We start from the raw sequence: 72089 nt of genomic DNA, 5'->3' as shown, positions 1-72089 counted from the left end.
AAAATAAATTAAAAATAATTTTTATTATAATAGAAATAATAGTTCGAGTTTCATGAGAATATATACTTTTGTAAGATAACTACACAAAACACTAAAAAACAATAATAAAATTTAGTTCATAATTTTTTACCATAGATTTTACAACAAGATAATTATTTTTTAAAAAAATTAAATATTCGTTATAAAATTTTGTTTTACCAATTATCTAATTTCGCTCTGAAAAGTAAAAACAAATATAATAAAAAAAATATTTGAACAGTTAAAACACATATATAAGAGGAAAATATGATAGATTAAAAAAAGATTATTTATTAAGTAATGGACATAATTTTGGTCTTTAAATTCGAAGAAAGTATAATATTTTATCTTTTTAGTTAACATTTAAAATTTTAAACCATTTATAATAAAATTTTAAACTCCGTGTTGGAGATCAAAATCTAAAGTTTCGGTGATAACAAGTCAAAACAAAATCAAGTAATAAAATAATTTAAGGACTAATCTATTTGGAATCATCAAGATCAAAATATAAAGCTGCCAGATCAAATGTCCGATTTCCGGATGCAATGTCTTTCAACGGATCAAATTCAACAAACCTCCACTTGAACTATCCAGATCGATCAAAACAAATCAAGTAGCTATCAACCAGATCAAAGTATCACTTTGAAGTAACCGTTGCTGAGGTTGTTGAAGTAAAAGACAAAATCATTTAATGAGATTTTGAACGTTGATCGGCCTCCATCAAAGTCAAGATTTGTGAGCCAATTTATGAGATATGTTGGCGGCTAAATCTCAGAGATTGTTGGTGACTCACTGGCTACTTTTGAGGGCTATATATATTCGGGCATTTCAAAGATTCAAGTACGAGACCAAGAGTGAAAAATTACAAGCTATCGAAATCAAAGTTCATTCAAGCCTTCACTCAATATACTAACTTAGATACCCATATCATCATATCAAAGTCTCAATATTATGAGTTGGAGAATATTTCAAAGATCGATAAAGTCCAAAGAAATACATACAAAATCGATCCAAATCAAAGCCATCCACACCTATCCAGATCAAATCACCGAAGCACATTCTATAGCTTCATTTTGTAACTCAAAGCAGAGAGTTTGTTCTGCTTTGAGAGAGAGTATTTCTAGGAGTTCCTTTCAAAGGATTGATTGGATTGATTTTGTACAAAGCGTTGTATAAATTAAAGTCTTTTAGTGGAATCCTTCTAAAAACAGAAGAAGGGGTGACGTAGGAGAATTCATCTCCGAACATCCAGAAACAACTCTATCTCTTTTACATACTGCACTTACAATTCTTATCTGCCTTAGTTTTATAATTATTCAATCTGCAAGGAATATTTCTTCCGCCTGATAACTTCATATCTTTCGAGCAGATCAAAGTTTTAAGCAACAAAACTTATGTCTGATTTTCACAAATCAGATCGAAGAACCTTTAAATTTTAAATAGTGTATTCACCCTCCTCTACACGTATTTCAATCCTAACAAGTGGTATCAGAGAGATTCTTGCTTATCACCTGAATCGTCTCTTAACTATGGCATCCTTAGCTATGACATCGTTTAGTAAAATTCCTATGTTCTCAAAAGAAGATTATGATGACTGAAAAATTCGTATGCAGGCACATTTATCAGCACTGGATGATGATATGTGGTTCGTAGTAACAAATGGACCAATGAAGATTATGAAAGTTAACACTGCTATTGCCATCACTGAAGGTGCTCCTCAGATGATAGAAAAGCCTCGAGCTGAATGGAATTCTGAAGACAAGCGGAAAGCCAATCTGGACAATGTAGCCAGAGATATACTTTACAAGACCTTGGATAAGAACATGTTTAGCAAGATCAAAAGTTGCACAACTGCCAAAAAAATATGGGAAAAGCTCACCCAACTATGTGAAGAAAATGACCAAACAAAGGAAAACAAACTCATGGTGGCCATTCAAAAGTTTGACAACATAAAGATGAAACCAGGAGAAACAATGAATAAATTTGATGAAAGATTCAACAACATTATGATCGAGCTGAATGCACTTGGAAAGAGTTACATCAACCGTGAAGTAGCACTCAAAGTCATGAGAGCTCTACCACATGACTGTGATGTGAAGACAATAGCTATGAGAGAATCCAAAGATCTCAATAAGATCGAACTACATGATCTATTTGCATATCTCAAAGCTTATGAATTCGAGCTGGGAGTTCGAACTGAGGAAGATACATCAACATCACAAGTTACCAAGGCTCTCACTGCAGAAGATGAAATCCCAGCAACCAAAACCGCAAAACAAATCAATAGTGATGCAATGTCACTATTTGTTAAGATGTTTGGAAGGTTCATGAGGAAGAATCACAATAATTTCCAAAGAGCAAACAGATCAAGCTTCAAACCAAAAGAACCAGTTGAAGAAAATCGAGCTTGCTACAACTTTGGAAAAGAAGGACACTTCATAGCTGACTGTACCAAACCTAAGAAGGATGGGAAAAGAACATCATATAAGAAGAATTTAAGAGAAGAAAGGAAGATATTCAACAGGAAGAAAGAACAAAAATCTCTATTAGCAGATGAAAGAAATAGCAAGTGGGCTGAATCAGACTCCACCTCATCTGAATCAGAGACATCGTCAAGTGAAAGTGAAGATGAAGCTGTCAAGTTTCTTATGGATAACGACTCTGACATTCCAGATGATGGAGAGGTACTTGACTTTACTTCTGATGAATTTAGTAAGGAAGATCTTATTAATGCATTAAATGAGATGGTTAATGAATATCACATGCTATCTCATAAGTTTGATGAAGTTAGAACAAATGGAAAGGGCTCAACAGATAAGTCAGATCAAAGTAACTCAGATGAATACACTAGATCAGACAGTCTAAAGGCTCAGATAAGTTTGTTAATGACTGAGAACAATGATGTGATAAGTAAGCTTCAAGAAACTTTATCTGAAAATCAGAGATTAACAGATCTAGTAACCTCTTGGAATAAAGCATCGACATCCTTAGATAAACTTACTGGAATGCAAAATCAAGCTGGTGATAAATCTGGCTTAGGTTACAACATAAATAAAGGAAGTTCATCTATCTCAACCACTCAATCTTGTCTGGAAAATAACAGCTCTAAATATATGAAGTTTGTGAGATCCAGCACGATATATGAACCAGAGATCCCTATGACATATTCAATACCTCAACAGAGTAAACTCTTACATAGAGGGCTGAGGTATGTTGAGCCAGACATATCTAAGTCACGATGGAATAAACCTAGATCAAATTGGTCTGGACATGGTCTTGAAAGACAAAGAACTTCATCAACTCAACATAAACCACATTCTAATGACTCTTATAAAAAGTATTGGAAGTCAAATAGGAACAATCGATCTGATCACTACACACAGCACAATGCACAAAGATCATCAAATAAATTTGCTATTCCCAAAGGACAACATCATGGAAAGTCTGTAAGGATAATCCAAGTATGGATTCCGAAGGGATTAATCCAGCGTGGACCCAAGTAGGAATGGGAACCAAAGTTATTTTACTTTATTTTTGCAGGTAAACAAAAGCGAACTCATTAAACAAGCAGTCTGGTACTTGGATAGTGGATGCTCAAGGCATATGACATGAGATAGAAGAATGCTATCTGAATACATTCCAGGACCCGGACCTAAGATTACTTTCGGAGATAATTCTAAAGGTACAATAACCGCTTAAATCGGTGTGAATAAATTCTACTGGCAAGCGTACCAGGTCAAGTTATAGATAGTGAATAGAATCAGATGTTGAAACCAAAGAGACTGTATAATTATGAGTACCAAAATATATTAATTCCTACTTAATCAAGATGAATTAACAAGAGTGATGAAAATTCAGATTTTAAACTATAAAACTTAAATTAAAATTCAGCTTCAACTCATTAAGAACGCAGCAGAGATTTTAGATTGAAATTCAATTTGGAAAAAGCTCGATCAAGGACACACGTAGGTACCAGAAAAATTATGTAACAAGTACTTGATTCAAGACTCAAAATTAATCTTAATTCACGTGAATTCTCCTAATTTGTTCAAAGGACTATTTCTAGAACAATCAAACCTATTCAAATATTGACGGATTAATCTTTCGTAATTCTAATAAAATTTGAATGCATGAATAACCGTGAAAATTTAGTAAGCACATAAACCGCACACTGAAACCGAATTCTATTTCTATTCGGTTTTACAATTTGTTGATTATCAAAGTGATCAAAATCGAAACCTCCTCTGTCAACTTGGAATCGATTAACATGCAAGCAAACAACTGGTCAGGTAATTCATAAGACAAATATAAATTTGACAATCAATAAACTAAAATCAAGTCTAGAAAATCTCAAATAAACATCCAAGTTTTCTACATAAATTGTCTGGATCAATCACGTGGCCTTGATCGAATGAAAAACTACTCACGAACCAAAATCATGATTCAAACAATGTTTTAATCATGAAATAAAAATAAAAATAATAAAAGAAAAAGAAGCGAGAAATCTTCTCTCCCAAGTTGTCGTAGTCGCCCTCTGCGTTCTTTGAGTGTTCGAACCCCCCAACCCGATGATTAGATTCGTATTTATATGCCCAAGGGTCCTCAAAATATAGCATCCAATCCGAGCAAGAGTTTCGAAAAATATAAATTATGTACGCTCCGCTCGCTCAAACGAGCACAGGTCTCGCTCGAGTGAGCATGACTCTATTTCGGAGGATTTCTGGGCTCGCTTCGCTCGCTCGAGCGATCAACTTTCTATCTCGGAGGAATTGTTGCACATCTCGCTCACTCGAGCGAGCACAAGTCTCGCTCGAGCGAGTGGATTTTCTGCTGCACGTGACGATTTTGGAAAATTCATATCTTGAGTTCTAGTCGTCGGATCAAGCTGAATTTGGACAGCAGATTCAAAACATCATGAACTATTTGTAAAGATGGAGATTGGATTTGGATCTCTCTAAAATTAAATTTGAATTTTTGACCAAGGCTGCTCCGTAATTCATTCTTCAAAATTCCACTTTCCTATAAAATTAACCCGGAGAGTGAAATACACATGCATGCACTAAAACACATAAAAACACATAAAAAAAATATGAATGCACACAAAATAGACATAAAAATATCACAAAATAATGCATACAAAGTGCACTCATAAACACCCCCATACTTAACTCTTGCTCGCCTCGAGCAAGAAATGTAAAAACAATATGCAAACAACGACATAAGTAAGAATGAATCATTTACAACATAGCCTCCGACAAGTTTCAAATTCAACAACTAAAAACCACAAACTTCTGATTGTTCACAATACACTGTCAGTTTAACGTAAACGTGTGTGTGTGCCATGTTATTTCAGTTTCGTGCAACTTCAAAAGAATCCATCTTAAGAATGTTTAGCGACCTATGACAATTCAATGCAATTATCACAATCTAACACTCCGTCATCTCAACAATCCCAAACAAAAATATGCACTTTCTTTAGATATATTACGCACCTCCAAATTTTGCACCCGATATTTTTTATAAGCCCCAATAATTACCCGCAAACTTAGCTATGACTAAAATAGGATTCGAAATTCAATCCCCTCGTCTATAGCCCGGATGAAGCATCCATCCCATTTAACCCGCAAACTTGGCTATGGAAAATTTATTAGAATTTCAATCAATTTCCAAGCCCAGATGGAATTGTTATATTAAAATTTCAATTTTTTTTAACCCCATGGCCTCCGCATACTTAGTCAAGAACAAGGGATTAGGATTTCAACCCCTCCCTCGTAACCCGGATGAAGTTAACTTAGATTTCATCAAAAAGTTTTTCAAAAATTTTATAGGTACGCCCAAGATCACACATGCAATGTCTAACAATCATCAAGAATCCAAAGATACTATCACGATCAACAAGCATCTATTGTCATGCAATGATCAAACAGACACGAACATCATCAATTACATCACTACACTACACCGGTCTAACATGCGTGCTTAAAATGATTCACGATTCAACCAACAACTTTTCATGTTCAATCAAAAACAACATTTTCTCAATTTTTTTTTCTTTTTTCACAACTCTATCATCATCGGCCAACAGTCATCATTCTACTTATTCACACAACACAAACACAAAACATAATGATATGCATGATTAAAAACTATATGCAAAGAACTAAACCATATGAATGCAAAAGACAATGATGAACGAAACAAAAATAAATAACACCTCCCATACTTATCCAAAGCATTGCCCTCAATGCTCTAGCAACAATGAACAAAATGCAAAACGAACATAAACACAAAGCAAGATTTTAAATTTGAGCTACCACTAGCTGACTTAAACATATGGAATACTACTTGCTCATCATTCAATCTCAACACTAGCTCTCCCTTTTCAACATCCACTAACGCTCGACTCATGGCTAAAAAAGGACGTCCTAAAATCATGGGAACTTCACAGTTTTCATTTATGTCAAGAATAACAAAATCTACAGGATAAATAAATTTTTCTATCTTGACTAGGACATTCTCAACTACCCTACTTGGGTATTTAATAGATCCATCAGCAAATTTAAGAGAAATATTTGCTGGTTCAATGTTGCATATACCCAATTTCTTAGCAAGTACATGAGACATCAAATTTATGATCGATCCTAAATCACACAAAACATTATCAACTGATAAACTTCCAATATAACAAGGTATGGAGAAACTCCCTGGATCTTGAGATTTGGTTGGAAGCTTATTTTTCAGCACCGCCGAGCATTCCTCTTTAATTGTGACTTGCGTTATATCATTCAAATTCTTCTTGTTTTTCAACAAATCCTTCAGAAATCTGGCATAATTTGGCATCTGAGCTAATGCATCTGCAAAAGGTATGTTAATATGTAGTTTCTTGAAAATTTCAAGAAACTTTTTAAATTGATGATCAAATAATAATTGTTTAGCTCTATGGGGAAAAGGTAAAGTAGAAATATCAACATCATCATTAAATTCAAATTTTGAAGTCTTACCTTTCTTACCTGTCGTTGAGGAATTTTCAGCACGCACATTCTTCAGAATCTGAATTTTCGGACCCTCCATAGTGTTTTCTTCGTCCCTCTGCTGCTCCTCAGACTGTGCTCTAGTCACGACCATGATTGCATTCACGCATCTGCGATTTAGTTCAGTGTTGCTCGGCAAAGCTCCAGTAGGACGAGTAGACAGTCGGGATGCTATCTGAGCCATCCGAGTCTCCAATTTCTGTAGCATAGCTTCTTGATTCTATAGCCGAGCCTCAGTACCAGCCACGTATTTCATCATAATCTCCTCAAAAACTCGGCTTCTTCTCCTCTTGCTTGGGCTGCCAGTTCTGATTGTAGTAGTTGTTGTATGAGTTGTATGGCTTCCATCCTTGATTTCATGCAAAATTAGTTGCTTCAACTTCAAATAACTGTTGTTCCTCTGGCAGATTCCCTTGTACTTGATTCGTTGGTGCTACTTTCATAAGTACCACTTGGTGTGTCAGAGCGTCAGTCTTTGCATTCAGGGCCATTAAAGCATCAACCTCTAGAATTCCAGCCTTCTTCTCCTTCTTCACATCCGGCCACCCAATGTTACTCTCTGCCATATTACCTATAATCTCCCAAGCTTCTGCCGACGTATTCCTGAATAAACATCCGTTAGCAGCAGCGTCCAGCATAGATCGAATCGATGGATCAGCTCCATTATAGAATGCCTGCGCCTACTGGCTCTGAGTAAGATTATGTTGATAATACATCCTCAGCATATTCTTAAATCTGGTACATGCTGCATGTAAGGACTCTCCCTCTTTTTTCCTGTAAGAAATAATGCCAGAAAATAACTTCGCCATCTTCGTAGGAGGAAAATACTTGTTCAAAAAAATTTGAACAAGCTCAGTCTAGGTAGTGATAGAACCAGTAGGCAGATCATCTAGCCACTCAAGTGCATCCACCTATAAAGAAAATGGAAATAACTGCAGTCGCACTGCATCAGATGTTACCCCATTAAACTTGAACGTGTCGCAGATCGACAGAAAACGCTCCAAATGAGCGTAGGGGTCTTCTACAGATGTACTCCCAAATCTTGCTTGCAGTTGGATTAGCTGAATAGTAGAGGGTTTCAGCTCAAAATTGTTATCCTCAACAGCGGGGCGAACTATTCTAGATCCATAACCTTCAACTGGCAGCCTAATCAGATCCCATACAGTACGGTTGTCCATCATTGCTTCTTCTGACTCTGAATCGAGTTTCAGATTAATATCTCTCATAGCTATTTGAATCCTGCTAAGCGGGCGTTCTATCTCCAAATCGAGTGGTAGAAGAGTTTTGAACAGTCGAGATCGGCACATGCACTAGCAGATGAGTACCTGAAAATCACAAAGAAAAGAAGAACATTTCAGAATTTAATAAAATAAATAAAGTCTAATCTCAAGCAAAATAAAAATTCTGATATCAAGTTATAGATAGTGATTAGAATCAGATGTCGAACCCACAGGGACTGTATAATTATGAGTACCAAAATATCTTTATTCCTACTTAATCTAGATGAATTAACAAGAGTGATGAAAATTCAGATTTTAAACTATAAAAATTAAATTAAAATTCAACTTCAACTCAATAAGAATGCAGCAGAGACTTTAGATTGAAATTCAATTTGGGAAAGCTCGATCAAGGACAAACGTAGGTACCATACAAATTATTTAACAAGTAGTTGATTCAAGACTCAGACTTAATCTTAATTCACGTGAATTCTCCTAATTTGTTCAAATGACTATTTCTAGAACAATCAAACCTATTCAAATATTGACGGATTAATCTTTCGTAATTTTAATCAAATTTTAATGCATGAATAATTGTAAAAATTCAGTAAACACCTAAACCGCACACTGAAACCGAATTCTATTTCTAGTCGATTTTACAATATGTTGATTATCAAAGTGATCAAAATCGAAACCTCCTCTGTCGACTTGGAATAGATTAACATGCAAGCAAACAACTGGCAAAGTAATTCACAAGACAAATATAAATTCGACATTCAATAAAATAAAATAAAGTCTAGAAAATCTCAAATAAACATCCAAGTTTTCTACGTAAATTGTCTGGCCCAATCACGTGGCCTTGATCAAATGAAAAACTACTCACGAACCAAAATCATGATTCAAACAATGTTTTAATCATGAACTAAAAATAAAAATAAGAAAAGAAGAAGAAACGAGAAATCTTCTCTCCCAAGTTGTAGTAGCCGCCCTCGGCGTTCTTTGAGTGTTGGAACCCCCCAATCCGATGATTATATTCGTATTTATATGCCCAAAGGTCCGAAAAAGATAGCATCCAATCCGAGCAAGAGTTTCCAAAAATATAAATTCTATATGCTCCGCTCGCTCGAGCGAGCACAGGTCTCGCTCGAGCTAGCATGACTCTGTTCCGGAGGATTTCTGGGCACGCTTCGCTCTCTCAAGCGAGCATGACTCTTGCTCGAGCGAGAAAATTTTTGTCTTGGAGGTCTTGTTGCACGTCTTGCTCGCTCGAGCGATCACAAGTCTTGCTCGAGTGAGTGGATTTTTTGCTCTGCGCGACGATTTTGAAAAATTCAAATCGTGAGTTATAGCCGTCGGATCAAGCTAAAATTTGGACAGAAGCTTCAAAACATCTTGAACTTCATTTTGAACGGTGGAGTTTGGATTTGGATCTATATGAAATTAAATTTGAATTTTTGACCAAGGCTGCTCCGTAATTCATTCTTCAAAATTCCATTTTCCTATAAAATTAACTCGAAGAGTGAAATACACATGCATGCACTAAAACACATAAAAACACATAAAAACAATATGAATGCACACAAAATAGACATAAAAATATCACAAAATAATGCATACAAATTGCACTTATCATACAACCATGGGTAAGGGTAAGCTTATCCATGGAAATATTCCCATTAAATATGTATTACTTGTAGAGAATTTGAAATATAATCTAATTAGTATTAGTCAATTGTGTGACTATGACTATTGTGTAGAATTCCAAAAGCACACTTGCACTTTTAAAGATCAATCTCGACTAATCATTATGACAGGTGAAAGAAGTGGAAATACTTATAAAGTAAATTGGTCGGATCAACCACTCACTTCAGTCTGTCTGGTAGCAACAAAGATGAACCAAAATTGGTTATGGCACAAGAGACTCAATCTATGAGACCTCGATTTTAAAACATCTAAACAAGGATTAATATATCAAGAAACAACAAGAGGCCATGGCATGAAGCCATAAAAGTTTTTTTTTTAAAAGAACGAGACGACCGCGCGCCCATGCTGAACCAGGCGCTCCTGAGCCTCACCTAAAACACGCGCGCCCGCGCGCTCTGCTCGCGCTCGCGCCTCTCAAAAAGCCGCGCGCCCGCGCCATCCCCTCGCTCCGAAAAGCCAATCCACTGAAATGAAACGAAACAAAACCAAACCAAACCTAAACACATACATTTAAAATATCCGACAAGACAAATACAATACATGAAGAGTCTAGTGAAGAAATACATTCGATTCGGGAGTACATGCATCGATTCTCACTTACAATACAAAATACAATAAGTTCGAATTCTAACATGCTTCAAATCATAAACTAGATTTACATGCTGATTCGACTTCTAAACCGAGTCGCACTTCTATCTCTCACTCTTGACGCTAACCAGGTCTTCGCTGACTTGATCCTGCCCCACCTGTCGCCAAGTACACATACCAAACAAATCGGCAACCGGATACTCCGGTGAGAATAATATTCCCAGTAAAAGCAACATAACAAGCAATAAAGTAATATACCAACAACATGCTTTCAAGACAACATAATCAAGTTAAGACGCACAAAATGTATGTCTTTAAAAACGGGATATCAACTCTGATAAACAAGGAATATGCTTTTAGGATCCCGAGGATGAGATCACGTAACTACTCACCAATTCTCCCAATCAATGTGGTGCCATGTATCCCAATCCCCTAGACTTTGGTGCGACTATGAGGAGTATGCTGACACTAAGTGAACTTCTACAACCCAGGCCACTCGCAACATAGCCCCCAAAACGTCTAAATAAAAAGGGCCGTTCTGCCCACTGAAATCAAAGGTTTGGCTCAAGATGAATGCATAAGAAAAACATAAACATTAAGCCATATAACAAAATCTAAATCAACAACAAAATACAAGTTCCACAAGCTAGAACAAGTATTGATGCAAGTATGTGATTTTAAGAAAAAACTCAAGAACCAACTGTAACACCCAGAAATTTTATACGTAAATTCGCGTGCATGATTAGGAAAATTTAATTATTTAAATTTTAGAAATATGGGTTAAATATTATTTATGTGTTATTATGTCTATTATGTGCATGATTTAAGTTATTTTAGCATTTAACCCATAATTTTGGAAATTTTAGATTTTTAAGTAATTTATTATTTTGATCGCGTAGACGGGACCGTGAACGGATGAGATATTGATTTTTTTTTAATCCCAATTATTTTTTTTTTAGATTTTAGTAGCCATAAATTATTATTTTGAACTTTTTATTCCCAAAATTTTTGGTATTTTATTTATGTATTTTAGAAAGTTTGTTTTTAGCCAAAATAAGTCATTTTAATGACTTTTATTGATTTTTAAAAATCCCTTAATTAATAATTTCGAAATTTATATTTTTTTAAGATCAGATTAGGTGGGTATTAGAAGTTTTAAAACTTATTTTTATAGTATATTATTTAATTAGTCAATTATCCTAAGTATATTAATAACAAAACCCCACCTTAACCTACCCAAGACCCCACACCTCCCTCCATCAGCCGACACCCCATCTCCCCCACCTCATTCTTCATCTTCTTCATCGGTTAGCAGCAGAAAACTCAGCCCCTTAGCCGATCTTAAAGCTAGTTTTTCTTTGAGAGTTCGTCGTCCCGGGGCCGTTTACGCATACATCTTCAAGAATTATTATCAAGGCATGTCAAATTCTCTTCTTTAACACCATATAAGCTACATAATTTTTTTATGCATCAGAAACTTTTGATCTAGCATGTTACATCACAAAGTTTTATGAAGTTCTTGCATATATGCCTACGATGCTCATGGTTTTCATGTTTCTTTGCATGAATCTCACGTTTTCTGACATGGTGAGGACCTAGGCTGCTGCAAGGCTTCGTTCTCCTTCCTCGGACCACCGTTTGGGCTGATTCTTGTCTTGTTAGAACCGCCTAGGAGTAGGTTAGATGTGTGTGGTGATACTCCGGCCATTGGTGGCCGGAGTTGGCCGGCCGATCGCCGGAAGTTGCTCACGGCAACAGCTTGAGGGAAGGGGGGTGAACGGGTTTGGGTTTGGGGATGGGCTGGGTCAGGGTTTGGGGGTTCGGGTTGGGTCCGTGGGTCATGGGTCATGTTAGTTGGGTCCGGGTCTGGGTTAGGTGGGTCGTCCTCGGGTATTTTTATTTTTATTTTTTTTAAGTGATTAATTAGTTTAAGTGTGTTTTGGGCTTTTAAATTAATTAGAAAATTATTTGGTTTCCAAATATTTTTATTTGGGCCTTAAATAATTTATTTAAGTTAGACCAATGATTTTTATGGGCTTGGGAGCCAATGGGAATTTTTGGGCCAGTCCATGGAAATTTTTGGGCCAGTCCGTGGTTTTTTGGGTCAGTCTAGGAAATTATTGGGTTTAATTAAGTTAATGAGATTAAATATTTTTATTTAGGCCCAATTAGGTTTAAGAATTTTATTTGGGCTTAAATATGATTTTATGGGCTTAGATTGAGTGATCAGCAGTCTGGATCAACCCATGAAAATTTACTAAGTCCGGAATATATATTTAATTTATTTTTATGCATGAAAGTTATTTTCAAGTATTAGTATTTTTATTAAGAAAAATTAATTAAATATATATTACGGACACCCTTTTTCAGTGCATGCATTCATGAAATTTTACATGTTATGATAATGTTAAATGTTGAGCATGAAAAATATTTTATGTAAATTGAAGTGATGTGGCAGCATAGAGGTGGTTTACCACCGAGCACAGAGGTAGTTTACTACCATCATAGAGGTGGTTTTACCACCGAGCACAGGGTAGTTTACTACCAGCATAGAGGTGAATTTATCCACCGCCACGTACGATGGTTCTTAGACTGATCAGTCGCTCAAGATTACGAGCCACACTCATGGATATAACCTACACTGTTTTTTATGATTATGACATGCTCAAATGATGTTATGTATTATATGATATAGCGCATGGATATTAGTTTATGATGAAAGTTATGACATGGATGTATTTTGATGCAATATTTTAAGAGTATGCACGCAAGGTCATGGATTATGTATATGTATTAGTATGATTATGTGATGCATTATTTTAACCTTTGTTACAAAGGTTTATACATGTTGAGAATCTAGGCTCACTACGCTTATATGGTGCAGATGAGTACGATGATAGTGATGCAGCTCCTACCGGTTGTGAGGGCCTATGAGCACATGGGCAGACGACACCCGTGACCGTCGCTTCAGAGTTTTCTTTATGTGTTGAGATATTTTATTAAACGTGTTCCGCATTTTATGTTTGAGTGGCTGGAAATACTTTTTTTTATTATGGTTATTTTATATGTGCATTGCCTATGGATTTTTAGTAAAGATATTATTTTAATATTGCATGTTTCAAGATTTTTATTGGATATTTAATTATTATCCATTCAAGTTATTTATCAAGTTTTATTTAAGAGTTTTATGTTCAATGTTTATACATATATGTATGGGCATATATGTAAAGTTAATGTTTTTAGTATATATATACTTATAAAAAAAAGTTCAGTATTTTATTAGTCAGAGTCGTTTCACCAACTGTCTCGAGTATGTTATCCCGCTAAACGATGACTGCTTGTATCTTTAGATACGAATAGCTCCAACTCTGGATAAGCTACAATAAAAGGTTATATCAGTAACTATACAACCTAAACAACAACATCGCTCAAGGTAAACTTTTTACCGCTCTTCGTCCAACTCTTCGACGATCGATTGCTGCTAACTCTGGGCTCGACATACTCTAAACAAATCTGTACGGATGCAAAATATGATCAACAACGACGAAAAAACCCAATGCCAAAGTTCTACAACTCAAAAACGGTTCAAAATCCCTAATACTCAAACCGGCGGCATAACGGCTATAAACTGATCAAACCGGAAATACAGACAGCAGTATAATATCGATATCAACTCATATCAATGCTAATACAACAATAAAGGCTCAAACCCAACAAATGTCAAAACTAAAATTTTGAAATAGGCTTCCAAAAATCATAACAAATCCGAAAAACGCTCTAATTCAAAACTGACTGAGAATAAACGATCAGAACTCTGTCAAGAACAACATAACCAAAACTCAATCGATTCTAACAACATCCGAAAATAGAAATGTATCTGATCGAATAAAAACTTAAGATAGAATGAAGCTCTCGTTGCGATGATCGCTAAACTGCCTTCAGAAATAAATTCAAACGAACGGATCGAGCTCGGACTGAAATCTGAGAGCTCGAAGGAGCTTTGGGGCGCCTCTAATGGTGGAGCACGGTTTGGAGGGGATTAAGGAGGTGATAAAAAGACTAAGTCAACATTTCCATGTGTAGATAATATATAAAAACTCAATTTTGCACTTTAGTACCTGAAATTTCAAAAATTTGCAAAATAGACCCTGATCAAGTTTTGGATACTTGCTCTTGTTTCCTGTTGGAAAGTTACCGTATTAGTTGCAAGATCCTTAACAATATTTTCAAGAAACTCACCTGGTGTTGGTATCTGAGGTCGCTGCTGTTGTTGAGGGTACGGTGGTCTATAAGCTTGATTGTGCGGTGGTGCTTGAGGCCCCGATTGATTTGCTTGAGGGTTCCCATATCTTAGATTTGGATGATCCTTCCAACCAGGATTGTATGTGTTGGATTAGGGATCATATTTCCGCTGTGGTGGTCCAGGAAATCCTCCAGTAGCATTGACCTGTTCAACCGATTCTTCTTGAAGTGCGGGACACATATCAGTAGCATGTCCCACAGCAGCACAAATCCCACATGCTTTTGCAGTCTGTCCATTCCCTACAGCAATTTGACGCACAAGAGATGTTAATTCAATTAATTGTTGTTCAAGGGAAGAAACATTTACCTCGGTGTTCTTCTTTTGTACATGCTCATTTCTGATGGTGCCAAATTGTTGAGAATTGGCCGCCATACTCTCTATCAAATTCCTCTCTTGTACCGGAGTCTTTTCCACAAAAACTCCTCCACTGGCTGCGTCTAGTATACTCCTGTCATGATGTAACAAACCTTCATAGCAAAATTGTATCAATTGATTTTCACTTATCTGGTGCTGCGGACAGCTAGCACAAAGCTTGTAGTGACCCTGCATGGAATCACCTACTAACTGCCAACTAATAGCATGCATTAAACTTAATACAGCAAAATACTTAACAGAGTAAAACGTGCGGAAACATAATCCATAAATTACATATCAGCTTAATAAAATATATCCAGGCTTAATACTGTAGTGATACAACCATATCGAAAAACTTAAAACTAAACATTATACAGCTATATCAAATCCTTCTGTATAATTAACTCTTCAAGGCTCCTGCTCCCTAGTCCTGCCTTGAACTACCAGCTCCGTCCATCCTGCGACCTACCCCATGGAATATGGTGTCCAAGATAACAACTAGGACGTGAGCGCTAACGTCCAGTACATAAACATGAGTAAAAATATGTATATAATGCATGCAACATGATGACTGGTAAAAGGTCATCTGAAAAGTCATGCTCAGTACCGGCGCCACATGAGTGCTGCCACCGCACGGATCAACCTCTGGGTGCAACCACACTCTTCTAGTACACCAGAGTAGTCAGACATACATGTCCCCGCCGTCGCGGTACTCTCAATGACAGACTATCGAGTATAGAGCTGAGCGGATCTATAATCAGGTATAACAAGGTATAGTCTCAACGTGTATATGCACATGACATATGAATATGGAAAACGGTAAATCATATATCATGCCATATAATAATGCCAAATAAATGCAACATATAAACATGTATACTCGCTGGAAATCTCAGTCAATGTGTACGTACCTCTAGGCTAGTTCAAGTATAGTAGATCCTAGGTTCCAAGCCTATATTCAAAAATTCACCGTATCACTACACAAGTTCTATAAGTCTTAACTAAGCTAATAAGTACTCCCAAAACTTAAATAGATTCCCGGATCATACCTTCGTCTGTAGATAGCCCTTTGGAGTCGCTGGTCCCGGATGACTATAACCACACTCTAGTTATTCCAGAACCTCGATTATAACCGATAGGGCCCTCAAGTGTATAACTCACACTATATAACTGGAGAAGGAAACTCAGAAATTTGTAATTCAAATTGAAATCGAATGAGTCCTATTTATAGGAAAATTTTGGGTCGAGTTCGGGCCCTCCGAACTGGGGTTCGGATCATCCGTTCCAGCTCAATGCATGCATGCAAGCCACGTCGGGTTCGGATCCTCCGAACTCAGGTTTGGATCGTCCGAACTTCTCTTCGTCCGACACTTGTCAAAATCCATGGCCGAGTAATCCTGCTTGCATGGCATGAGGGAGTTCGGGCCGTCCGATCCTTAGTTTGGATCGTCCGAACTTGCCTTAACTCCGAAGTCAACAAGCCATCTTTGGAGCCCCTGAGTTGCTGAGTTCGGGTCGTCCGAAGTTCTCTTCGGACCATCCGAACTGGCTCAGAAAAATTAAAATCCAATTCTTGATTCTGAAGTCCGATTAAACCCCGGAATTGGTTAATCACCAACCCTTAATCATGTTTAACATATTATTATCTTAAAATAGAATCTGGGTTACTACATTCTCCCCACCTTTAGATATTTCATCCGCGAAATAAAATATAAAGACAAATCAAGATAACAATATGAAACATCAAACCATGTTTTATTACAACAACGGTAATTACATCTTTACATGGTAATCAAAAGTACAAAGCAAACAACTCAGGATATTTAGCCCGCATATAGCTCTCGGTTTCCCAAGTTGCTTCTTCAACGCCTCGGCGCTGCCACTGTACCATCACAAGTGGTATAGTCTTGTTCCGAAGAATTTTCTCCTTCCTGTCTAGGATACGGAGTGGTCGTTCAACTAAAGACAGATTTGGTTCTAGCTGAATATCAGTATGCTGGATAATATGAAATTCATCAGCTATGTACTGTCGAAGTAACGACACATGAAAAATATTATGTATAATGGAAAGAGATGGCGGTAACGCCAAATGATATGCAACATCTCCAATCTTCTCCAGTATCTGGAAAGGCCCAATGAAATGAGGTGACAACTTGCCTTTCACACCGAACCTCATCACCTTTCTAAAAGGTGATACTCGTAGGAACACATATTCACCAGGCTCAAACTGAAGTGGCCTGCGGTGAATATTAGCGTAACTGGCTTGTCGATCTTGAGCAGCTTTGATCCTCTGCTTGATCAAATCTACCTTGTCTACAATCTGCTGCACCAATTCAGGACCCTCGACTTGTCGTTCCCCGACTTCAACCCAGAATAACGGAGTACAACACTGTCGACCATAAAATGCCTCGAAAGGTGTCATATCAATACTACGATGATAACTGTTATTGTAGGAAAATTCGATCAAAGGTAACTGATCCTGCCAAGATAAGCTAAAATCCATGACAGAAGAACGTAGCATATCCTCCAGCGTACGAATAGTTCGCTCTGACTTCCTGTCAGTCTCTGGATGATATGCAGTGCTCAAACTCAGAGTGATACCCAACGCCTGCTGAAAACTACCCCAAAAACGTGAGGTAAATCGCGGATCTCTATCACTAACTATGCTCACTGAAATCCCATGTAATCGCACTATCTCCTGGATATATAAGTGTGTCATGCGATCATAAGAATACTCCCGGTTGTAAGGAATAAAGTGTGCTGATTTCGTCAAACGGTCAACAACAACCCAGATAGCATCACACTGACGTGAAGTCATAGGCAAGTGGGTGACAAAATACATAGTCACATGCTCCCACTTCCATTCGGGAATCTCAAGATTCTGCAGTAATTCACTTGGTCTTCGGTGTTCAGCCTTGACCTGTTGACAAACCAAACATCTTGAAACAAACTGATATACACTCCGTTTCATCCCTTTCCACCAGAATCTGGTTCGCAAGTCCTTATACATTTTCATGCTTGCAGGATGAACAGACAATCGACTCCTGTTAGCTTGAGATAGAATATCATTCCTGAGCTCCGTAACATCAGTTACAACCACTCGATTCGATAAGCACAATAAACCATCTACCTGAAAATGGAATCCAGATGTATTACCCCCAGCGGCTAGACGTGCCAAACGCTGAGTCTTAACATCAGATATCTGAGCATCTCTGATCCGAGAATACAATGTTGGCTCAGATAATATAGTATACAAACGAATTCCATTTCTTCCTTTCTTGTGCTTGAGTGTAAAACTCAATGAACAGCACTCTTGAACCAAATGAGATATTTCACTAGTTTGAAGTGCAGAAAGTCTCAACTGCCGACTCAAGGCATCAGCAGTAAGATTAGCAGAACATGGATGATATTTGATTTCACAATCATAATCCTTCAAAAGATCCATCCAGCGTCTTTGTCGCATATTCAACTCCGCCTGAGTGAATAAATACTTCAAACTCTTGTGATCCGTGAATATCTCAAATTTCTCGCCATAAAGATAATGCCTCCAAATCTTGAGTGCAAATGCAATGGCGGCTAACTCGAGATTGTGTACTGGATAATTATTCTCATGCGTCTTCAACTATCGAGAAGCATAGGCAATAACATGTCCATGCTGTGTAAGAACACATCCTAACCATCAGTATAGACAACATAACCTCCTGATTCAGAAGGTAGAGCCAACACAGGTGCAGTAGTAAGACGTCTACGCAGCTTGTGAAATGACTCCTCGCAATCTGAGGACCATATGAAGGCAACATCTTTCCGTGTAAGCTGTGTCAAAGGCCTGGCCAACTGTGCAAAATTCTCGATGAACCGACGGTAATAACCCGCTAGACCCAAGAAACTTCGAATCTCAGCAACCGTCATCGGACGAGACCAGTTCAGCACTGCCTCTATCTTACTTGGATCAACAGACATTCCTTCACTGGAAATCACATGACCGAGAAACACTACCCAATCAAGCCAGAATTCACACTTGCTCAATTTCGCATATAGCCTCTTATCTCGTAACGTCTCTAAAACAATTCTCAGATGTTGTGCATGCTCATCCTTGTCATGAGAATAGACAAGAATATCATCAATGAAGACAATGACAAATCTATCCAGATATTCTCGAAATACTTGATTCATCAGATTCATAAAGACTGCCGGTGCATTCGTCAAACCGAATGGCATCACCAGAAATTCATAATGCCCGTATCTGGTCCTGAAAGCAGTCGTAGAAATATTTGAGTCTCATACCCGCATCTGGTGGTATCCAGATCTCAGATCTATCTTCGAGTAAATAGAAGAATCCTGTAATTGATCGAACAGATCATCAATCCACGGCAAAGGATACTTATTCTTGATGGTGACACGATTCAACTGCCTGTAGTCAATACATAATCGCATCGATCCATCCTTCTTCTTGACAAATAAAATAGGTGCTCTCCACGGAGAAACACTCGGACGAATATATCCCTTATCAAGCAGATCCTGCAACTGCTGTTTCAATTCCCTCATCTCTGACGGTGCTAGACGATAAGGTGCTCGGGATATAGGCGTCGTTCCTGGTACTATATCAATACCAAATTCAACCTCTCGAGCCGGTGGAAAACCAGGAATCTCATCAGGGAATACATCAGGAAACTCGCTGGCAACCGATAGCTGATCAATACCCGAACTAATCATGGACATATCAACTGCATAAATGAGGTAGCCCTCCCTACCTGACTCCAATACATGACATGCCTTTAGAGCCGATACAAGTGGCATTGGAGGTCGCGCACCCTCACCATAAAAGTACCAGCTATCACCCTCATCCGGATGAAACTGTGCCAGACGTTGATAACAATCCACAGTAGCGTGATACAAAGTCAGCATATCTATTCCCAAAATACAATCAAAATATTTCATCGCTAATATCATCAAATTAGCCGATAACAGTGCCAGACGTTGATAACAATCCATAGAAGGCGGTTCTAGACTCTTAGTTACTACATCCTGCTCCAGCGGAGTAGATACAACTAAATCCATATCTAATGATACATAAGGTAATCTATGTCTCTTAACAAAGCGACTAGAAATAAAGGAATGCGATGCTCCAGTATCAATTAAGACAAATGTAGGAATACCACATAACAAAAAGGTACCTGCCAACATGCGATCGCTTCCCTCAGTAGCCTGCTCCTGAGACAGAGCAAACACCTGCCCTTGAGTCTGTGGACGGTAACCAGAAGAATTCTGTGGTGCTAACTGTTGACATGGAAAAGTAGAAGCCTAAGATCCAACATGTGATCCCGATCTACCAGCAGAACCCATGGGTTGAGGACAATCTCTCCGCAGATGTCCCTGCTCACCACAAATATAACAAGCACCAGTAGCCTTCCTACATGAAGCTGCAGGATGCTTCCCACCACAGTGACTGCAAAACTCCTCCTTCTTATTCTTCTTCCCAAAGCGGAATGTACCTCGTGAGCCACGAGAACCAGACGAAGTAGTAGTAGGAGTAGAAGATGACATATGTCCAGATTGCACAACATATTGAGCCCTAGGCCCAAGAGATCCACTAGGCTGTTCTGGCATCATCAACAGTGCCCGCCTATTGCTGTTCTCCACTTGACGGCAACGGTTCACCAAAGTCTCATAAGATGTCGGATTATCACATACGACAACTTGTGAGTAGATATCTTGATTCAGGCCTTGCAAAATATATCATACTTGGATGCATCACTGTCATTGATATGGGGACTAAAAGGTAGCAGATCAAGAAATCGTTGCTGATATTGATCAATAGTCATTGATCCTTGCCTCAGAGTCAGAAACTCCATAGATCGTGCCTGTCAAACTGCTGGAGGAAAATACAGTTTCTGGAACTGCAGACAGAAATCCCCCCAAGTCACCTGTCCTTTCTCCATATGTGCTTGAGTAGTTTTGGCATCCCACCATAAGCGTGCTCGATCCTCAAGAAAGAATTCTAGAACTTCCAGTTTCTGCTTCTCAGTGCAATCGAAAGCTCGAAATGCACTCTCGAGTTTAGACATCCAACCTCTTGTCTGTTCAGGATTCTCGCCTCCCACCAAGGGTTTCGGTCCTTCTTGCATGAACTTATTGATAGAGTAACGACGTCTACCCTCATGAGGACGATATCGATCATCATGATGGCGATGATGACGACGATGACCACCTCCCTGGCCAACACTACCGTGACTCTTGTCAGCCATATTCTGAAAAGAATTGCACATTAAAATCCCAAATGCACAAGAATTACTCAAGACTAAACTAAATCCCAAGTACTAATTCCCAAAATCTATGCATGCTCTGATACCAAAAATGTAGTGACCCTGTATGGAATCATCTACTAACTGGCAAATAATAGCATGCATTAAACTTAATATATCAAAATACTTAACAGAGTAAAACGTGCGGAAACATAATCCATAAATTACATATCAGCTTAATAAAATATATCCAGGCTTAATACTGTAGTGATATAACCATATCAAAAAACTTAAAAATAAACATTATACAACTATATCGAATCCTGCTGTATAATTAACTCCTCAAGGCTCCTGCTCCCTAGTCCTGCCTTGAACTACCAGCTCCGTCCATCCTGCGACCTATCCCGTGGAATAGGGTGTCCAAGATAACAACTAGGACGTGAGCGCAATGCCCAGTACATAAACATGAGTAAACATATGTATATAATGCATGCAACATGATGACTGGTAAAAGGTCATCTGAAAACTCATGCTCAGTACCGGTGCCACATGAGTGCTGCCATCGCACGGATCAACCTTTGGGTGCAACCACACTCGTCTAGTACACCAGAGTAGTCAGACATACATGTCTCCGCCGTCGTGGTACTCTCAATGATAGACTATCGAGTATAGAGCTGAGCGGCTCTATAATAAGGTATAACAAGGTATAGGCTCAACGTGTATATGCACATGACATATGAATATGGAAAACGGTAAATCATATATCATGCCATATAATAATGCCAAATAAATGCAACATATAAACATGTATACTCGCTGGCAATCTCAATCAATGTGTACGTACCTCTAGGCTAGTTCAAGTATAGTAGATCCTAGGTTCCAAGCCTATATTCAAAAGTTCACCGTATCACTACACAAGTTCTATAAGTCTTAACTAAGCTAATAAGTACTCCCAAAACTTAAATAGATTTCCGGACCATACCTTCGTCCGTAGATAGACCTTTGGAGTCGCTGGTCTCGGATGACTATAACCACACTCTGGTTATTCCAGAACCTCGATTATAACCGATAGGGCCCTCAAGTGTATAATTCACACTATATAACTAGAGAAGGAAACTCGGAAATTTGTAATTCAAATTGAAATCGAATGAGTCCTATTTATAGGAAAATTTCTGGTCGAGTTCGGGCCCTCCGAACTGGGGTTCGGATCATTCGTTCCAGCTCAATGCATGCATGAAAGCCACGTCGGGTTCGGAGCCTCCGAACTCAGGTTCGGATCGTCCGAACTTCTCTTCGTCCGACATTTGTCAAAATCCATGGCTGATTAATCCTGCTTGCATGGCATGAGGGAGTTCGGGCCGTCCGATCCTTAGTTTAGATCGTCCGAACTTGCCTTAACTCCGAAGTCAACAAGCCATCTTCGGAGCCCCCGAGTTGCTAAGTTCAGTCCATCCGAAGTTCTCTTCGGACCATCCGAACTGGCTCAAACAAATGAAAATCCAATTCTTGATTCTGAAGTCCGATTAAACCCCAGAATTGGTTAATCACCAACCCTTAATCATGTTTAACATATTATTATCTTAAAATGGAATCTGGGTTACTACATTTCTTGAACCGCTCCCAGTACTCATGTAGTGATTCCCTCGAGTATTGTTTGATTCCATAGATTTCCTTCCGGATGTTCGCAGCTCTAGATGCTGGGAAGTATTTCTCCAGAAAGATCCTTTTCATCTCTGTCCACGTTGTGATAGAACCAGAGGGCAAGTAATATAGCCAATCCGTAGCAGCACTCTTCAAAGAGAAAGGAAAAGCTCTCAGCTGAATCTGCTCCTCTGTCACTCCATGGGGCTTCATACTCGTGCAAACCACATGGAATTCCATCACGTGTTTATTCGGGTCCTCACCTGCAAGACCATGAAAGGAGGGTAATAAGTGAATTAATCCAGACTTAAGCTCAAAAGTAGCATTATTTTCTAGTGTAGGAAAAGTAATGCATAAAGGTTGTTGATTGGGATCAGGAGTGCCCAATTGTCTAAGATTCAGGTTTGCATTAGCAGCCATCTCTTCTTCTGGAAAAGTAGCTCGAGCAGCTGCTTCTTGTTGTTGTCTACGAAGTTCTTTCCTTCGCCTGTGCAAAATTCTTTCAATCTCCAGGTCGTAGAGAAAGTCTTCTTCAGCAAAATCACCTGAAAGCATGAGCAAGAGAGGACTAGAAACTAAGAGAAAAGAAGAGAGTGAGATTAAACATAACAAAACAAAAAGAAATAGAACACAACAAAATAAACACCGTTCCCCGGAAACGGCGCCATAATTTGGTTGCGCTTAGTCGTGTTGCGCCCAAATTAATCCAACTCAGATTAAACAATGAAAAATGTAGTAGTGCGAGTAGGGATCGTTACCACGAGTAAAGGTAAATTTAATGTGTTCTAAATAAACAAAAAGGGGTTTTGAGATTTGAGATTAACTACTGAAAATTTTTAAGAAATTAAAATTAAAATTATCACTATCATGCAAGAATGAAAATTCAACTAGAGAAATCAACAAGAGACGAGACTTGGTATCGGTCGACTACACCCTTGATATTCATTCATTCAATCATCGATTCCCTAAAAATAATTAATCCTATTAAATATTTGTCATTGAAAATCAAATTCTTGTTTCACCTAAATTTTAGCTAATTAGTAAACAACATTCTAAATTAACCCTTACCAATAAATTAACTCGGATTCCAGCGATCTAGATTTAAATTTACGGCAGCATTCAAACTAGTAAAACTGACGAACCTAGACAACACAAACACCAGCGGTTGTATTTAGCCTAGTCAATAATTGATCCTACGATTTAATAAATTCAACAGCAGAAAATATCAAACGTAGTTGCTTCGCAAATTAGTTAATTCAAACAATTACGGATTTGAATTCTAATTTAGCTATAGTTTGCAAAACAAAATCCTAAGATGGCCAATCCTAAAATCTCGCATACAAACATGAAATAAAACAGATCAAATATTGATACTCAATAAGAATTAAACACTACAAATCGAATCTCATAAATAAATTATATCAATGTTTCGTCTCCCTCAACCAAGTATAAAAGTTTAGCTACAACTATTCATCCAAAAACTCAATAAAAATTCAAAAGAAAAGAAGAAAACTTGAAAGAGAGATGGAAAATAAAACCTAGCCGCCAAGAGAGAATGTCAAAGTCTGATAATTCCCTAAAAAACGGAATTAAAACCCTAATAAAGCATAGAGTCCAAAATAACAAAGTTTCCAAAATTAAAAAATTATTCCCGAACAGACTTGCGCGCTCGAGCGCATGAGTACGTCCGCTCGAGCGCACTAAAATATGCGACCTCACTGTCTTGAAATTCCGATGCCCGCGCTCGATCGCGTGAATTCATCCGCGCGAGCGCATGGAAAATGCCTTGCCCACTGCCTATGAGTACGTGGGATCGATCGCATGAGTTTTTACCAACATTCTGCCCTTTCTTTCTTCAACTTGATATCTCCTACACATTAAACCCGGAAACATGTTATGAAGCTAAATTCATGCAAAAGACAAAACTAAGATAAAACATGAACAAAAACAAATAAATGCATGCAAACTACTAACAAAATAACAAAAAAATATGCAAACAAAATACGACTATCAATAATGATTATTCATGTGTTGCTTTTTCACAAGGAAAACTAATTATAAGACCTTTCCCTACAAAGGTTGATGTTGAAATTCCAACCTTCTTGGAAAGAATCCATGGGGATATTTGTGGGCCTATACACCCACCATGTGGACCATTTCGCTATTTTATGATATTGATTGATGCGTCAACTAGATGGTCACATGTGAGTTTGCTTTCAACTCAAAATATAGCATTTGTTAAATTACTTGCGCAAATTATTAAATTACGAGCTCAATTCCCAAATTATTCAATCAAGAAAATTCGTCTTGATAATGCTGCTGAGTTTAAATCGCAGGCATTTGATGAATATTGTATATCAATAGGGATTTTAGTTGAGCATTCACTTGCCCATGTTCATACACAAAATGGCTTAGCAGAGGCATTTATTAAATGGTTGCAGTTAATTGCTAGACCATTAATAATGAGAACGAAACTTCCATCTTCAGCGTGGGGCCATGCCATAATACACGTTGCCTCATTGGTTCGGATAAGACCAACTAATTATCACCAGTACTCACCCTTACAACTTGCTTACGGTCGAGAACCTGATGTTTCTCACCTTCGAGTATTTGGTTGTGCAGTTCAAGTCCCTCTCCAACCCACACAACGAACCAAAATGGGTCCACAACGTAGAATTGGGATTTATGTGGGATTTGATTCACCATCTATTATTAGATATTTGGAACCTTTGACATGTGATCTTTTTACTGCGAGATTTGCAGATTTCCACTTTGATGAGTCAGAGTTTCCAACTTTAGGAGTAGTAAAGTTGTATCCTGAAGAACAACAAAAAGTTAGTTGGAATGAGAAAACACTATCTCATTATGATCCTCGAAGTAATCAAAGTGAGCAAGAAGTTGAAAGAATCATTCACTAGTAAATAATTGCGAATCAATTGCCCGATGCTTTTTTCAATACAAAGAATGTGACAAAGTCATATATACACACAGAGAATACCCCTGTGAAAATTGATGTCCCTGTAGGACCAACTAATATTCAACCTGCAAATGAATCTAAAATACGCCATAAGCGTGGTCAACCAATTGGTTCAAAGGACACTATACCTCGAAAAAGAAAGGTACAAGATAAAGAAAGTCCAAAAGCTCCCGAAGAAGAAATTCCGGATGATATTGTAAGAGAAATCAATGAACCTGGTATAGGAAATATTCCTGAAGAATTGCAACTTGGTGAAAATAATGATATTTCAACAAATTACATATCATCTCGAAAATTGTGGGATCGAAATAATATAATTATTGATAATGTCATTGTGTTAAATGTGGCCTTTGACATTATGCATAATGGGGATTTAAAACCACAATCGGTTAATGATTGTCAAAAGAGAAATGATTGGCCAAAATGGAAAGAGGTCATACAAGCTGAATTAGATTCACTAGAAAGACGTAAAGTGTTTGGACCCGTAGTTCGAACCCCTGAAAATGTAATCCCAGTAGGATACATGTGGGTTTTTGTGCGAAAGAGGAATGAAAATGACGATATTGTAAGATACAAAGCTCCACTCGTAGCCCAAGGTTTCTCGCAGAGACCTGGAATTGACTATGAGGAAACATATTCGCCTGTGATGGATGCCACTACTTTTCGATTCCTGATCAGTTTAGCAGTATCAGAAAATCTTGATATGCAACTCATGGATATATTAACTGCTTATCTTTATGGTTCACTTGATAGTATATATATATATATATATATATATATATATATATATATATATATATATATATATATATATATATATGAAAGTCCCTGAAGGACTCAAACTATCAAGAGAAAATAATGCAACTCCCAAGACTATGTTATCAATAAAGCTGCATAAATCCTTGTATGGATTAAAGCAATCTGGACACATGTCGTACAATTGTCTTAGTGAATATTTGTTAAAATAAGGGTACACAAATAATGCTATTTGTCCATGCGTATTTATAAAAAAAACAGATAAGGGTTTTGCAATTGTGGCGGTATATGTTGATGATCTAAATCTTATTGGCACTCCAGAAGAGCTTGCTAAAACTGCCAATTACTTGAAAAATGAATTCGAGATGAAAGACTTGGGAAGGACAAAATTTTTTCTGGATTACAGATTGAACATTTACAAGATGAGATATTTGTTCATCAATCATCATAAATCAATGTGTGTGTGTGTGTATATATTGTTGGGATTTGGAACACAAGCAATCCTGATTTTGATGATAACAAAACTTGTTATTATGTTTCTAACATATTTACTATAGTTTGAAGTTGCTAAGTTGGAAGTCTAAAGTCAAAGTTAGCAAAACAGAATTTCTGGCAAGCTTTACTATTTTGATGATATCTCATAGCTCAGTGATGCAAATGATTATGCGCCAAGAAGGCTGCATAGAAAACTCAATTTGGAACATATTTTATTTCATAACAGTTCAGAAAAAACGGATGTTATCTGGGTCAAACATATGTTGCAATACCAAACTGAATCCGATCAGTTTAGCAAAAAATACACCATCAGTTTATCTTGAACAATTCTAGTATATTGGCTATATCTTGCAGCTCAATTATCCAAATGGAACGATTCACCATGCGTTAGAAAGATCCATCGCAAGAACCATGAGATTCGCTAACAGAATGTTTCTCTCGAACTCTAAAGGGCAACCCATCACTTGACGCTTAGCCAAAGCAGATTGGCCCGTCGGAGTAGAAACAAACATCACTACGTCTAGTGCAATGCATGGTAACTTATGCCTCTTAACAAAACGTGCAGAAATGAAGGAATGAGATGCACCAGTGTCAATAAGTACAAGAGCAGGTATACCATAAAGCAGAAATGTACCTGCGATGACTTTCTCATTCTCCTCCACTGCCTGATCATGTCTCAGGGCAAACACCTGGCCAGAAGCTCGTGGCCTCAAATGAGAACTCCCAGCAGGCTATCCCTGCGACCTCTGCTGAACGATGGCCTGAGAACCAGATCCTGAACCAGAACCAGAACCGCCTCCCCCAGATAGTGGACAATCCCTCTGGATATGACCAGTCTCTCCATAACGAAAACAAGCTCCAGAAGCTCTACGGCACTTGTCGGATGGATGGTTCTTCCCAAAGTGATCACACTTGTCCTTATTTTCGAAACGGACAACACCAGCAGAGCCAGAGGAAGAATAAGTAGATCCAGACTTCTTGAAAGATTGGGCACGGGACCCCAAAGAACTAGCAGGTCTCGACTGAGAGAAAGACCTGTTTTGCCGAATGCTGTCCTCCGCCTAGTGACAATGGCTCACCAAGCCCTCGTAGGACATGTCGTCGCCGACCGCCACACGCTCGTGGATCTCAGGGTTAAGGCCCTGAAGGAACAGATTATACTTCATTCCAGAGCTGTCAGCAATCTCGGGGCAATAGGATAGCAGATCAAAGAACTTCTGCTGATACTCATCAATAGACATGGCTCCCTGTCGCAGACTCAGTAGCTCGCCCGCCTTCGACTGACGGAGTGCAGGAGAAAAATACAGCTTCTGAAAAGCTGTGCAGAACTCGGCCCAGGTGGCCACTCCTCTCGCCGCAACAAAGGGTGCAGAAGTAAACAAGGGTTTCCATCTTCTGCTCCTCGGTGCATTGAAAAGTCTGAAAAGTCATCTTCATGCGGTCTAACCAGTTCTCCGCATCCTCCGGAGACTCACCTCCAACCAAGGGCTTAGGCCCCATCTGCAAGAATCGACGTACACTGAAACGGTCCTCATCTCGATGACGATGGCGGCATTCCCGACGAGGCTCCCGGTCGGCATCACCCCAACGCCCACCAATACTGCCATGAGAACTCGGGTCATCATGATCTGCCATCTACAAAATTAACCTAACGGTTATCTTATGTAGAATCTAAATCCCAAGAATACTTTGCATGCTCTGATACCATAAATATAGTGACCCTTACCTGGATCACCTACTAAATAGAAACTTAGGCATGCAATTAACTTAATTAAACGGATATCAGAATAAAACTGCGGAAACCATAAACATAATACAATCCCAAGGCAAGGAATCTGTAAATACCCAAATATTATACAACCATATCGAACAGCTGTATTAATCCAAATAACAACAGAATAAAACCTAGGCGAAGCTCCAGCTGACCAACAACTGCCTAGCCCCTCTTGGATCCACCCGCTTCGTCCAATCGCAAACCTGCCCCATGGAATAGGGTGTCCAAAAACACAGAGTACGAGACGTGAGCATAAAATGCTCAGTACAAGAGTATGAGTATACATGCATGCAAAGTGAACTCCCTATAAACTCGAGGTCAAGGATCAGATAACAGAGACAGACCGGGCCCTGGTATGTAGCACGCTGTGTCGCCGCTTCAGGAGGTGGCTCCCATACCATAATACCAGTGGAATTACCAGACCCAAAGCCATGGAAGTCCATCCACTAACAGGATAGGTTACAACCCTACTAATAGACATCTCGAAGGAGATAGCTCAGTATGTAAATGAATGCAGCATAAATCAATGACATATAAACCATTCAGTCACACAATACATGCATACTCAGTCAGGATATCTCGAACAGAACTTTCGTACCTCAAATCAGTGCAAGCTCTACCAACTCTAGGTCCACGCCTATAGTCTGCTCTACACTGCCAAATGATACTACTATCATTATAGTGCTCTAAAAGCCTTAACTAAGGTATTGCATACTCCTAAATATTTATAGAAAGCAAAAGTTATATCTTCGTCCGTCGTTAGCCCTTTGATGTTGAGTGCCTCAAAACTAGGCCACAACTCCGCTACGACGCCTGGATCGCTATGCCACTTCCGGAGTCCCCACGGGACGCCTAGAATTCCTTAGATCTGAGTTAGAAGGCTAAGGAATTGAGAGAGAAGAGAGGAATTGGTGCACTCAAATGTGAGCTCAGCACCCCTTATTTATAGACGACGATCGGAACCACCGTTCCTCGATCGGAATGTCCGATCCCGACATCGGAGCTTCCGATCTCGCTTATCTGCCACGTGTCAAAATCTCACTGGTTGACTTCGGATAGAGGTGATCGGAACTTCCGATCCTGATCGGAGCTTTCGATCCTGCCACACGTCATTCCTGACGTAATTCAATCGGAGCTTCCGATCGCTCCTTCGGAGCTTCAGATCCTGCCTTTGGAGCTTCCGAACCCATTCCAAGTAATTATGATTAATTCCTTAATCATTGATTTTGGTTACGGGCTACTACACTATACTTAACTAAAAGGACATCCTCGATGTACCATACTTACCCAATAGTTTTTGGTAATAGTGTTTTTGGGCAGCAACACTTAACACCTAAAGTCCTTCACCTTAACATTCAATAGCCTAGAACTCAACCCAAACTTAATCGAATTAGTTCCAGCTTGAAAGGACATTTTCCTAACATCCTAGGCTATTCCCAAACCCGTGACCCTAACCAAAACATTATTGTAACCCCATCTTATAACACCCTTCCCGGACAGCCCTGTTACGTAGCAAAATTCTGCTCATGTCCTTCCCACTAGGATCCTCTTTTAGACATTCAACCAAAACTCCTCTAAATTTTCAGCCTATAACCTAACAACTTGACCTCCCCAAGACCCTACTTAAACCACTAAAACTGCCTTTCCCGAGCCTAGAGACTCAAAATGGCAGGCCCTTCCCCTGACCCCCAAGACCGACCCTTGATCCTCGCCCCAAACCAAATGCCTTGCTCGAAGCAGTTCCTGAACTCGAGCCAAAACCCAGCTCGCGAGAGTCCTGCCCCAAGCCAATTCCCAGAAAACCCAGCTTCTACAACATCCGATCAACCGTCCCTCACCTCAAATCGCTAGCCAACTCTCACAACCTAGGTGTTTCCATGTGAGCTAAGTTCTCACCCATAGTAGCCTCTATATCACCATCCAATCAAAAAATAAAGCTCAAACAACGTATACCCCAAGCTCACGACTGAAACTCGAACAGGGGAGGGGCATTCACATCAACAAGGCAAGAAATCCAAGAACCACACTGCAACCCATACAACACATGGGGCATAGTACACATCAATCATGTGCAAAAATGACACAACAAAAATGGGTCTGGAACGATGCATAGAGAAAACAGAGACTTCGAACGGCATGCAAAAAATCAGAAGAATAAACGAGTTGCTAATGATAAATCCAAAATAAACGCAATGCAAGCAAGACACAAGCACACAATCATAATAATCCACTTGGTGGGTCAAGGAAGCCATTTTATTGCCTCGCTACTGAAATCGGAAAAAGGGGAGCTCGGTCATGTGGAAATTCAGCTGGGAAAGGATGATGGAACTCGAGCAGCTCACCTGGAGGGGTGTTTTTGCCGGGAAAATGGCCTGCTGCGGCGACCGAAGGTTCAAGGAGAAGAGGAAGAAAGGATCGATCGCGAGAATGAAATGGAGGAAAAGAAAAACGAGAGGGGGAAATACATATGGGGGGAAATACATATGGGCCAAATACATATGGGGGAAATGCATTGGGCCGGGATTGGGCATGAGGAGAATCTTTAATGGCCGATGAAATTGGGTAAGTGCAAATCCCTATTGGGTCGGTCCACATATTTTTAAGTGTGTAGGTATAAATTATATAAAATGCAGTATTTTATATGGTGCGCGTAAAAGTGTTAGGCCCAGATTTCGCAAATACTCAAATTTGAAAATTCAAGAGTTAAATACTTAAATTCTATTTATCGGGTTTGAAAATGCTAATTTTCAACACTTAGATATTTTGATGCCACATCGATAAATAAAATATTTAAATAATAAACAGAGCGATTAAAATAAAATAATTTAAACAAACTTGACGAACGATTAAAAGTCATTCAAATAAATACACAAGTGGAATAAAACGTTTAAAATGACTCGAACATTTAAAAGTTTTTAATTAGATAAACTAGACATTTAAAATAATTTAAGACAACTAACCGCTAAATTTATGTTATTTAAAATAAATAAATTAGACAATCAAAATATTTAAATAAATAAGCTTAATAATTAAAATCATTTAAATAACTATCCAATAAACTCGAGTAATTTTAAATAAGTAAATGAAATAGTTAATATTATTTAAATGAATGAACTAAATAACTAACATTATTTAAATAAGCATACTTGAATCTTTAAAATCTTTAAAACAAATTAGTAGTATAGTAGAATAATTTAAATGAGTAAACTTACACAATTAAAAAAATTAATTTAATATTAACTAAAATAAAGTCCTTTAAATAAATAATTAATATTTTATTAACACGTAATTCAAATAAAGAATTTTAATCAATTAAACTTTAAAATAATAAATCTTAACATTTATTAAATTTATTGTATGCGATTTAGTAGATTAAAATTTTAGGTTCTACATGTATATCAAACATCTCACAGGAATAATACTTTAAAAGTAAAATCAGCAAACAAACCCAAGTCTTTCAATATAATTAATTAGTTTTTTTTAAAAATGAATATCTTAAAAATAATTATTTAAGTAGGAACATGAGGTGGCTGGTTGGCCAAAAAATAGAATGACAATCTCTCTTCTTCTAATTTATTTATTTATTATTATTATTTTTTTTTTTTTCGTTCGTTTGCATTGTGGAGTAGACATATGGTTGATATAACCTCAACAATGTGCGTGTATATGTATGCTACTATTTTGATTACAAAACTAAATATTCCGATATAATATTTAAATAATAAGAGGCATCATTTAAATTATTTGTAACAAAATTATAATAATCTATTTATCTATGTTATCTTATTATGTTACTATCTTATTAAAGAAAAACATAACTTACTAACCGAATTAAAATTATTTTGGTGAATATCAAGATGAAATATCTAAAATATCCTCAAAAAAAACAAAATTTTTATCTCTATATATTTTATCTCTATATGAATCTCAATCTCAATCTTTATTTTATCTCCTCTCCTCTTCTCGATATAATTTGCATTCCATATCATCCAGGGCTTGGAATCCGTTCTCTTTCTGTGCTTACCAGTTCTTATCTCCTCTTCTCGATATAATTATATCAGCCAGGGCTTGGAATTCTATCGTTGGTAAGGATATATTCTGGATCTGAGCTTTGCTTTATTATTTTTTTACATTGGATCGGTAGCACCAAACACTAGATCTAGTATGTTTTTTTCCCCTACTCGCAAGGGTTATGTAGTTTTTCGAGCTTGCGATCAATTAATTTATGGTTGTGGCGTTGGTGTTCTTGCGTTGATGCATTGATTTTGGTGTCTTGGGGGGTTTTCTGCGAATTTGGTGATTTGGTTCATGTTATTGCTTTTGATATTGGTCTAGTAAGATTGTGGTGGATTTCTGTGGTCTATTGCTTTTGATGTTGGTCTAGTAGGATTGTATCTGTTCGATTGCAGATTCTTTTCTCGTTAAGATGGGTGGTCTATTGCTTTTGATGTTGGTCTAGTAGGATTGTATCTGTTAGATTGCAGATTCGATTCGGTCAATCACCCCTGCACGACCTTTTCTCGATTCGATAAGATGGGTGGATTTCTTGATGTTGTGTTTGATTGCAGAATCTGTCAATCACCCCAACAGAACAAATGGCTGCTGTTAGTTTATGGTTGTGGGTTGATGCATTGATTGGTGTCTTGTAGGATTGTGTTGGGTTTCTTGATGTTGTGTTTGATTGCAGAATCTGTCAATCACCCCAACAGAACAAATGGCTACTGTTAGTTTATGGTTGTGGGTTGATGCATTGATTGGTGTCTTGTAGGATTGTGTTGGGTTTCTTGATATTGTGTTTGATTGCAGAATCTGTCAATCACCCCAACAGAACAAATGGCTGCTGTTAGTTTATGGTTGTGGGTTGATGCATTGATTGGTGTCTTGTAGGATTGTTTTGGGTTTTTTGATGTTGTGTTTGATTGCAAAATCCCCAACAGAACAAAGGACTTCCTTCCTCGTTTGCGATGGCTGCTGCTGCTGCTGTTCTCTTCCTGTTAAGAGAGAGAGAGAGAGATTGGCTGCTGAAAGGCTTCAACACAAGAATGAGGTTGACGAGACTACAACTGAGACAGTCCTGATGAGACAAGATATTAATGATAAAAGGCTGCAAGTTGGTTTTGAATATATTATGTTTAAATCATTCTTTTATTATATTTTATTTTATTTTAATAGATTATGTTTTATTTTAGATTATGGAGCAGCAGAGGAAGAAAATTTTTTTGACTTGGGTATTTGGTATCTTCAGGGAGGAGATTGAATATGCTATACAATTTTGTGGCTTTATGTCATCGGTCATCCTTTTTTGAGAGTTGCAAGATGTATAAGTATGATATATAATGGTTAATAGCGTTTCCGTTTGGAATTTGATGATACAATTTTATTTCATTCTAAATATTATAATTGACGATTTAAGCATTTAGTCATTTTTTTTATTTATTTTAATAATTATAATTGTTAGATATGGATAAGTAACACATAGTTATGAATAATATGTTGTTTTGTATGTTTTTTATTTTGTAGGATTATTGTATTTATTCTCTTAATTATCATTGTCAATTTCACACAATGTCACTTATATGACACTCATCCTCCACTAATACCATGGGTGGAGAGGTATTTGTCATCAAACCTACATCTAATCTCATACCGGGCCATGAGATATCATTGGGTTAACAAAAAAATGAGAAAAACATGAGATGAGTAAAAATTTGTGTCTCATCCCACTTTCATCTCATGTACCAAACGGTACTTTTTTGGTTCAAAATTAAAACATAGTTATCTGTTATATATTGTAAGTTTTTGTAAAAAAAACTAATGCTAACATAAGAAATCTATATCCATATCTATATATATCTATATATATATATAATAACATATATATATATAAAAGAAGAGTTGTTGCCAAAATTAGAAAGTTTCCGCCAAAATGTTTGGTTAAAAAAGGAAATACAAGCTGTAATAATTTTTTTAAATTAAAAATAATTGATTTAATATTAAAAGATATATGCCAAAATAAGGCTTATACACGTTTTTAAGATAATCTTGCCAATTCAACAATACAATTGTTTCCTTATTATCTTTTCAATGCTAAAAGAAATTTTTTATTTTTTCATGTATTGACATATATATATATATATATATATATATATATGGAGTTGATATTTACACTCCATTTTGTGTTATTTGCACTCCACTTGTGAGTAAATTGGACACATTTTTTACACATGAAGTGGAGTGTAGATAACACAAAATGGAGTGTAAATATAAACTCCCATATATATATATATATATAAACAGAAAAATATACTTAAAAAAAAGAAAAGTACAATTTTTCCGCATAAAATTTCATTCAAAAAATAGTAAATGCATAAATACAAATAAAGATAATATTAAATTTAAAATTATAGATAAAGATAATATTGAAAAAAAAAATGATATTACAAGTGACAGACATTTTTATCTAAAGATTTTAAAATACAGATAACATTACGATTAAATTTAAACAAAATTTAAAATAGTTTTTTCATAATGAAAAAAATTAAATTTTTTATTTAAAATATAGATTAAAACACGGTTGAATTTAAACAAAAATTAAAATAGTATTTTTCATTATCAAACAAAATTTAGTTTTTGGTTAATAAGACGGTTGTTTAGCATATATACATATAAAAAATGATATTATGAATCATAGACTATTGAATTTAAAATTTTTAAATGATAGATAAAAATACAATTAACTTTTAAAAAATTTTAAAATAGTATTTTTCGTGATCAAACAAAATTTAATTTTTGTTTTTAATATGATGGTTGTTTTGCTTATATGTAGATATACATATGGGCAGCACATATTCAAAAACAAAGATGATATTATGTGTGATATTGTAAAATTTTTAGATTAAATAGTTTATATAAAAATACGATTGTAGTTAAAAAAAATTTAAATAGTATTTTTCGTAATCAAACAAATTTTATTTTTTATTTTTAATAGAGTGGTTGTTTTGACCATGTATATATATATATACGCAACAAATATAAAAAAAATGATATTATGTGGGATAAACAATTTATGAAATTTTTTTATAATCTATCTATACAAAAGCATACAAATCTGTTAAAAATAGAAACTAAAGTCTGCTCAAAATTTCTTTCTAAAGATAGTAGAGACATTATTATTTCATTTAAAAATACAAATAAAGATAAGGTTGAATTTAAAATTACATATTATGACAATACTTATTTTTTAAAAAAAATAAAATGATATTATTAGTGATAGACTATTTAATCTAAAAAATTTAAAATATATATATAAATACGATAAAATTTAAAATTTTAAACAAAATTTAAAATAGTATTTTTATTTATCAAAAAAATTTTAATTTTTTCTTTCAATAAAGTGGCTGTTTTGATGCATATAGATCTACGTAGCAGATATTTTAAAAAATAGATGATATTATTAGTGATAAGACTATTTTATATAAATATTTTAAAATATAGATAAAAATATGATTGAATTTAAAAAAAAGTAAAAATAATTTTTTTTGTGACTTTTAATAGGTGCGTTGTTTTGCTAGCAGAGATTCAAAAAAGACAATATTACAAGTGATAGACTATTTAATCTAATTACAGAAAAAAAAATATAATTGCGTTTAAACAAAATTTAAAATAATCTTTTTCATGATCAAACAAATTTCAATTTTTACTTTCAATAAGGTGGATATTTTGATATAATTACATTGTAATGATTAAATTATAAATTTGATAAAATAATATTTTACTATTTTTTTATTATAATAATATAAGAACATTTTATACTATTGTATCATCTTATCAAATTTTTACGTGATATATATTATATTAGCATTTTTTTATATTTTATTTTTCTATCTTGGTATTTAAAGTTTAAAAACTAAAAAAAATTCATTTTAACATATAAGTGATGAACTATTTAATCTAAAAATTTTATAATATAAAAATACGATTATATTTAAACAAAATTTATTTTTTATTTTTAATATAGTTGTTGTTTTGACTATATATATATAGAGTTCTTTTATGATGCTCAACACTATATGCCCACTTCATACCCACCATGTACAATAGATGAGTTGACCAATACAAATCTATTAAAAATAGAAACTAACGTCTGCTCAAAATTTATTTCCAAAAATAGTAGAGACATTATCATTTAATTTTAAAATACAAATAAAAATATGATCGAATTTAAAATTATAAATTATGATAATACTGATTTTTTTTATATAAAAATATGATAATATTAGTAATAGACTATTTAATCTAAAAATTTTAAAATATAGATAAAAATATGATTAAATTTAAACAAATTTTAAAATAGTATTTTTATTTACCAAAAAAAATATTAATTTTTACTTGAAATAAAGTGGTTGTTTTAATGCATATATAGATCTACGTAGAAGATATTTTATAAAAATAGTTGATATTATTTCGAGTTTGTTCCATTTTGTTTGAAAACCAAACTCGATTTAATTCATCGGTACTCAATATTTCAAAAACCGAACTATTGTATTTCAAAATATTTAAAAGTAGTATTAACCCCCTGTACACACCGTTTTCGATCCTAACATATATATACTTTAAATTTCTAATTATTATGTTTTAAGTAGGTGTACATAAATATTTTAAATATGGGAAAGATGAATTTCTTTTGATTGATTTGGTAAATAGGGAGGGAAATAAATGGGTAGAATACTAAGATTTTGCTTGCTAGAAAATAGAAAATAAAAATATTCATAAAATAAAATTTTTTATTAAATCAATCAAAGATACATGTGTCAACCATTTAATATATGTAGCATAGAGTGATGTGCAGCAGATGAATCTTGACCAAAATGTTTCCCCCATAATATACTTTTCTTGCAATACCATTATTTTTTTAATGAAATAAAATAAAATGCAATAAAAGAAAATATAAAATATTAAATTCTAAAATTATTTTAATCTTGTTATAATATAGTTGACACGAAAATTTATTTTATATGAACAAATATTTTACATCCAAATATAATTTTGGGATAGTGCTAAAATTATTGGTACATTAGAAATACAATAAAATAAATAGTCGATCTATAAAAGACTCGTCCACATGATAAGTATGTGAATGTTTGGATATAATTGTTGTAAGATAAAATTTTTAAAGTTCGAAGAGATATTAGCATTTTGATTTTGCATAGGGGATGTTGACGCACGGGAGGGTCGGATGATCTTATCCCTAAGTAATAATATATCTAAATCATGTATGGAAACACCCTTACATGTAGTTTAATTAATTAAATTAGAAAAAAGAAATTTTGGGATATTATTATAATTATTTATAGAAAATTTTTCAAAAATTTTTGCCATAACCTATCTGTAAATACTCAAATCCGACCCGTCTCAAATCAGCATTTCAAAATAAAATAAACTCCCCAAAGAAAAAAAAAACAAAACATGATAAGCCGTCAAGTATCAATCGCAGAGAAGCACACCCTGCTAACAACTAGTGGTTAAATAAATGTGAACTATTCATTATTACAAATATCTCAAATGCGAAAAAATAAAGCAAGCAACGGTCATTGGGTGTGCCCCGCCAGATGCTATCAATCCTGGAGGTCCTGCCCCTCAGTCCCATGCATGGAAATCATCCTCACCTGCACCAAGCAGATGCAGTGAGTCTAAAGATTCAACAAGAATATGTGGTGAAATAACGAATAATAAATATACATGCACACATAATTAAAATAGCTTATACTAAAAATACATTTTATTTCCTTAACCGAACCTCTAGCAAAGAGAGTATCTTGAAAATATCACATGCAAGACTGAATCTAACTGAAACTGAACTTGAACTTGAACTGTAAATGAATAGCAAGACTGAACATGTGGACAGAAAAGACTGAACTGAAAACTAATAAACTGAACTGTGAACTGATAAACTGAACCGTAAACAGATAAACTGAACTGTAAACTGATAAATTGAACTATGAACTGATAAACGGAACTTTAAACAGTTAAACAAATTGATAAACTGAACTGCAAACAGTTAAATTGAACTGTAAACTGATAAACTGAATTGTGAACTGTTAAACTGAAATGTAAACTGATAAACTGAACTGTGAACTTAGATCCTTGATTGTAACCCTTTGTTTTAATCGATCAATGGCTGCAGTATACTATGCCGGCAAGACGACGAGATCTCTCCCGACGCGACATTGCCCTTTATAACTGGTTTGGTAGGGGTTCCGATATTTTTCCCGGCCACACACTACCCGTCGTTTTGGTAGGGGTTCCGAGATATCTCCCGTCTGCGCTCTACCCGTCAGTTTGGCAAGTGAGTCAAGACATCCCTCAAACGACATTGCTCGTCTGGTCACAATCAAGTCTCCTTGTTCAAAATATTTTTTTTTCTTGACTCGACTCAAAGACTTAGACTGAATGTATGAAAATGGCTTTCTTTCAAAATGATTACTCGATTACTCGACTCACAAATAGATGATGAAAGATGGTTGACAAGGATGGTGATTTAGGTGGCAAACCATAGCTAAGAATCCAGATTTTACTTTTAGGCACTTAGAATGTATCCCGAGTAATCCACTTTCAAAGCTTATAACTCACTCAACCCTTGAACAAAACGGCTTTCCCAAGAAGACACGGTTCCCATGCACTCTATACTTAACTAAAAGGACATCCTCGATGTACCATACTTACCCAATAGTTTTTGGTAATAGTGTTTCTGGGCAGCAACACTTAACACCTAAAGTCCTTCACCTTAACATTCAATAGCCTAGAACTCAACCCAAACTTAATCGAATTAGTTCCCGCTTGAAACGACATTTTACTAGCATCCTAGGCTATTCCCAAACCCGTGACCCTAACCAAAACATTATTGTAACCCCATCTTATAACACCCTTCCCGGACAGCCCTGTTACGTAGCAAAATTCTGCTCATGTCCTTCCCACTAGGATCCTCTTTTAGACCTTCAACCAAAACTCCTCTAAATTTCCAGCCTATAACCTAACAACTTGACCTCCCCAAGACCCTACTTAAACCACTAAAACTGCCTTTCCCGAGCCTAGAGACTCAAAATGGCAGGCCCTGCCCCTGACCCTCCAAGACCGACCCTTGATCCTCACCCCAAACCAAATGCCTTGCTCGAAGCAGTCCCTGAACTCGAGCCAAAACCCAGCTCGCGAGAGTCCTGCCCCATGCCAATTCCCAGAAAACCCAGCTTCTACAACATCCAATCATCTGCCCCTCACCTCAAATCGCTAGCCAACTCTCACAACCTAGGTGTTACCATGTGAGCTAAGTTCTCACCCATGGTAGCCCCTATATCACCATCCAATCAAACAATAAAGCTCAAACAACATATACCCCAAGCTCACTACTGAAACTCGAACAGGGGAGGGGCATTCACATCAACAAGGCAAGAAATCCAAGAACCACACTACAACCCATACAACACATGGGGCATAATACACATCAATCATGTGCAAAAACGACACAACAAAAATGGGCCTGGAACGATGCATAGAGAAAACAGAGACTTCAACGGCACGCAAAAAATCAGAAGAATAAACGAGTTGCTAATGATAAATCCAAAATAAACGCAATGCAAGCAAGACACAAGCACACAATCATAATAATCCACTTGGTGGGTCAAGGAAGCCATTTTATTGCCTCGCTACTAAAATCAAATAAAGGGAAGCTCGGTCGTGTGGAAATTCAGCTGGGAAAGGATGATGGAACTCGAACAGCTCACCTGGAGGGGTGTTTTTGCCGAGAAAATGGCCTGCTGCGGCGACCGAAGGTTCAAGGAGAAGAGGAAGAAAGGATCGATCGCGAGAATTAAATGGAGGAAAAGAAAAACGAGAGGGGGAAATACATATGGGGGGAAATACATATGGGCCAAATACATATGGGGGGAAATGCATATGGGCCGGGATTGGGCATGAGGAGAATCTTTAATGGCCGATGAAATTGGGTAAGTGCAAATCCCTATTGGGTCGGTCCACATATTTTTAAGTGTGTAGGTATAAATTATATAAAATGCAGTATTTTATATGGTGCGCGTAAAAGTGTTAGGCCCAGATTTCACAAATACTCAAATTTGAAAATTTAAGAGTTAAATACTTAAATTCTATTTATCGGGTTTGAAAATGCTAATTTTCAATACTTAGATATTTTGATGCCACATCGATAAATAAAATATTTAAATAATAAACAGAGCGATTAAAATAAAATAATTTAAACAAACTTGACGAACGATTAAAAGTCATTCAAATAAATACACAAGTGGAATAAAACGTTTAAAATGACTCGAACATTTAAAAGTTTTTAATTAGATAAACTAGACATTTAAAATAATTTAAGGCAACTAACCGCTAAATTTATGTTATTTAAAATAAATAAATTAGACAATCGAAATATTTAAATAAATAATCTAAATAATTAAAATCATTTAAATAACTATCCAATAAATTCGAGTAATTTTAAATAAGTAAATGAAATAGTTAATATTATTTAAATGAATGAACTAAATAACTAACATTATTTAAATAAGCATACTTGAATCTTTAAAATTTTTAAAACAAATTAGTAGTATAGTAGAATAATTTAAATGAGTAAACTTACACAATTAAAAAAATTAATTTAATAGTAAGTAAAATAAAGCCCTTTAAATAAATAATTAATATTTTATTAACACGTAATTCAAATAAAGAATTTTAATCAATTAAATTTTAAAATAATAAATTTTAACATTTATTAAATTTATTGTATGCGATTTAGTAGATTAAAATTTTAGGTTCTACGTGTATATCAAACATGTCACAGGAATAATAATTTAAAAGTAAAATCAGCAAACAAACCCAAGTCTTTCAATATAATTAATTAGTTTTTTTAAAAATTAATATCTTAAAAATAATTATTTAAGTAGGAACATGAGGTGGCTGGTTGGCCAAAAAATAGAATGACAATCTCTCTTCTTCTAATTTATTTATTTATTATTATTATTTATTTATTTTTTCGTTCGTTTGCATTGTGGAGTAGACATATGGTTGATATAACCTCAACAATGTGCGTGTATATGTATGCTACTATTTTGATTACAAAACTAAATATTCCGATATAATATTTAAATAATAAGAGGCATCATTTAAATTATTTGTAACAAAAATATAATAATCAATTTATCTATGGTCATCGGACGAGACCAGTTCAGCACTGCCTCTATCTTACTTGGATCAACAGATATTCCTTCACTGGAAATTACATGACCGTGAAACACTACCTGATCAAGCCAGAATTCACACTTGCTCAATTTCGCATATAGCCTCTTATCTCGTAACGTCTCTAAAACAATTCTCAGATGTTGTGCATGCTCATCCTTGTCATGAGAATAGACAAGAATATCATCAATGAAGACAATGACAAATCTATCCAGATATTCTCGAAATACTTGATTCATCAGATTCATAAAGACTGTCGGTGCATTCGTCAAACCGAATGGCATCACCAGAAATTCATAATGCCCGTATCTGGTCCTGAAAGCAGTCGTAGAAATATCTGAGTCTCGTACCCGCATCTGGTGGTATCCAGATCTCAGATCTATCTTCGAGTAAATAGAAGAATCCTGTAATTGATCGAACAGATCATCAATCCACGGCAAAGGATACTTATTCTTGATGGTGACACGATTTAACTGCCTATAGTCAATACATAATCGCATCGATCCATCCTTCTTCTTGACAAATAAAATAGGTGCTCCCCACGGAGAAACACTCGGACGAATATATCCCTTATCAAGCAGATCCTGCAACTGCTGTTTCAATTCCCTTATCTCTGACGGTGCTAGACGATAAGGTGCTCGGGATATAGGCGTCGTTCCTGGTACTATATCAATACCAAATTCAACCTCTCGAGCCGGTGGAAAACCAGGAATCTCATCAGGGAATACATCAGGAAACTCGCTGGCAACCGATAGCTGATCAATACCCGGACTAATCATGGACATATCAACTGCATAAATGAGGTAGCCCTCCCTACCTGACTCCAAGACATGACATGCCTTTAGAGCCGATACAAGTGGCATTGGAGGTCGCGCACCCTCACCATAAAAGTACCAGCTATCACCCTCATCCGGATGAAACTGTGCCAGACGTTGATAACAATCCACAGTAGCGTGATACAAAGTCAGCATATCTATTCCCAAAATATAATCAAAATATGTCATCGCTAATATCATCAAATTAGCCGATAACAGTGCCAGACGTTGATAACAATCCATAAAAGGCGGTTCTAGACGCTTAGTTACTACCTCCTGCTCCAGCGGAGTAGATACAACTAAATCCATATCTAATGATACATAAGGTAATCTATGTCTCTTAACAAAGCGACAAGAAATAAAGGAATGCGATGCTCCAGTATCAATTAAGACAAATGTAGGAATACCACATAACAAAAAGGTACCTGCCAACATGCGATCGCTTCCCTCAGTAGCCTGCTCCTGAGACAGAGCAAACACCTGCCCTTGAATCTGTGGACAGTAACCAGAAGAATTCTGTGGTGCTAACTATTGACGTGGAAAAGTAGAAGCCTGAGATCCAACCTGTGATCCCGATCTACCAGCAGAACCCATGGGCTGAGGACAATCTCTCCGCAGATGTCCCTGCTCACCATAAATATAACAAGCACCAATAGCCTTCCTACATGAAGCTGCAGGATGCTTCCCACCACAGTGACTGCAAAACTCCTCCTTCTTCTTCTTCTTCCCAAAGCGGAATGTACCTCGTGAGCCACGAGAACCAGACGAAGTAGTAGTAGGAGTAGAAGATGACATATGACTAGATTGCACAACATATTGAGCCCTAGGCCCAAGAGATCCACTAGGTTGTTCTGGCATCATCAACAGTGCCCGCCTATTGCTGTTCTCCACTTGACGGCAACGGTTCACCAAAGTCTCATAAGATGTCGGATTATCACATACGATAACTTGTGAGTAGATATCTTGATTCAGGCCTTGCAAAAGATATCATACTTGGATGCATCATTGTCATTGATATGAGGACTAAAAGGTAGCAGATCAAGAAATCGTTGCTGATATTGATCAATAGTAATTGATCCTTGCCTCAGAGTCAGCAACTCCATAGATCGTGCCTGTCGAACTGCTGGAGGAAAATACTGTTTCTGGAACTGCAGACAGAAATCCCCCCAAGTCACCTGTCCTTTCTCCATATGTGCTTGAGTAGTTTTGGCATCCCACCATAAGCGTGCTCGATCCTCTAGAAAGAATTCTAGAACTTCCAGTTTCTGCTTCTCAGTGCAATCGAAAGCTCGAAACGCACTCTCGAGTTTAGACATCCAACCTCTTGCCTGTTCAGGATTCTCGCCTCCCACCAAGGGTTTCGGTCCTTCTTGCATGAACTTATTGATAGAGTAACGACGTATACCCTCATGAGGACGATATCGATCATCATGATGGCGATGATGACGACGATGACCACCTCCCTGGCCAACACTACCGTGACTCTCGTCAGCCATATTCTGAAAAGAATTGCACATTAAAATCCCAAATGCGCAAGAATTACTCAAGACTAAACTAAATCCCAAGTAGTAATTCCCAAAATCTATGCATGCTCTGATACCAAAAATGTAGTGATCCTGTATGGAATCATCTACTAACTGGCAAATAATAGCATGCATTAAACTTAATACATCAAAATACTTAACAGAGTAAAACGTGCGGAAACATAATCCATAAATTACATATCAGCTTAATATAATATATCCAGGCTTAATACTGTAGTGATATAACCATATCGAAAAACTTAAAAATAAACATTATACAACTATATCAAATCCTGCTGTATAATTAACTCCTCAAGGCTCCTGCTCCCTAGTCCTGCCTTGAACTACCAGCTCCGTCCATCTTGCGACCTACCCCGTGGAATAGAGTGTCCAAGATAACAACTAGGACGTGAGCGCTAATGCCCAGTACATAAACATGAGTAAACATATGTATATAATGCATGCAACATGATGACTGGTAAAAGGTCATCTGAAAAGTCATGCTCAGTACCGGTGCCACATGAGTGCTGCCACCGCACGGATCAACCTTTGGGTGCAACCACACTCGTCTAGTACACCAGAGTAGTCAGACATACATGTCTCCGCCATCGTGGTACTCTCAATGATAGACTATCGAGTATAGAGCTGAGCGGCTCTATAATCAGGTATAACAAGGTATAGGCTCAACGTGTATATGCACATGACATATGAATATGGAAAACGGTAAATCATATATCATGCCATATAATAATGCCAAATAAATGCAACATATAAACATGTATACTCGCTGGCAATCTCAGTCAATGTGTACGTACCTCTAGGCTAGTTCAAGTATAGTAGATCCTAGGTTCCAAGCCTATATTCAAAAGTTCACCGTATCACTACACAAGTTCTATAAGTCTTAACTAAGCTAATAAGTACTCCCAAAACTTAAATAGATTCCCGGACCATACCTTCGTCCGTAGATAGCCCTTTGGAGTCGCTGGTCTCGGATGACTATAACCACACTCTGGTTATTCCAGAACCTCGATTATAACCGATAGGGCCCTCAAGTGTATAATTCACACTATATAACTGGAGAAGGAAACTCGGAAATTTGTAATTCAAATTGAAATCGAATGAGTCCTATTTATAGGAAAATTTCTGGTCGAGTTCGGGCCCTCCGAACTGGGGTTCAGATCATTCGTTCCAGCTCAATGCATGCATGCAAGCCACGTCGGGTTCGAAGCCTCCGAACTCAGGTTCGGATCGTCCGAACTTCTCTTCGTCCGACATTTGTCAAAATCCATGGCTGATTAATCCTGCTTGCATGGCATGAGGGAGTTCGGGCCGTCCGATCCTTAGTTCGGATCGTTCGAACTTGCCTTAACTCCGAAGTCAACAAGCCATCTTCGGAGCCCCTGAGTTGCTAAGTTCGGTCCGTCCGAAGTTCTCTTCGGACCATCCGAACTGGCTCAGAAAAATGAAAATCCAATTCTTGATTCTGATGTCCGATTAAACCCCAGAATTGGTTAATCACCAACCCTTAATCATGTTTAACATATTATTATCTTAAAATGGAATCTGGGTTACTACATTTCTTGAACCGCTCCCAGTACTCATGTAGTGATTCCCTCGAGTATTGTTTGATTCCATAGATTTCCTTCCGGATGTTCGCAGCTCTAGATGCTGGGAAGTATTTCTCCAGAAAGATCCTTTTCATCTCTGTCCACGTTGTGATAGAACCAGAGGGCAAGTAATATAGCCAATCCGTAGCAGCACTCTTCAAAGAGAAAGGAAAAGCTCTCAGCTGAATCTGCTCCTCTGTCACTCCATGGGGCTTCATACTCGTACAAACCACATGGAATTCCATCACGTGTTTATTCGGGTCCTCACCTGCAAGACCATGAAAGGAGGGTAATAAGTGAATTAATCCAGACTTAAGCTCAAAAGTAGCATTATTTTCTAGTGTAGGAAAAGTAATGCATAAAGGTTGTTGATTGGGATCAGGAGTGCCCAATTGTCTAAGATTCAGGTTTGCATTAGCAGCCATCTCTTCTTCTGGAAAAGTAGCTCGAGCAGCTGCTTCTTGTTGTTGTCTACGAAGTTCTTTCCTTCGCCTGTGCAAAATTCTTTCAATCTCCAGGTCGTAGAGAAAGTCTTCTTCAGCAAAATCACCTGAAAGCATGAGCAAGAGAGGACTAGAAACTAAGAGAAAAGAAGAGAGTGAGATTAAACATAACAAAACAAAAAGAAATAGAACACAACAAAATAAACACCGTTCCCCGGAAACGGCGCCATAATTTGGTTGTGCTTACTCGTGTTGCGCCCAAATTAATCCAACTCAGATTAAACAATGAAAAATGTAGTAGTGCGAGTAGGGATCGTTACCACGAGTAAAGGTAAATTTAATGTGTTCTAAATAAACAAAAAGGGGTTTTGAGATTTGAGATTAACTACTGAAAATTTTTAAGAAATTAAAATTAAAATTATCACTATCATGCAAGAATGAAAATTCAACTAGAGAAATCAACAAGAGACGAGACTTGGTATCGGTCGACTACACCCTTGATATTCATTCATTCAATCATCGATTCCCTAAAAATAATTAATCCTATTAAATATTCGTCATTGAAAATCAAATTCTTGTTTCACCTAAATTTTAGCTAATTAGTAAACAACATTCTAAATTAACCCTTACCAATAAATTAACTCGGATTCCAGCGATCTAGATTTAAATTTACGGCAACATTCAAACTAGTAAAACTGACGAACCTAGACAACACAAACACCAGCGGTTGTATTTAGCCTAGTCAATAATTGATCCTACGATTTAATAAATTCAACAGCAGAAAATATCAAACGTAGTTGCTTCGCAAATTAGTTAATTCAAACAATTACGGATTTGAATTCTAATTTAGCTATAGTTTGCAAAACAAAATCCTAAGATGGCCAATCCTAAAATCTCGCATACAAACATGAAATAAAACAGATCAAATATTGATACTCAATAAGAATTAAACACTACAAATCGAATCTCATAAATAAATTATATCAATGTTTCGTCTTCCTCAACCAAGTATAAAAGTTTAGCTACAACTATTCATCCAAAAACTCAATAAAAATTCAAAAGAAAAGAAGAAAACTTGAAAGAGAGATGGAAAATAAAACCTAGCCGCCAAGAGAGAATGTCAAAGTCTGATAATTCCCTAAAAAACGGAATTAAAACCCTAATAAAGCCTAGAGTCCAAAATAACAAAGTTTCCAAAATTAAAAAATTATTCCCGAACAGACTTGCGCGCTCGAGCGCATGAGTACGTCCGCTCGAGCGCACTAAAATATGCGACCTCACTGTCTTGAAATTCCGATGCCCGCGCTCGATCGCGTGAATTCATCCGCGCGAGCGCATGGAAAATGCCTTGCCCACTGCCTATGAGTACGTGGGATCGATCGCATGAGTTTTTACCAACATTCTGCCCTTTCTTTCTTCAACTTGATATCTCCTACACATTAAACCCGGAAACATGTTATGAAGCTAAATGCATGCAAAAGACAAAACTAAGATAAAACATGAACAAAAACAAATAAATGCATGCAAACTACTAACAAAATAACAAAAAAATATGCAAACAAAATACGACTATCAATAATGATTATTCATGTGTTGCTTTTTCACAAGGAAAACTAATTATAAGACCTTTCCCTACAAAGGTTGATGTTGAAATTCCAACCTTCTTGGAAAGAATCCATGGGGATATTTGTGGGCCTATACACCCACCATGTGGACCATTTCGCTATTTTATGATATTGATTGATGCGTCAACTAGATGGTCACATGTGAGTTTGCTTTCAACTCAAAATATAGCATTTGTTAAATTACTTGCGCAAATTATTAAATTACGAGCTCAATTCCCAAATTATTCAATCAAGAAAATTCGTCTTGATAATGCTGCTGAGTTTAAATCGCAGGCATTTGATGAATATTGTATATCAATAGGGATTTTAGTTGAGCATTCACTTGCCCATGTTCATACACAAAATGGCTTAGCAGAGGCATTTATTAAATGGTTGCAGTTAATTGCTAGACCATTACTAATGAGAACGAAACTTCCATCTTCAGCGTGGGGCCATGCCATAATACATGTTGCCTCATTGGTTCGGATAAGACCAACTAATTATCACCAGTACTCACCCTTACAACTTGCTTACGGTCGAGAACCTGATGTTTCTCACCTTCGAGTATTTGGTTGTGCAGTTCAAGTCCCTCTCCAACCCACACAACGAACCAAAATGGGTCCACAACATAGAATTGGGATTTATGTGGGATTTGATTCACCATCTATTATTAGATATTTGGAACATTTGACATGTGATCTTTTTACTGCGAGATTTGCAGATTGCCACTTTGATGAGTCAGAGTTTCCAACTTTAGGAGTAGTAAAGTTGTATCCTGAAGAACAACAAAAAGTTAGTTGGAATGAGAAAACACTATCTCATTATGATCCTCGAAGTAATCAAAGTGAGCAAGAAGTTGAAAGAATCATTCACTTGTAAATAATTGCGAATCAATTGCCCGATGCTTTTTTCAATACAAAGAATGTGACAAAGTCATATATACACACAGAGAATACCCCTGTGAAAATTGATGTCCCTGTAGGACCAACTAATATTCAACCTGCAAATGAATCTAAAATACGCCATAAGCGTGGTCAACCAATTGGTTCAAAGGACACTATACCTCGAAAAAGAAAGGTACAAGATAAAGAAAGTCCAAAAGCTCCCGAAGAAGAAATTCCGGATGATATTGTAAGAGAAATCAATGAACCTGGTATAGGAAATATTCCTGAAGAATTGCAACTTGGTGAAAATAATGATATTTCAACAAATTACATATCATCTCGAAAATTGTGGGATCGAAATAATATAATTAATAATGTCATTGTGTTAAATGTGGCCTTTGACATTATGCATAATGGGGATTTAAAACCACAATCGGTTAATGATTGTCAAAAGAGAAATGATTGGCCAAAATGGAAAGAGGTCATACAAGCTGAATTAGATTCACTAGAAAGACGTAAAGTGTTTGGACCCGTAGTTCGAACCCCTGAAAATGTAATCCCAGTAGGATACATGTGGGTTTTTGTGCGAAAGAGGAATGAAAATGACGATATTGTAAGATACAAAGCTCCACTCGTAGCCCAAGGTTTCTCGCAGAGACCTGGAATTGACTATGAGGAAACATATTCGCCTGTGATGGATGCCACTACTTTTCGATTCCTGATCAGTTTAGCAGTATCAGAAAATCTTGATATGCAACTCATGGATATATTAACTGCTTATCTTTATGGTTCACTTGATAGTATATATATATATATATATATATATATATGAAAGTCCCTGAAGGACTCAAACTATCAAGAGAAAATAATGCAACTCCCAAGACTATGTTATCAATAAAGCTGCATAAATCCTTGTATGGATTAAAGCAATCTGGGCACATGTCGTACAATTGTCTTAGTGAATATTTGTTAAAATAAGGGTACACAAATAATGCTATTTGTCCATGCGTATTTATAAAAAAAACAGATAAGGGTTTTGCAATTGTGGCGGTATATGTTAATGATCTAAATCTTATTGGCACTCCAGAAGAGCTTGCTAAAACTGCCAATTACTTGAAAAATGAATTCGAGATGAAAGACTTGGGAAGGACAAAATTTTGTCTAGGATTACAGATTGAACATTTACAAGATGAGATATTTGTTCATCAATCATCATAAATCAATGTGTGTGTGTGTGTGTGTGTATATATTGTTGGGATTTGGAACACAAGCAATCCTGATTTTGATGATAACAAAACTTGTTATTATGTTTCTAACATATTTACTATAGTTTGAAGTTGCTAAGTTGGAAGTCTAAACTCAAAGTTAGCAAAACAGAATTTCTGGCAATCTTTACTATTTTGATGATATCTCATAGCTCAGTGATGCAAATGATTATGCGCCAAGAAGGCTGCATAGAAAACTCAATTTGGAACATATTTTATTTCATAACAGTTCAAAAAAAACGGATGTTATCTGGGTCAAACATATGTTGCAATACCAAACTGAATCCGATCAGTTTAGCAAAAAATACACCATCAGTTTACCTTGAACAATTCTAGTATATTGGCTATATCTTGCAGCTCAATTATCCAAATGGAACGATTCACCATGCGTTAGAAAGATCCATCGCAAGAACCATGAGATTCGCTAACAAAATATTTCCCTCGAACTCTAAAGGGCAACCCATCACTAGACGCTTAGCCAAAACAGATTGGCCCGTCGGAGTAGAAACAAACATCACTACGTCTAGTGCAATGCATGGTAACTTATGCCTCTTAACAAAACGTGCAGAAATGAAGGAATGAGATGCACCAGTGTCAATAAGTACAAGAGCAGGTATACCATAAAGCAAAAATGTACCTGCGATGACTTTCTCATTCTCCTCCACTGCCTGATCATGTCTCAGGGCAAACACCTGGCCAGAAGCTCGTGGCCTCAAATGAGAACTCCCAGCAGGCTATCCCTGCGACCTCTGCTGAACGATGGCCTGAGAACCAGATCCTGAACCAGAACCAAAACCGCCTCCCCCAGATAGTGGACAATCCCTCTGGATATGACCAGTCTCTCCATAACGGAAACAAGCTCCAGAAGCTCTACGGCACTTGTCGGATGGATGGTTCTTCCCAAAGTGATCACACTTGTCCTTATTTTCGAAACGGACAACACCAGCAGAGCCAGAGGAAGAATAAGTAGATCCAGACTTCTTGAAAGATTGGGCACGGGACCCCAAAGAACTAGCAGGTCTCGACTGAGAGAAAGACCTGTTTCGCCGAATGCTGTCCTCCGCCTAGTGACAATGGCTCACCAAGCCCTCGTAGGACATGTCGTCGCCGACCGCCACACGCTCGTGGATCTCAGGGTTAAGGCCCTGAAGGAACAGATTATACTTCATTCCAGAGCTGTCAGCAATCTCGGGGCAATAGGATAGCAGATCAAAGAACTTCTGCTGATACTCATCAATAGACATGGCTCCCTGTCGCAGACTCAGTAGCTCGCCCGCCTTCGACTGACGGAGTGCAGGAGAAAAATACAGCTTCTAAAAAGCTGTGCAGAACTCGGCCCAGGTGGCCACTCCTCTCGCCGCAACAAAGGGTGCAAAAGTAAACCTCCACCACCTGCGCGCACGTCCATCCAGAAGATAACCAAGGGTTTCCATCTTCTGCTCCTCGGTGCATTGAAAAGTCTGAAAAGTCATCTTCATGCGGTCTAACCAGTTCTCCGCATCCTCCGGAGACTCACCTCCAACCAAGGGCTTAGGCCCCATCTGCAAGAATCGATGTACACTGAAACGGTCCTCATCTCGATGACGATGGCGGCATTCCCGACGAGGCTCCCGGTCGGCATCACCCCAACGCCCACCAATACTGCCATGAGAACTCTGGTCATCATGATCTGCCATCTACAAAATTAACCTAACGGTTATCTTATGTAGAATCTAAATCCCAAGAATACTTTGCATGCTCTGATACCATAAATATAGTGACCCTTACCTGGATCACCTACTAAATAGAAACTTAGGCATGCAATTAACTTAATTAAACGGATATCAGAATAAAACTGCGGAAACCATAAACATAATACAATCCCAAGGCAAGGAATCTGTAAATACCCAAATATTATACAACCATATCGAACAGCTGTATTAATCCAAATAACAACAGAATAAAACCTAGGCGAAGCTCCAGCTGACCAACAACTGCCTAGCCCCTCTTGGATCCACCCGCTTCGTCCAATCGCAAACCTGCCCCATGGAATAGGGTGTCCAAAAACACAGAGTACGAGACGTGAGCATAAAATGCTCAGTACAAGAGTATGAGTATACATGCATGCAAAGTGAACTCCCTATAAACTCGAGGTCAAGGATCAGATAACAGAGACAGACCGGGCCTTGGTATGTAGCACGCTGTGTCGTCGCTTCAGGAGGTGGCTCCCATACCATAATACCAGTGGAATTACCAGACCCAAAGCCATGGAAGTCCATCCACTAACAGGATAGGGTACAACCCTACTAATAGACATCTCGAAGGAGATAGCTCAGTATGTAAATGAATGCAGCATAAATCAATGACATATAAACCATTCAGTCACACAATACATGCATACTCAGTCAGGATATCTCGAACAGAACTTTCGTACCTCAAATCAGTGCAAGCTCTACCAACTCTAGGTCCACGCCTATAGTCTGCTCTACACTGCCAAATGATACTACTATCATTATAGTGCTCTAAAAGCCTTAACTAAGGTATTGCATACTCCTAAATATTTATAGAAAGCAAAAGTTATATCTTCGTCCGTCGTTAGCCCTTTGATGTCGAGTGCCTCAAAACTAGGCCACAACTCCGCTACGACGCCTGGATCGCTATGCCACTTTCGGAGTCCCCACGGGACGCCTAGAATTCCTTATATCTGAGTTAGAAGGCTAAGGAATTGAGAGAGAAGAGAGGAATTGGTGCACTCAAATGTGAGCTCAGCACCCCTTATTTATAGACGACGATCGGAACCACCGTTCCTCGATCGGAATGTCCGATCCCGACATCGGAGCTTCCGATCTCGCTTATCTGCCACGTGTCAAAATCTCACTGGTTGACTTCGGATAGAGGTGATCGGAACTTCCGATCCTGATCGGAGCTTTCGATCCTGCCACACGTCATTCCTGACGTAATTCAATCGGAGCTTCCGATCGCTCCTTCGGAGCTTCAGATCCTGCCTTTGGAGCTTCCGAACCCATTCCAAGTAATTATGATTAATTCCTTAATCATTGATTTTGGTTACGGGCTACTACACTATACTTAACTAAAAGGACATCCTCGATGTACCATACTTACCCAATAGTTTTTGGTAATAGTGTTTTTGGGCAGCAACACTTAACACCTAAAGTCCTTCACCTTAACATTCAATAGCCTAGAACTCAACCCAAACTTAATCGAATTAGTTCCAGCTTGAAAGGACATTTTCCTAACATCCTAGGCTATTCCCAAACCCGTGACCCTAACCAAAACATTATTGTAACCCCATCTTATAACACCCTTCCCGGACAGCCCTGTTACGTAGCAAAATTCTGCTCATGTCCTTCCCACTAGGATCCTCTTTTAGACATTCAACCAAAACTCCTCTAAATTTTCAGCCTATAACCTAACAACTTGACCTCCCCAAGACCCTACTTAAACCACTAAAACTGCCTTTCCCGAGCCTAGAGACTCAAAATGGCAGGCCCTGCCCCTGACCCCCAAGACCGACCCTTGATCCTCGCCCCAAACCAAATGCCTTGCTCGAAGCAGTTCCTGAACTCGAGCCAAAACCCAGCTCGCGAGAGTCCTGCCCCAAGCCAATTCCCAGAAAACCCAGCTTCTACAACATCCGATCAACCGTCCCTCACCTCAAATCGCTAGCCAACTCTCACAACCTAGGTGTTTCCATGTGAGCTAAGTTCTCACCCATAGTAGCCCCTATATCACCATCCAATCAAAAAATAAAGCTCAAACAACGTATACCCCAAGCTCACGACTGAAACTCGAACAGGGGAGGGGCATTCACATCAACAAGGCAAGAAATCCAAGAACCACACTGCAACCCATACAACACATGGCGCATAGTACACATCAATCATGTGCAAAAATGACACAACAAAAATGGGCCTGGAACGATGCATAGAGAAAACAGAGACTTCGAACGGCATGCAAAAAATCAGAAGAATAAACGAGTTGCTAATGATAAATCCAAAATAAACGCAATGCAAGCAAGACACAAGCACACAATCATAATAATCCACTTGGTGGGTCAAGGAAGCCATTTTATTGCCTCGCTACTGAAATCGGAAAAAGGGGAGCTGGGAAAGGATGATGGAACTCGAGCAGCTCACCTGGAGGGGTGTTTTTGCCGGGAAAATGGCCTGCTGCGGCGACCGAAGGTTCAAGGAGAAGAGGAAGAAAGGATCGATCGCGAGAATGAAATGGAGGAAAAGAAAAACGAGAGGGGGAAATACATATGGGGGGAAATACATATGGGCCAAATACATATGGGGGGAAATGCATTGGGCCGGGATTGGGCATGAGGAGAATCTTTAATGGCCGATGAAATTGGGTAAGTGCAAATCCCTATTGGGTCGGTCCACATATTTTTAAGTGTGTAGGTATAAATTATATAAAATGCAGTATTTTATATGGTGCGCGTAAAAGTGTTAGGCTCAGATTTCGCAAATACTCAAATTTGAAAATTCAAGAGTTAAATACTTAAATTCTATTTATCGGGTTTGAAAATGCTAATTTTCAATACTTAGATATTTTGATGCCACATCGATAAATAAAATATTTAAATAATAAACAGAGCGATTAAAATAAAATAATTTAAACAAACTTGACGAACGATTAAAAGTCATTCAAATAAATACACAAGTGGAATAAAACGTTTAAAATGACTCGAACATTTAAAAGTTTTTAATTAGATAAACTAGACATTTAAAATAATTTAAGACAACTAACCGCTAAATTTATGTTATTTAAAATAAATAAATTAGACAATCAAAATATTTAAATAAATAAGCTTAATAATTAAAATCATTTAAATAACTATCCAATAAACTCGAGTAATTTTAAATAAGTAAATGAAATAGTTAATATTATTTAAATGAATGAACTAAATAACTAACATTATTTAAATAAGCATACTTGAATCTTTAAAATCTTTAAAACAAATTAGTAGTATAGTAGAATAATTTAAATGAGTAAACTTACACAATTAAAAAAATTAATTTAATAGTAACTAAAATAAAGTCCTTTAAATAAATAATTAATATTTTATTAACACGTAATTCAAATAAAGAATTTTAATCAATTAAACTTTAAAATAATAAATCTTAACATTTATTAAATTTATTGTATGCGATTTAGTAGATTAAAATTTTAGGTTCTACATGTATATCAAACATCTCACAGGAATAATACTTTAAAAGTAAAATCAGCAAACAAACCCAAGTCTTTCAATATAATTAATTAGTTTTTTTTAAAAATGAATATCTTAAAAATAATTATTTAAGTAGGAACATGAGGTGGCTGGTTGGCCAAAAAATAGAATGACAATCTCTCTTCTTCTAATTTATTTATTTATTATTATTATTTTTTTTTTTCGTTCGTTTGCATTGTGGAGTAGACATATGGTTGATATAACCTCAACAATGTGCGTGTATATGTATGCTACTATTTTGATTACAAAACTAAATATTCCGATATAATATTTAAATAATAAGAGGCATCATTTAAATTATTTGTAACAAAATTATAATAATCTATTTATCTATGTTATCTTATTATGTTACTATCTTATTAAAGAAAAACATAACTTACTAACCGAATTAAAATTATTTTGGTGAATATCAAGATGAAATATCTAAAATATCCTTAAAAAAAACAAAATTTTTATCTCTATATATTTTATCTCTATATGAATCTCAATCTCAATCTTTATTTTATCTCCTCTCCTCTTCTCGATATAATTTGCATTCCATATCATCCAGGGCTTGGAATCCGTTCTCTTTCTGTGCTTACCAGTTCTTATCTCCTCTTCTCGATATAATTATATCAGCCAGGGCTTGGAATTCTATCGTTGGTAAGGATATATTCTGGATCTGAGCTTTGCTTTATTTTTTTTACATTGGATCGGTAGCACCAAACACTAGATCTAGTATGTTTTTTTTCCCCTACTCGCAAGGGTTATGTAGTTTTTCGAGCTTGCGATCAATTAATTTATGGTTGTGGCGTTGGTGTTCTTGCGTTGATGCATTGATTTTGGTGTCTTGGGGGGTTTTCTGCGAATTTGGTGATTTGGTTCATGTTATTGCTTTTGATATTGGTCTAGTAAGATTGTGGTGGATTTCTGTGGTCTATTGCTTTTGATGTTGGTCTAGTAGGATTGTATCTGTTCGATTGCAGATTCTTTTCTCGTTAAGATGGGTGGTCTATTGCTTTTGATGTTGGTCTAGTAGGATTGTATCTGTTAGATTGCAGATTCGATTCGGTCAATCACCCCTGCACGACCTTTTCTCGATTCGATAAGATGGGTGGATTTCTTGATGTTGTGTTTGATTGCAGAATCTGTCAATCACCCCAACAGAACAAATGGCTGCTGTTAGTTTATGGTTGTGGGTTGATGCATTGATTGGTGTCTTGTAGGATTGTGTTGGGTTTCTTGATGTTGTGTTTGATTGCAGAATCTGTCAATCACCCCAACAGAACAAATGGCTACTGTTAGTTTATGGTTGTGGGTTGATGCATTGATTGGTGTCTTGTAGGATTGTGTTGGGTTTCTTGATATTGAGTTTGATTGCAGAATCTGTCAATCACCCCAACAGAACAAATGGCTGCTGTTAGTTTATGGTTGTGGGTTGATGCATTGATTGGTGTCTTGTAGGATTGTTTTGGGTTTCTTGATGTTGTGTTTGATTGCAAAATCCCCAACAGAACAAAGGACTTCCTTCCTCGTTTGCGATGGCTGCTGCTGCTGCTGTTCTCTTCCTGTTAAGAGAGAGAGAGAGAGATTGGCTGCTGAAAGGCTTCAACACAAGAATGAGGTTGACGAGACTACAACTGAGACAGTCCTGATGAGACAAGATATTAATGATAAAAGGCTGCAAGTTGGTTTTGAATATATTATGTTTAAATCATTCTTTTATTATATTTTATTTTATTTTAATAGATTATGTTTTATTTTAGATTATGGAGCAGCAGAGGAAGAAAATTTTTTTGACTTGGGTCTTTGGTATCTTCAGAGGAGGAGATTGAATATGCTATACAATTTTGTGGCTTTATGTCATCGGTCATCCTTTTTTGAGAGTTGCAAGATGTATAAGTATGATATATAATGGTTAATAGCGTTTCCGTTTGGAATTTGATGATACAATTTTATTTCATTCTAAATATTATAATTGACGATTTAAGCATTTAGTCATTTTTTTTTTTATTTTAATAATTATAATTGTTAGATATGGATAAGTAACACATAGTTATGAATAATATGTTGTTTTGTATGTTTTTTATTTTGTAGGATTATTGTATTTATTCTCTTAATTATCATTGTCAATTTCACACAATGTCACTTATATGACACTCATCCTCCACTAATACCATGGGTGGAGAGGTATTTGTCATCAAACCTGCATCTAATCTCATACCGGGCCATGAGATATCATTGGGTTAACAAAAAAATGAGAAAAACATGAGATGAGTAAAAATTTGTGTCTCATCCCACTTTCATCTCATGTACCAAACGGTACTTTTTTGGTTCAAAATTAAAACATAGTTATCTGTTATATATTGTAAGTTTTTGTAAAAAAACTAATGCTAACATAAGAAATCTATATCCATATCTATATATATCTATATATATATATAATAACATATATATATATAAAAGAAGAGTTGTTGCCAAAATTAGAAAGTTTCCGCCAAAATGTTTGGTTAAAAAAGGAAATACAAGCTGTAATAATTTTTTTAAATTAAAAATAATTGATTTAATATTAAAAGATATATGCCAAAATAAGGCTTATACACGTTTTTAAGATAATCTTGCCAATTCAACAATACAATTGTTTCCTTATTATCTTTTCAATGCTAAAAGAAATTTTTTATTTTTTCATGTATTGACATATATATATATATATATATATATATATATATGGAGTTGATATTTACACTCCATTTTGTGTTATTTGCACTCCACTTGTGAGTAAATTGGACACATTTTTTACACATGAAGTGGAGTGTAGATAACACAAAATGGAGTGTAAATATAAACTCCCATATATATATATATATATATATATAAACAGAAAAATATACTTAAAAAAAAGAAAAGTACAATTTTTCCGCATAAAATTTCATTCAAAAAATAGTAAATGCATAAATACAAATAAAGATAATATTAAATTTAAAATTATAGATAAAGATAATATTGAAAAAAAAAATGATATTACAAGTGACAGACATTTTTATCTAAAGATTTTAAAATACAGATAACATTACGATTAAATTTAAACAAAATTTAAAATAGTTTTTTCATAATGAAAAAAATTAAATTTTTTATTTAAAATATAGATTAAAACACGGTTGAATTTAAACAAAAATTAAAATAGTATTTTTCATTATCAAACAAAATTTAGTTTTTGGTTAATAAGACGGTTGTTTAGCATATATACATATAAAAAATGATATTATGAATCATAGACTATTGAATTTAAAATTTTTAAATGATAGATAAAAATACAATTAACTTTTAAAAAAATTTAAAATAGTATTTTTCGTGATCAAACAAAATTTAATTTTTGTTTTTAATATGATGGTTGTTTTGCTTATATGTAGATATACATATGGGCAGCACATATTCAAAAACAAAGATGATATTATGTGTGATATTGTAAAATTTTTAGATTAAATAGTTTATATAAAAATACGATTGTATTTAAAAAAAATTTAAATAGTATTTTTCGTAATCAAACAAATTTTATTTTTTATTTTTAATAGAGTGGTTGTTTTGACCATGTATATATATATATACGCAACAAATATAAAAAAAATGATATTATGTGGGATAAACAATTTATGAAATTTTTTTATAATCTATCTATACAAAAGCTTACAAATCTGTTAAAAATAGAAACTAAAGTCTGCTCAAAATTTCTTTCTAAAGATAGTAGAGACATTATTATTTCATTTAAAAATACAAATAAAGATAAGGTTGAATTTAAAATTACATATTATGACAATACTTATTTTTTAAAAAAAATAAAATGATATTATTAGTGATAGACTATTTAATCTAAAAAATTTAAAATATATATATAAATACGATAAAATTTAAAATTTTAAACAAAATTTAAAATAGTATTTTTATTTATCAAAAAAATTTTAATTTTTTCTTTCAATAAAGTGGCTGTTTTGATGCATATATAGATCTACGTAGCAGATATTTTAAAAAATAGATGATATTATTAGTGATAAGACTATTTTATATAAATATTTTAAAATATAGATAAAAATATGATTGAATTTAAAAAAAAGTAAAAATAATTTTTTTTGTGACTTTTAATAGGTGCGTTGTTTTGCTAGCAGAGATTCAAAAAAGACAATATTACAAGTGATAGACTATTTAATCTAATTACAGAAAAAAAATATAATTGCGTTTAAACAAAATTTAAAATAATCTTTTTCATGATCAAACAAATTTCAATTTTTACTTTCAATAAGGTGGATATTTTGATATAATTACATTGTAATGATTAAATTATAAATTTGATAAAATAATATTTTACTATTTTTTTATTATAATAATATAAGAACATTTTATACTATTGTATCATCTTATCAAATTTTTACGTGATATATATTATATTAGCATTTTTTTATATTTTATTTTTCTATCTTGGTATTTAAAGTTTAAAAACTAAAAAAAATTCATTTTAACATTTAAAAAAATTTCTCTTTAATTGTTTTATATAATACAAGTATTGCATGTATCAAACTTATTGTAACATCTATAAGCTATTCTAGGAGCGTCTATCGCCCGCCTTCGACTGAGGGAGTGCAGGAGGAAAATACAGCTTCTGAAAAGCTGTGTAGAACTCGGCCCAGGTGGCCACTCCTCTTGCCGCAACAAAAGGTGCAGAAGTAAACCTCCACCATCTGCGTGCACGTCCATCCAGAAGATAACCAAGGGTTTCCATCTTCTTCTCCTCGGTGTATTGAAAAGTCTGAAAAGTCGTCTCCATGCGGTCTAACCAGTTCTCCGCATCCTTCGGAGACTCACCTCCAACCAAGGGCTTAGGCCCCATCTGCAAGAATCGACGTACACTGAAATGGTCCTCATCTCGATGACGATGGCGGGGTTCCCGATGAGGCTCCCGGTCGGCATCACCCCAACGCCCACCAATACTGCCATGAGAACTCTTGTCGTCATGATCTGCCATCTACAAAATTAACCTAACGGTTATCTTATGTAGAATCTAAATCCCAAGAATACTTTGCATGCTCTGATACCATAACTGTAGTGACCCTTACCTGGATCACCTACTAAATAGAAACTTAGGCATGCAATTAACTTAATTAAACGGATATCAGAATAAAACTGCGGAAACCATAAACATAATACAATCCCAAGGCAAGGAATCTGTAAATACCCAAATATTATACAACCATATCGAACATCCGTATTAATCCAAATAACAACAGAATAAAACCTAGGCGAAACTCCAGCTGACCAACAACTGCCTAGCCCCTCTTGGATCCACCCGCCTCGTCCAATCGCAAACCTGCCCCATGGAATAGGGTGTCCAAAAACACAGAGTATGAGACGTGAGCATAAAATGCTCAGTACAAGAGTATGAGTATACATGCATGCAAAGTGAACTCCCTATAAACTCGAGGTCAAGGATCAGATAACAGAGACAGACCGGGCCCTGGTATGTAGCACGCTGTGTCGTCGCTTCAGGAGGTGGCTCCCATACCAAAATACCAATGAATTTACCAGACCCAAAACCATGGAAGTCCATCCACTAACAGGATAGGGTACAACCCTACTAATAGACATCTCGAAGGAGATAGCTCAGTATGCAAATGAATGCAGCATAAATCAATGACATATAAACCATTCAGTCACACAATACATGCATACTCAGTCAGGATATCTCGAACAGAACTTTCGTACCTCAAATCAGTGCAAGCTCTACCAACTCTAGGTCCACGCCTATAGTCTGCTCTACACTGCCAAATGATACTACTATCATTATAGTGCTCTAAAAGCCTTAACTAAGGTATTGCATACTCCTAAATATTTATAGAAAGCAAAAGTTATATCTTCGTCCGTCGTTAGCCCTTTGATGTCGAGTGCCTCAAAACTAGGCCACAACTCCGCTACGACGCCTGGATCGCTATGCCACTTCCGGAGTCCCCACGGGGCGCCTAGAATTCCTTAGATCTGAGTTAGAAGGCTAAGGAATTGAGAGAGAAGAGAGGAATTGGTGCACTCAAATGTGAGCTCAGCACCCCCTATTTATAGACGACGATCGGAACCTTCGTTCCTTGATCGGAACGTCCGATCCCGACATCGGAGCTTCCGATCTCGCTTATCTGCCACATGTCAAAATCTCACTGGTTGACTTCGGATAGAGGTGATCGGAACTTCCGATCCTAATCGGAACTTTCGATCCTGCCACACGTCATGCCTGACGTAATTCGATCGGAGTTTCCGATCCTGCCTTTGGAGCTTCCGAACCCATTCCAAGTAATTATGATTAATTCCTAAATCACTGATTTTGGTTACGGGCTACTACACTATACTTAACTAAAAGGACATCCTCGATGTACCATACTTACCCAATAGTTTTTGGTAATAGTGTTTTTGGGCAGCAACACTTAACACCTAAAGTCCTTCACCTTAACATTCAATAGCCTAGAACTTAACCCAAACTTAATCGAATTAGTTCCAGCTTGAAACGACATTTTCCTAACATCCTAGGCTATTCCCAAACCCGTGACCCTAACCAAAACATTATTGTAACCCCATCTTATAACACCCTTCCCGGACAGCCCTGTTACGTAGCAAAATTTTGCTCATGTCCTTCCCACTAGGATCCTCTTTTAGACCTTCAACCAAAACTCCTCTAAATTTCCAGCCTATAACCTAACAACTTGACCTCCCCAAGACCCTACTTAAACCACTAAAACTGCCTTTCCCGAGCCTAGAGACTCAAAATGGCAGGCCCTGCCCCTGACCCTCCAAGACCGACCCTTGATCCTCGCCCCAAACCAAATGCCTTGCTCGAAGCAATTCCTGAACTCGAGCCAAAACCCAGCTCGCGAGAGTCCTGCCCCAAGCCAATTCCCAGAAAACCCAGCTTCTACAACATCCGATCAACCGTCCCTCACCTCAAATCGCTAGCCAACTCTCACAACCTAGGTGTTTCCATGTGAGCTAAGTTCTCACCCATAGTAGCCCCTATATCACCATCCAATCAAACAATAAAGCTCAAACAACGTATACCCCAAGATCACGACTGAAACTCAAACAGGGGAGGGGCATTCACATCAACAAGGCAAGAAATCCAAGAACCACACTACAACCCATACAACACATGGGGCATAATACACATCAATCATGTGCAAAAAGGACACAACAAAAATGGGCCTGGAACGATGCATAGAGAAAACAGAGACTTCGAACGGCACGCAAAAAATCAGAAGAATAAACGAGTTGCTAATGATAAATCCAAAATAAACGCATTGCAAGCAAGACACAAGCACACAATCATAATAATCCACTTGGTGGGTCAAGGAAGCCATTTTATTGCCTCGCTACTGAAATTGGAAAAAGGAAAGCTCGGTCGTGTGGAAATTCAGCTGGGAAAGGATGATGGAACTCGAGCAGCTCACCTGGAGGGGTGTTTTTGCCGGGAAAATGGCCTGCTGCGGCGACCGAAGGTTCAAGGAGAAGAGGAAGAAAGGATCGATCGCGAGAATGAAATGGAGGAAAAGAAAAACGAGAGGGGGAAATACATATGGGGGGAAATACATATGGGCCAAATACATATGGGGGGAAATGCATTGGGCCGGGATTGGGCATGAGGAGAATCTTTAATGGCCGATGAAATTGGGTAAGTGCAAATCCCTATTGGGTCGGTCCACATATTTTTAAGTGTGTAGGTATAAATTATATAAAATGCAGTATTTTATATGGTGCGCGTAAAAATGTTAGGCCCAGATTTCGCAAATACTCAAATTTGAAAATTCAAGAGTTAAATACTTAAATTCTATTTATCGGGTTTGAAAATGCTAATTTTCAATACTTAGATATTTTGATGTCACATCGATAAATAAAATATTTAAATAATAAACAGAGCGATTAAAATAAAATAATTTAAACAAACTTAACGAACGATTAAAAGTCATTCAAATAAATACACAAGTGGAATAAAACGTTTAAAATGACTCGAACATTTAAAAGTTTTTAATTAGATAAACTAGACATTTAAAATAATTTAAGACAACTAACCGCTAAATTTATGTTATTTAAAATAAATAAATTAGACAATCAAAATATTTAAATAAATAAGCTTAATAATTAAAATCATTTAAATAACTATCCAATAAACTCGAGTAATTTTAAATAAGTAAATGAAATAGTTAATATTATTTAAATGAATGAACTAAATAACTAACATTATTTAAATAAGCATACTTGAATCTTTAAAATCTTTAAAACAAATTAGTAGTATAGTAGAATAATTTAAATGAGTAAACTTACATAATTAAAAAAATTAATTTAATAGTAAGTAAAATAAAGTCCTTTAAATAAATAATTAATATTTTATTAACACGTAATTCAAATAAAGAATTTTAATCAATTAAACTTTAAAATAATAAATCTTAACATTTATTAAATTTATTGTATGCGATTTAGTAGATTAAAATTTTAGGTTCTACATGTATATCAAACATGTCACAGGAATAATAATTTAAAAGTAAAATCAGCAAACAAACCCAAGTCTTTCAATATAATTAATTAGTTTTTTAAAAAAATGAATATCTTAAAAATAATTATTTAAGTAGGAACATGAGGTGGCTAGTTGGCCAAAAAATAGAATGACAATCTCTCTTCTTCTAATTTATTTATTTATTATTATTATTATTTTTTTCGTTCGTTTGCATTGTGGAGTAGACATATGGTTGATATAACCTCAACAATGTGCATGTATATGTATGCTACTATTTTGATTACAAAACTAAATATTCCGATATAATATTTAAATAATAAGAGGCATCATTTAAATTATTTGTAACAAAATTATAATAATCTATTTATCTATGTTATCTTATTATGTTACTATCTTATTAAAGAAAAACATAACTTACTAACCGAATTAAAATTATTTTGGTGAATATCAAGATGAAATATCTAAAATATCCTTAAAAAAAAAACAAAATCTTTATCTCTATATATTTTATCTCTATATGAATCTCAATCTCAATCTTTATTTTATCTCCTCTCCTCTTCTCGATATAATTTGCATTCCATATCATCCAGGGCTTGGAATCCGTTCTCTTTCTGTGCTTACCAGTTCTTATCTCCTCTTCTCGATATAATTATATCAGCCAGGGCTTGGAATTCTATCGTTGGTAAGGATATATTCTGGATCTGAGCTTTGCTTTATTATTTTTTTACATTGGATCAGTAGCACCAAACACTAGATCTAGTATGTTTTTTTCCCCTACTCGCAAGGGTTATGTAGTTTTTCGAGCTTGCGATCAATTAATTTATGGTTGTGGCGTTGGTGTTCTTGCGTTGATGCATTGATTTTGGTGTCTTGGGGGGTTTTCTGCAAATTTGGTGATTTGGTTCATGTTATTGCTTTTGATATTGGTCTAGTAAGATTGTGGTGGATTTCTGTGGTCTATTTCTTTTGATGTTGGTCTAGTAGGATTGTATCTGTTCGATTGCAGATTCTTTTCTCGTTAAGATGGGTGGTCTATTGCTTTTGATGTTGGTCTAGTAGGATTGTATCTGTTAGATTGCAGATTCGATTCGGTCAATCACCCCTGCACGACCTTTTCTCGATTCGATAAGATGGGTGGATTTCTTGATGTTGTGTTTGATTGCAGAATCTGTCAATCACCCCAACAGAACAAATGGTTGCTGTTAGTTTATGGTTGTGGGTTGATGCATTGATTGGTGTTTTGTAGGATTGTGTTGGGTTTCTTGATGTTGTGTTTGATTGCAGAATCTGTCAATCACCCCAACAGAACAAATGGCTGCTGTTAGTTTATGGTTGTGGGTTGATGCATTGATTGGTGTCTTGTAGGATTGTGTTGGGTTTCTTGATATTGTGTTTGATTGCAGAATCTGTCAATCACCCCAACAGAACAAATGGCTGCTGTTAGTTTATGGTTGTGGGTTGATGCATTGATTGGTGTCTTGTAGGATTGTTTTGGGTTTCTTGATGTTGTGTTTGATTGCAGAATCCCCAACAGAACAAAGGACTTCCTTCCTCGTTTGCGATGGCTGCTGCTGCTGCTGTTCTCTTTCTGTTAAGAGAGAGAGAGAGAGAGATTGGCTGCTGAAAGGCTTCAAACAAGAATGAGGTTGACGAGACTACAACTGAGACAGTCCTGATGAGACAAGATATTAATGATAAAAGGCTGCAAGTTGGTTTTGAATATATTATGTTTAAATCATTCTTTTATTAGATTTTATTTTATTTTAATAGATTATGTTTTATTTTAGATTATGGAGCAGCAGAGGAAGAAAAATTTTTTGACTTGGGTCTTTGGTATCTTCAGAGGAGGAGATTGAATATGCTATACAATTTTGTGGCTTTATGTCATCGGTCATCCTTTTTTGAGAGTTGCAAGATGTATAAGTATGATATATAATGGTTAATAGCGTTTCCGTTTGGAATTTGATGATACAATTTTATTTCATTCTAAAAATTATAATTGACGATTTAAGCATTTAGTCATTTTTTTATTTATTATAATAATTATAATTGTAATAATGTGTTTTGAATTGGTTTGAGTATTTTACTACGATTATAGCAAAACAATTATATTTATGAATATATAGAAAAAAAAATGTAAAATAAATATCAAAATAATAATAAAATTTTATTTTTGTCTTTAAAAAAATTGTTAAAATAACAACATCGTTTAATGTTTAGGTTTACTGTTGGGATCGGTTCAGAGGGTAGAGGGGGGGTGAATACACTCTGAAACTTTTCTTCTTCTTCTTTAAAATGATCAAGTGAGGTTTAGTTCACTTAATCTGTTTTCTCAACTTCTAAAACGTTTTGAACAACTTAAATAGTGCGGAAATAGTTCAGAGGTTTTAGTGATGCAAAGTTTATAAAGCAATGTATGAGCAGGATGTAAGATAAATGGCAGTAAAGGCTAAAGCACGATTTTATGGAAGTTCGAAGGCTTAATCCTTCTACGTCTCCCCTTCTTCCACTTAGGAAGGAATTCACTAGAAGACTTTGGTTATTACAACGTCTTGTAATACACCCACTTCAGACTTAGGACTTATCCAATGCCTAATCCGAAACTCCTAGATTTACACAGATAAGATTCTCAGTTCTTATCAGACTGGTGGAAGCTTTCAGAGCAGCTTCAAGTCTCTTCAACACTGAGTATAGTTGAGTTGAGCTTCTCAGACTGCAGAGCGGTCGAGAGGCTTGGAAACCCTAGGATGATCCTTGATGATCAGATACGTGAACTATAAGCGAGGGTTTATTTGAGCAGCAGATGAATGATCTTGTGAGTGTGCTCAAGTATATCAGATGAGGACTTCTGATATTACTCAAGTGATTGAAATGTCTCTCTTCGTTGTCTCGTATCACTTGTTGTTGTTCCTTTTTTGTTGTTTTTCTCTATGTTGTTGTTCACTTCTTGAGCAATCCTCCCTTTAAATAGGTCAATCATCAACGTCTTTATTTTGAACGTTCTGATGCTGCATTGAATGCACATTTAATGCTCATAAATGCATTGATGATTCTACATGAGGATCGTACACTGCAGACAACTTCCAGGGTCCAAAACTGGAATAAACGGTCGAGTGCTTTATCTGCAGTCATTCTGAGTTTTTGCCATTTTGGTGCAACCTGTTGTCTTGATTTGCAGGAGTCAACAAATCTTCTGATACGCCGGTTCTGCTTTTAATAAAGGATCCTGCAAAGAACATCTTGTCACAGGTACTTGTCTCGAGATATCTTGATAGGTAGTTGGCATTCTACCGGTAGGGATATTTGTCCTCTGCTGGTTTGAATAACCAGTCGATAGGCTTGAGACTTCAACCGGTCGAGAGACATAGGCGGTTGACAAGCTTCCGGTAGATGGATTTATCCTTATGCAGGTACTTGTCTCGAGATATCTTGATAGGCAGTTGGCATTCTACCGGTAGGGATATTTGTCCTCTGCTGGTTTGAATAACCAGTCGATAGGCTTGAGACTTCAACCGGTCGAGAGACATAGGCGGTTGACAAGCTTCCGGTAGAAGTTGTAGTAGATTCCTGAAATACAATGGTTGGCAGCACATTCCTATACAATGAGTTGTTGTTTGTTATCACCAAAATATCGGATTCAACAATTTCCCCCTTTTTGGTGATGACAAAACTTAAGTGCCCCAAGAACAATATGAAAGCAGTACAATGAACTTCATTGAGAGAATGAATTTCATTAAGTACAATAAACATTTTTATTACACCTGTCGCCTTCTCTTCTTCTTCTGTCGGCTTCTTCCTTTCTTCTGGACTCTTCTTCTCGTCTTCTTGCCTCTGCTGCTCTACGTTGCTCTTCTTCCCCCTTTTTGGCATCACCTTGGTTGAGTCGAACGATGATCTCAGTGAGTTGAGTGCCAAGGCAGGATTGCATATTGTCAATCTTTGCATCGAGTTGAGCAAGTAGAGTAGCTTGCATAGTGTCCATCCGATCATTCAACTGCTTGTGAAGGCGATTTTCGGATCGGACAACTTGTTCAGAGACGGTAGAGAGCGTGTTGATTTGAGTGCGTTGATGATTAGTGATCTCTGTGGTCATACGAGCAAGATCTCGAGACACGGTCTCGAAATGCCGAATCATCGTCTGGCGTGAATTATCAACGGAGAAGGAGGAGTTAGTGATATCTTGAGAGAAGGACCTAACCGTTTGCGTGAGCTCATGTAGCCTATTAATCAAGGTATGATCTAGAGCTGCGGCCATGGCGTCAATCAAAGACTCATCAGTCTGAAGCATTTGCCCTTGGTGGTCATTTCTTGGTGAAACCGGGCTAGACTCACGATGATGTGGTGATGGTGATCTGGCTAGAGAGCTAGATGATGGACCCTCCAATAATGGTACAGTTGGAGATGTAATAGTCTCGACTGCAGCCAATATGGTTGGTGGAGTATCAGGATCAGCACTTGGTTCATCCATAATGAGATCTTCCATAAACTTTTCAGTGGATGGAGACGGTTGATGTGCTTGATCAGCATCAGTCACTTGCTGTACTGGAGATGCAGGTGATACAATAGTGCTTGGTGTCTCCATTGGGGGCACTATTGCTGCACTACTGCAAGGAGCCTCTGTCACAGAGGTGACAGGTATCTCTTGTGCAACCACTTCTGAAACATCTTGTGGATGACTTGGAGAGGTGAGAGCGGTCGTCACTGGAAAGGAGTGAGCAATCACAACTACTTCCGGTTGAGTGACTGCTTGGACTGCGGTGGAGGAGGGGTCGACCGATGAAGAGGCTGCCACACTCGATTTTAGAGCAGATGATTGAAAGAGGTCGGCAGTGTGAGATCGGTCAGAATCCCATCTGAAGAAGAAAAAGCATAGACGTCTTCCTCACCCTGATCTTGAGTGAGAAAGGTCTTCATCATCACTTGTCCTTCCAGCACATAAGCTTGTAAACAGGCTGCTGAAGCTGGTGTGTTGTCAAAGTTGAGAGCTTGATAGTGCTGAAGCAGTTGAGTGATTTGACGTAAACTATCCTGTAGTCCAGTCAAAATCACAAAGTCATCGGCAGCGGTAGGACTCTTAGATTTGAAATTCTTGACACGCTCATTAATTAACAGAGATAGCAGGCTTCCTCGAAGCTTCAAGTCTATGAGCTGTCTTCTTCCCAAAGCCTCCACGATGTCTTTAGTATCAGCAAATAGAAGCATCTTTTGCTCAATAAGGTTTAGAGATTTCCATTTAGGAAATATTTGAGCCAGAGTCAGGTGTGTGCGGGAGTGATGCCATCTGTCAAAGCGTTGTAGGTGACGCTTGACAGTGCGGAGGACGTGTGAGATGATCAGATTGAGCTCTATCGTAGCTGCTGGTTGAGCCTTGGGTGTGTAGATCATCACACCTTTCCCTTTGTCTTTGGGATCAGCTAGAGTGACCTTAGGAGCTGATAAGGCACCTTCCCGGATTGTCACACCCTTTGTAGGATGAGGAGCAGTAGAAGCAGCAGCGGTAGTGGTCTCGACCGTTGGCAGGGTAGGAGCAAGGCCAGACAGAGACTTTAGCTTCTTGTGCTGCCTCTTCTTCTCGCCTGCAGGCGTAGATGACACAGCTGCTTTGGATAGAGAAGGAGATGATTTGCTGAAAGCTTGAATCAGTGGAACATTCTCACGTGCTTCGTCTTCAGAGTCAGATTCGATGATCAGTTGGCGCTTGGCAGACTTTTTGGTGTCGACTGGTTTAGCCACGACCGGAACCGTTGAAAGCGGTTGTGGGATAGCAATAACCTTTGCGGTAGCGGGCAAGGTGTCGACCGCAGTCTCCTTTTTGTTCAGGAATTTGTAAATCGTGGACTTGTTGAGCCATTTGGTGGGATGCAGAGGCTCAGTTTTGGAGAAGTCCACTCCAAGGATGCTCAAAATGTGGCAAATTTGCAGAGAAAATCCCTCGGATTGCCCTTTGCCCCTGATCATTTCACATAGAATATTGAACAGAATGTCTGACCAGTTTATGTTGATCTTGGAGGCAATACACGCCATGTATTGAAATTTCTCCAGTGTCACTTTGTCGTAAGAACCAGCCTTGGCCAGAAGATTCTTGGCTACGATGTTGGTCAAGAGCCTGAATGGAGCTTTGAGAGATGTCTTCTGGGCCGGCAGTTTGATTGGAGCATCAGTAGTTGAGAACTCCTTCAACCAGTAAGAGCAGTTACCGTCTGGAAGATCCGTGCATTTTGTCAAACCCCTGGAGGGCAGATCAAAAGTGCTAGCGAAGAACTGCTGATTGAAAGAGTAGACTTCTGTCTTGATCACGCATTTGATAGTCCCATGCTCGATTTGAGCGGTAGTGAAGAACTCCTTCAAAACAGGCAAATCGCAGATGGCACTGCATTCCAGAAATTTCTTCAGTCCAGAGGCTTCAAGCATGGTGAAGACCTCTGTAATTCCTGCATTGTTTGCCTTAACCACGGAGTCAAAGTTGATTGCCAGGCAGGTCTTCTGGATCGACATGATAGCTGTAGATAGGAACTAGAGCAGAAAGTAAGCAAAATCTAGAGAGTAATTCGATGGAGCGTTTAGTGCAATATGAAAGCTTTAGCAAATGTGAAAGGTTGATATACGAGTGTAAAGAGGTATATATAGGAACCTATGGGCCATAGGGTGACGTCATGAAAAAGTGTTTTTGAAATTCAAAAAAAAATTTGAGGAGAAAAATCACCGCGCCCAATTAATGTCAACTGGTTCAAAGCACAAGGCTGCTAGTACTAAGCCTGTCAGACACTAGTTTAAGGCGGATGATATGCCACTATTTATGGCAATGTAAAAGCTAAGCTATTAATGTCATAATGGCAATTATTCCCCCTAAACACATGCATACTAACTCAGATCTACTAAGCCAAGAATATTTCGAAAATAAGAAAACTTAGCGTCCGGTAGAGGCTTGGTGAATATGTCTGCTGCTTGCTGATCGGTAGAGATGTATTCCAGCTTGATTTCTTTCTTTAAGACATGATCTCGGATAAAGTGATGCCTGACATCAATGTGCTTTGTCCTAGAGTGCATCACTGGATTGTGAGTGATGGCTATGGCACTTGTATTGTCACAGTAGATTGGAGCTTCACTCGACCGGATTCCATAATCCTTAAGCTGCTGTTGAATCCAAAGTATTTGAGCACAACAGCTGCCAGCAGCAAGGTATTCTGCTTCGGCGGTCGAGGTAGCAATTGATGTCTGCTTCTTACTTGACCACGAAATCAGTCTATCTCCAAGGAATTGACATGTGCCACTTGTACTTTTGCGATCAATTCTACACCCTGCATAATCTGCATCTGAATAGCCAATAAGATTAAGATTTGAATCTTTGGGATACCAAAGACCCACATTAGTAGTTCCTTTAATATATTTAATGATTCGTTTGGCAGCAATGAAATGAGATTGCTTAGGTGCTGCTTGAAATCTAGCACATAGACAGACTGAATACATAATATCCGGTCGACTGGCAGTCAAATAAAGCAATGAGCCAATAAGGCCTCGATACATGGTTACCTCGACCGGAATTCCCCCTTCATCTTTATCAAGCTTGATTGATGTACTCATGGGGGTAGATGCAGTTGAGCATTGTTCCATTCCAAACTTCTTTACCAATTCCTTGGCATACTTGGACTGATTGATAAATATTCCAGTTTCAAGTTGCTTCACTTGAAGTCCAAGAAAGAAGTTTAGCTCGCCCATCATGCTCATTTCAAACTTCTCCTGCATTAGCTTAGAGAACTTTGAGCACAACTTGGGGTTAGTTGACCCAAATATAATGTCATCAACATAAATTTGTACTAGTAACACATGATCACCTTTTACAAATTTAAACAGG

At 36.8% G+C, this 72089-nt stretch overlaps 4 long non-coding RNA genes across 5 annotated transcripts; 3 read left to right on the top strand and 1 right to left on the bottom strand.

Moving 5' to 3' along the window:
- The first annotated feature begins 33048 nt into the window (after nucleotides 1-33048).
- On the top strand, nucleotides 33049-34329 carry LOC140876401 (uncharacterized). Its single transcript, XR_012148782.1, has 3 exons — nucleotides 33049-33185; nucleotides 34038-34210; nucleotides 34290-34329. It is a non-coding gene; the product is annotated as an uncharacterized lncRNA (long non-coding RNA).
- A 4252-nt stretch (nucleotides 34330-38581) lies between these two features.
- Nucleotides 38582-40998, bottom strand: LOC140876376 (uncharacterized). The gene is made up of 2 exons (XR_012148771.1): nucleotides 40878-40998; nucleotides 38582-38765 (listed from the first exon to the last, which is right to left on the bottom strand). It is a non-coding gene; the product is annotated as an uncharacterized lncRNA (long non-coding RNA).
- Nucleotides 40999-56223: 15225 nt separating this feature from the next.
- Nucleotides 56224-57678, top strand: LOC140876472 (uncharacterized). 2 transcript variants are annotated; one of them, XR_012148801.1, is made up of 3 exons: nucleotides 56224-56364; nucleotides 57216-57388; nucleotides 57468-57678. It is a non-coding gene; the product is annotated as an uncharacterized lncRNA (long non-coding RNA). The 2 variants fall into 2 exon arrangements; XR_012148800.1 differs by having other exon boundaries at nucleotides 57166-57388.
- A 7118-nt stretch (nucleotides 57679-64796) lies between these two features.
- LOC140889748 (uncharacterized) lies at nucleotides 64797-66235 on the top strand. Its single transcript, XR_012152154.1, has 3 exons — nucleotides 64797-64919; nucleotides 65772-65945; nucleotides 66025-66235. It is a non-coding gene; the product is annotated as an uncharacterized lncRNA (long non-coding RNA).
- The last annotated feature ends 5854 nt before the right edge of the window (nucleotides 66236-72089 follow it).

The sequence above is a fragment of the Henckelia pumila genome, chromosome 1, assembly GCF_033568475.1.
Source record: "Henckelia pumila isolate YLH828 chromosome 1, ASM3356847v2, whole genome shotgun sequence".
Classification (NCBI taxonomy): domain Eukaryota; kingdom Viridiplantae; phylum Streptophyta; class Magnoliopsida; order Lamiales; family Gesneriaceae; genus Henckelia; species Henckelia pumila.
This window is presented reverse-complemented; position numbering and strand designations above follow the sequence as displayed.